Genomic DNA, 72,089 nt, shown 5'->3' on the forward strand with positions numbered 1-72,089 from the left:
AAGAAATGAAAAAATCTGTCCAAAGAAGTAAAACCAATATTAGATTTTTGCCACTGCGTGCTCTGATTTTCAAGTTTGAACTGAGCACTTAAGCCTCCCTGTAACAGGCCATCATGTGATGCAGGTGCACACACACACACACACACACACACACACACACACACACACACACACACACACACACTTGCTTGCACAGGTCTCCAAGGCATGCTGCACGCCTTCATGAGTCTTCCCGTCTTGAGAACACGCAGACACAAATAAACAGAGAAACTTGGAAGACAACAGCACAGCCCTCCGGTCACACAAACACATCACTTACTTGTCATCTTCAACAACATCTACTCACTTCCTCTACAAATTCATTGACTCGCACCTCCCAAACAAATCACACCATCTTACCCAGCGACTCCTCCTCACACTTCGCTGCCATTATTCCACTATTTATGTAAATGTCTTCCTCAGGAGCCCGAGCCTGCACAGGCACCGCAAAGGCAAATGCTTCCTGTTTGTGCTTTCTAATCAGCATGAAATAGCTTGTTAGCGGCTAGTCTGATTGCATTTCGCCTCGAAAGGCCACGACGAATTAATCCTAAAATATCCTCCACCGGCTTTTCAGTTCGCCGTGTTTGCTTTTTTCTATTCTCGGCGTTTCAAAACACCTTAAGAAGACGCTTCCGGAACGGGCGTAAGAGTCTTCTGCTACAGAGAAAAACACAGGCTGCACTGATTAGCTGTACACATGTTTACAATACAAAAACAAAGCGTCCGCTAAATGAGCATCGATTGAAAGATTTCGCTGTTATGATTGTTATTCACAAAGCGAACTGAAATTCATGGCTACCTCATCAGGGAAAGACAGAAAAATGTTCGCTGGGCCTGTTACTCTTCACTCTTACTTTATTTTTCTGATGTTAATCATAATAAAATTTAATCATATTACAAATGGACAAACTAAAAAGGAAAAACAACAAACTGTCTTCTGTGACTCTCTGCCACTGGTGGGATGAACAGGGTTTTTCCAGAAGAGATTTCGTCATAGTGATGGAGTCTCTCCAGATGCCAACCCTACATCCACAAAGTTTGTTACCAGAAACGACCTGTTACCTGCGATTATTTCCAAATCAAATCCGGACCCGATACCTTAATTTAACATACAGTCAGTCATTAAGATTGTATTGATGCAAGGCTTCAATGATGGCTGCCGCTTTGCATGTACTGTCGACTGTTGACGAACTGAGGGGTAAGAGGTTGTGTCGTCGGCATATAGAAAAATAAAAAAAATTTTAAAACTTGATAACAGTTACTCTGGTTTTGATGTTTAAAAAAATGCACCTTTATTTTATTTTATAGTTGTGAACAGCCTTAACTGCGAGCTCATACAACTACGGTAAGCCATGAGGGGACAGCTTGAAGGGAGCTAAACTTTTTCCTACAGCACTCAAGCGAGTTTGTATTTAAGGTTGTGATGTTTTCATTGATGTGTCTGACGATTAGTTTGGTGATTTAAAAGTTGAGTAGACAGGAGAAAATATTTGCTCGTTAATTTTTTTCCAACACTATTTGAGTCTTCTGATGGGGTGAACTCATTGTCAACTCTTTCTAAAATCATGAAAAGTGGTTGTTACAAAAATGATTCACATGAAATGTTTTGTGATCTGCAACTGCCGTGGAAATGGTTTATTTGGGTTATTTGGGCAACTAATAACTGTTAGTTGTTAGAAATCATGATATGGAGGGATTTTGTCGATGGTGGAAACGACCTTCAACTATTGGCAAGAAACAGGAAATGCTGTTTCCTGGATTTTGAGGAGCTATAACAAAGTCACACTGCTTCAGTCTGTGCTTCTGAGTCATTATTCAAACAGCCTCCAACAGCTGCCGGTAAGGTTAATGTAAACATAGGCATTTGAACAAACAATCAGAGTGGTCGTTTTTTCTGGTGAGGATGTAGACGGCAGTTTCTCTGCAGGGCAAAGAGCCATCTACATTTAGGGTGGGTTATTTTCAAGTGCACCGGAGTCAAAATGTAGATGCATTCAAGCTTTCTCTCTTTCTCTCCGACTCAGATTCCGACTGTTAGTTCTGGACCTGATATATTTTCACTTCCACGAAAAGCAGCAATTGGAAATCAACCGATGAAACACACCTGCGTGTATCCTCGATTTCCCTCCTTTTCTATCTGATTCACACACTCAGACACCCTCTCAGACACACACTCGAGTGTCAACAGTGCACTCTGAATACTGGTTTTAGCCCGGGGATTATCAGTAGGGTTGCTGTTTGCACAGGCAAAGAGGGTTGTCAATATATTGACCAGACAAACGTACAAACTGAGGTAAATGAGCCCAAGGCTGCGGCTGTGCATTCTCCATTATAATGACTCAGGCAGCGAAAGCATGGTGTGTCACAGTTTCATCAAGCCATAGAGACAGTTTGAAATACTTTGACGAATATGTATTTTTCAAGGTGGTTAAAGGTTGCGTTTGTTCCAATTTCCTTTATGGCATTTACTGTACATTTAGATAAAGACTGCAAAGCTTTTTGTAACATGGCTGACAGGAGTTTCACGCCTCGCTGATTCACTTTCCGTACCTCTCGGCCCAACATGGACGACTCAGTTTCCCTGTTGGGTACTGGGTAACAAAGTCTTCAGTATAGTTGCACCCAGGTAGCTGTCAATCTGAATGTCAGTAGCCACGTTTCCATTAGAGGTTTGCACAAAATAGAAGCAATTTAGTTTTTCTTAAAAGTCGAAAAAAACACAATTGTGAATGGTCTAATGTTTAATTGTTGGGACGATTGCCAATCCGATTGCATCTATCGCAATAACCGTTGTAGTATTTAATCGAAGGCGACGAGGGCATCTGCTGCACGTAACGACAGAAAGGCAAACCCCTTATATCTGGCTACGGCTTCGTATCAGGGGTTTTTAGGAGATAATAGTCTGCAATGTTATTACTTGTTTTTTAGTTGGCAATTTCAACTTGCTTATTAAGCAGGTTAATGGAAATGCAACTACTGTTTGAAGATGGGGGGATTTTATTTAGATTTGAGTCCCCACGATTTACAGTGGGTTTTCACCCTAATTTGCCAAGTTTATTTTTTCTAGTTGGACTAGCAGAGTGATATATGTGATAAAAGAGTCTCACTGTGTGGCCTACACAACTCCACCAGTCTGTGGATGGACTGGACCTGCCCCAGGTTCAGCAGCAGTGGTCGGTTCTGTACCCAGCACGGCCCACAACGTCTGAAGAGCGACTGAAGTCCTGCGATGGCTCAAATCAAGTTGTCACTCGAAGAATCGTTTCCGATTTCCTCATTTACAGAAAACCACAAAGTGAATTTGCATTTGAAAAATGAGTCAATCAGGATGATGAAACCCAAAGAAGGAAGATATGGAAATTGGCAGTGGATGTGATTGACAGCAATGGCTGTCTGACTATTTAAAGAAGTAGGAAATGCATGTGTTAAAACTTAGCTGCATGCTCTGCAGAGATGACAGCAGTGCGGTGGATGCTTTGCTGAAAGGTTTTGGAGAACTGTGTAACTCAGTTGGAATAACAGTAAATAATTACACGGCCTGCTTGGCTTGAGGTCTTTGTTTCTGTGGGAAGCCAAATAAACTCTGCATTCTGTAATCACAGCAGAGAAAGGAGCGGTACTCACCTATGATAGTTAATTATAGATGACAGCAGTTTCAAATGTGCTTTTCTGCTCAGTACTTAAAGGTGCTCAACTTGTCTTCAGTGCATTTGTTGAACCTCAGCTACAATGATGAAGAAATTCTTGTCATACTGATCAGATGCGTCCTTCATGCCCTAAAACTGGTTGGCAGAAAATTTAATCCATCTATGTTATTACAGATCATCTGGAGGGGAACAACATGAGTGTTTGTACCCAATTTCCCAGCAGTACATCCAATAGTTGTTGGATACCGAACTACTAAACCACAGATGTCAACCTCATAATAATAATAATAATGATAAACTTTCATACAAGAAATGCAGCTCAAAGTGCTTTACAACACTTTACACATTATTAGACAGACATAAGATGAATACAAAAACATGTTAAAAACATGATTGGAAGACGAGTTAAAAACCCACTTGATGATAATAAAATAACCTTCAATACACTAGCAGTATTCACGGAGCTAGTATTCAGGGACTTAGCAATGTAGCTAACCTCGTGGTGGTGCCCACAGATCTCCGAAGTCATTGGGATTCATCGACATCTGGGCAAAAATCTGATTTTATTAAGTTGTAAATCCTGATGTTTTTCAGGCCTTACCACTGTGCAAAAGTATGCAGCAAAAGAATTTGTGGGTTATAAAGTTGGCAAGAAGATTTTTATTGCTTTACTGAAATGACTGGAACATAGCAGCAACCTCAAGGAAAAAGGGAAAACAGGCTCAATCTGAATGTTAAAAATGGTTGGTTGTATTGTAAACAGTAGTTGATGGGCTACACCTTGCAAAAGCACAGGACCTATACAGAACCTAAATCGCCTGCATTCCCATTTCACCTGAGACACATTTAGATGCAGTGTAACTTGAAATTTAAATTCACAAACACAACTTTTGTGTTTGTTCATAAATCAATGTTGCACTTTAACGCTTCAAAAAGTGAGAGTCTGAACTCTTGTACCTAAGGATCTAACATTCCTACTGTTTTTAAGGTAATTTTTTTTTTTTGTTAAATCACAAGAACTGAAACTTTTATGTGACTTCAAGCTAAAAATAAAACGTAATTAAATTTCTCAAGATTTTTTTTTTTTCTATCTCCGAACCATCTTTGTGACCAGTTTGACTAGTTCAACAAGTGCACTTGCAGGGACTTCAATAATAATAATTACCCAACCTGGATTTTCACAGCACGGTCTTTAGAAACACGGGCTGTGTGCGACAGCTTGGTGATTATAATTCTTGAGTCACACTTGGCCACTAAGCTGGCATGACTCGTCACATTTCATCATGGGGAGGGGAACTGATGCGTCACCACTCAACAAATCCAGCTTCATTTATTATGAAAGCTCAGGGTTCTTTGAGTGGGTGCAACTGATCTTCTTGCTTTCAGCATGAACGTGACAGAAATAACATGATGCTGAGATTTAAACACACACACACACACACACACACACACACACACACACACACACCACACTCTACTCCGCTTCGCTCTACTCACACACACACACACACACATATATAGAGGACACCCGAGCTATTCATCGCTCACCTCCAATCAAGATTCTCCCTCTCTGTCCATCTGATTTGAGAGGTTTCGCATGATTGCATCACAATCAGTATCATTACAACTGGTCTTGCTGCTGCAGTATCACAATCAACATCTCCTTTACCTTTACATGCCTTTTCTCCTCCAACTCTTCTATTCTCACCTTTAATACACAAACCTCTACTTTTCCTGGCACTCGAGAACACTTTTATTCTTCCCCTTCCTTTCTTCATTGACATCGACCTTCAACTCAAACTTTAGCTGAGTCAGATGCAAGAGCACATGACGTCAAAATTAAACCTTTTTTAATGTCATCTTGAGTTTTAATCATGTTTTTTTTTGTTGGTTTAGGTACATGTGGCTACACTGGTCCAACAAAAAGTCATGGCCACACATTATACAGATGTCTTCTGAAGATTTATTTTCTCTCGTTAGCTGGTAACGTCAGAAGACACCGTGAAAACTACAAGAAAACTAAACGTGAAAGTTAAAAAAATACTCTAACTTTTTAAGTGTCCGCATAAGCAGGCTCAAACATGTTAGGCTAGTCTCCATCAATAATCAGAACGTAGCACATTGTGCATATAAAGGCACACTAACAACATCATACACAAATAATGAAATACAATGATAATTGTAACACGTTATCCTCGAAACATAAACAAAACCCCCACACGACGGGCATTTAATTTATCAACCAATCGTTATTTTAAAACTGGTATATTTTAGACAAACTTTTTATTTTGCATTTTTAATCCTTTTTAACATCTGTATGAACTCAAATTACCATGAAAACCTTATGAGCCATATGAAATAAACATTTCAATGAAAAGTCTCTCAGAGAGTTGCAGTACATAATGTGATTTAAGACCCTAAAAGGCATTTATACCCAACTACCTAGCTATGTTTCACCTACACATCACTACACTTGGGTTTATTTTGATTACTTTACTTCACAGCTCTATAAGCCAAATGTAAATAACTATTGTTATCTTAAAAGAATATGGTGCTTTGGATGCTAGTTTTGTCTTATCCAGTGCTCCTGGGTGAAGACTGGTGGTACTGGACAGTGTTTTGATTTGGGACTGTTTGAACTCAAAGCCGGAAAGTTTATCTGCTTATTGTGCAACACTCTGGTGCTTTGTTATGTAGGATAACCAAGTGGCTTCGATGAGAGGCTGCGGCAAGAATTAGACATTCATATTTCCTGGTTAAGAAAAAAAAAAAAAAATGGCTGTGTCTTCAAGCTGAAGAGTGAATAAAGCTTTAAAGCAGACAAGGACACAAACATGAAATGAATGTGAGTAATTTCAGGGAGGTGTATGTGCATGCCACTACACCAATTATAGTGACAAACAAAAAAAAGTAAGAGCTAGGGTTTGGAGCTGTGCCGGCGCAGAGTTGCACTGCATGTTCTGTGTCTGCACGAAGTTCAAGCCTTAAGTCACGCATTGTCTGATGGTGATAACTGACACCATCCTCATTCCTTCACAAACCCCTGCGACATTTCAGCTGTTCGTCACATGCCATCAAACAGGCCATTGTCTCAACAGCCAATGTCTTTGTCTTTTCTTTGTAACACAAATTTCTCATGCAGTTTGAGCCGGTTTGGCTTTGACATTTCTCCTGCGAACAGAGGACTGAAACATAAAGTTAAAAGAACATGTCAACTCACTAATCCTGTTCCTGAATTTGTGGGTGGATCGGTACATCAATCTGGTTTAGCAGAATACCGAACACTAATCTGGTGGCTTTAGAATTTAGATCATATCAAATAAAATCCTGTTTATGTATTCAGTTTTTATGATACCAGCAGGCTGCTTTATAATATGAAACCACTTTACACAAATGAACAACAACATCAACACAAAATTTACCTGTATCAGCATCACATGCTTGTAAAACTATTTGATAATCATGTGAAAACAAAATATTATGTCCTCTTTTGCTTTCCATACAATGCATCAGACATTGGACATAATGCAAATTCCTTCATGAAAAATATAAATAAATTCTGCAATCATTTGTTTTGTCTCCTCTCAGCTTGTTCACCGGGGCAGTCTCAACATGAGAAGCACGCTGACAGCTAAAATTAGATTTTATTGATTTTACTCTGGCATCTTGCATGATTGATTGCCAGGCCAATTATACGCTTTTAATGGGTTGGATTTGACGTATGTTCCTAAGATATGTGGATGTGCTCGTCTCTCCATCTCTAATTCACAGACACAAAGGCAGAAAGATCAGATTGTTGGCAAACACATCCTTAAGTGACAAGTAAATACGTGACATCATCTACCTGTGTACATCACAAGCAGGTAATGAAATAATCATTTTAAAAGGTTTCGTCTCAGGCTTAAACCACCGTGAGGTTTCTAGTTTGACGGATTTTAAAGGCCCCACACACCCTGCACAATTGTTTTTGATTTATTCTGTCAATAGATCTCTGCTCAGGCTAAAGCTGGGACAAAATACTTAAGGTCACCAGAGACTGTCTGACTAATAAAAACGGTAAAAGTATAAGAGCAATAACGAGAGTTAACATGAGAGTCATGGAGATGTCAATCAACCAGTCTCACACATACACACACACAATCTATCACTTCACTTGCATCCATTTCCTGGAGACCCAAGCACTACCATGCCTTAAACCAATGCCTTACCTTTCAATTCAATGATTTATATTATGGGGAAGTCACATCCTAACAAAAGTACACACACTCACACACACACTCACACACACACACACAAGCTGTGTCCAGAATCACTCCCCTGTTCGTTCAGTCACTGCTTCCTCTGTAATAAACTCTACATTGAGATTTCGGACCCGAATGACTCATCAGCGTTTAGCGTCATCAGGGACAGGTTATAGGCTGCACAACTATGATTTTTTGTATCTATAAAATGGAGCATATTGCATTGTGGGACTGTCGGCAGGAAGTCGTGTAGATGGAACCTGTAAAAGGCACTAGGCAGAGCATAAATTTCACACCGATTCACACAATCAAATATAATGGAGGACAGTACTTACTGTGTACTGTATATTAAATTCAGGGGCGAGTTCTGGCCAACCACAGCTTTAATCAGCCAAAATAAAACCAATCAGTCAGTTTAAAGTCACCTTTTAATTGATGACTTTGGTGTCCCATCTTTACAACAACAGTTTGTTCTAACTGTGAAGTTTTTCATTCTAAGAATAAAAAAGCTTATGGAGTCCAACCACACGGTGCACACTCCATAAAGCTGAACAGACAACGTGCGCTGCTCTTTACTTGAGAAGTCCACACACGCTGCAGAGATCGAGACATTTCACTGCTGTTTGGTGACTGCAGAGTGGGTTCCTGTTAATTATGTAGGTAATAAAAAACAACTATGGAGAAGAAAAAAATAATACCTCGGACAGCGGAGAAAAAAAGCTGTTGACATGTTGTTTCTTCACTCCTCTTGGATCATATCTTTTGTTGCTCATACAAAGGAAACATGAGTCCCCCGGAGCTCAGCTAGCAAACAAATTACTTATAAATAATAATATCAGTGCCAAAAATGCAGCCTTTGTGATTCTGGCTTGAATTTACAGCTTGTATCCCAGGAAGTAATGTGTAATCCTCTCCAGTAAATTCAATTCTGAGTCAAATAGAGGTGTTACCTCTGATGGAAAAATGTTTTATTAAAGATTAAACAGTGAAGCAATGAATGTCTTCTTGAAAAGCAATGCCTCCCTTTGGGACTGAGTGAATGTGGTTTGGAATCATCTGTGGTTAATTTGCGGGTAAAATTGAAAGTCAATGTTCAAATTTCAGTTTCAGGGGGAAATGGTGCATTTTTAGTCATAGTCTTAGTCATTTGGGTTTAATTATATTGCACAGTGGACTTCGGCTGATATGAGGTGTCCATATTTATTTGTTTTTAGGAGTTTCAGGCACTTCTGTATTACTGCTGTAAGTGGTCATTCAGATACATGAGAGTTTTTCAGAAAAGTCGAAGCGAACAATTTTATTTACAATCTGGAAACTTGCAGTAATAATATTTCCAATACGAAACTAGCTCACGGTGGCTAATAATAGCTAGTGTTAGCAAACCATACCTAAATCATTGTTGTGTTAACTTCACTGACGTTAGTTTTCCCTTCTGTTACATGTATTATGGCCTTTACTACAATAATTTCCACTACAGGGAAAGCTGAATTTTTATAATTAAATCCTTGAAATGATTTTACTTAACAAAACATTCAGTTGTTGAATGAAAAAATGAATTGCCTTTAAAACCTTTGTAATGATATGAAATAGCTAGGAAAGTGTGTATGACGTGAAGCTTTTAGCCTCTCTCATTAACAAAACCAATATTATCCAACAGCCTTGAGGTTGCTAATGACATGCTACCTTTAACAATACTGAAGCTAATGAGCAGCTGTCTCTTCTCTCTCTTTGGAAAGTAGAAAAGGATTTTCAGATTATGATCCTGAAGACTTGTGTGTGGAATTTCACCTTGTGTTACACTGCATTAGTTTTAGCTCGGTGAACTTAATGAACTGCAAACAGAGCGTAGGTGCAGCTATATGCACATAGCAGACAAACACAACCATCAAGACAAACATGTTTGACTGGGTGTATACTTCTTTAATCTTTGGTTATGTTATGTGCAGATGTCGGTAAAAGGGAAGCAGTTGTGATTATGGTGCAATGGTATGACACTGTGGGTGGATCTACACGCCAGGAATCATATATTTAATGTTGAGGACAAAGTGAAGGAGTCAAAAGTAAAAATGGCTCTACAGCAGCTTCTGTGTGGTGTAACTGTGATGATCACAATCTTCTCCCAAGGTAAGAAAGATGGCTTGATTTTTACTTTACAATATTACAGATAGATTTCCTTATTACTTGGCTCACATCAAGGGTGGAAGGAGTACGAGACTGTCATGCAACTTATGGGCACCTGGGTCGAAAACTGCTCAAATAAAAATACAAAAGTTGCACATTAAAGACTAGGTAACATTTTTCCATCTGGTTACGGTGAAAGGGCCCATGTGGAATATGAATAAGTTACACCAACGACTCACTCTGCAGTTTTGCAGTGTTCAAAATGATTTAAAAAATAAAATAAAAAATTCATCAGAAAGATTGTTTTTCACAGTTTTTTGTATGAGGGGAAAATCCTCCTGAGCACGTCAAAGCAGCAGAATTGTAGGCTGATATTTAGTTTCTTAAAACTACAGAAGAAATATCATTTAACAAATATCTACTATGTGAAAGCAGAGTGACTGATTTTTCTAATGGAATCAAAAACACTCAAGTTAATCAGTTATCTTCACTACAAATAAATAGGTATTTTAACACTGACGCTTTGTCATTTTTTTGTCCTATATTCAGCAAATAATTTTGACTTTTTTATTTATTTCTCGATTTTAAACAATGATCAATTAAACAAGTACAGCAATTAATTTGGGTATATTTATCATAACTTATTCTTTGGAAGTGCAGAACTGAAAAATGTTTGCATCAACCCTATATGACCTACTGTTTCACGGCCTTATACGGCAACAAAACAGTGACGTTTTATATGGAACATTCATGGACAGAAGAGTAGTATTACAAGTTACATGGATATCAACATATGTTTTGGTCATTGTGGCATGGTAATATTAATATATTCAAAATGTTGTCGTTTTTTTGCGTAAATTAAGAGGAGACTAGTGTTAAAATGTTTCTTCCAAATGTATTTGCACTTGCATTTTCTCTCCTTTTGATTTTTTATGTTTAGTGTCATTATGTGCGACTGTGCTACATGTTCACCAGAACGATTTTCAATAGTTTATTAGCTTTTACCAAAACATACTGTACACGATGTGAACAACTTGGGATGTTAGAGGAGTCTGCCCACGATAAAGAAGGCCACAGTTTAATTCATTGACATTCTGTCCGTTATCGGTGCAAGTTATCATCTGCTTCAGCATGAACAGGTTCGCCTAACACAACTTTCTCTCTTTTTGAATTTCAGGTTGTGTATCACAGAGTTTTGGTAAGCATCCAAGCACAACATTACACGCTCCTCAAGTTGCAGGTTTTGTTACCTGCAGTCAACAGTAGTAAATGGATAGTATAAGCAGTATTTACCTCTCGTCTCAGCAATAACGAAGTACTGTACTGTGTTGTGTTGAATAAGAACTCATTTGTCATCTGTCACCATTGTCCTGGTTAAATCCTGGTCACAATGGCTAATTTCAAAAGGCGCAGACAGACCTGTTGCGTAAACCAGGTATGGGAACCTGTTGCATATTGACCATGTTTAATCCTTGTTTATTCTCCAATGTCAGGATGCGGCATCGCTCCTCTGAACACCAGAATTGTGGGAGGTCAAGATGCGGTGCCAGGAAGCTGGCCCTGGCAGGCCAGTTTGAACAGTGATGGCTCTCCCTTCTGTGGGGGGTCACTGATCAACAACCAGTGGGTGCTGACAGCTGCTCACTGCGTAGACGGGTGAGGAGTTACTGTGGGAAGTTTCCTTGCAGCAGGACATATAGACTGGCAATACATAACTAACCATGTTCAAATAATACTTCACTCATACTTTATATTTCAGGGTAAGCCTAATAATCATACAACGCGAAATCCACTTTCACCTCTCGTCTCAAGGAAGTGAAAACATATTTTAAAAAGGCGTTTGTCAAAACCCCATCCTTCACACGCTCCTGTGCACAACAGGCATCTCCACCATCCACATTCCACCTGTGACACAGGTGTATCCACACATCAAACACAGCGCAATAACAACTGGAAAATTATTATCAAGACTTACCGAAATCATTTTCAAATTATCCTTGACTTACTGTTCTTCCAAACTGTTTCAAGGCTGTCTTAATCAAAGCAAGAACATATTTGGAATTATTTGGAAAGAAAGGAATAAACTGACTACGACTTCTGGGCCCTTAGGTGGTCAGTGGTACATTGGTGCCAACATGTGATCTATCTTATCTGGATAACAACAAAAAAAAAAAAGCAGAATATGTTGTGATCAGATCTCAACTAGATCAGAATGTTGATAGCACTGTACTGTCGATCCACTGAAAGTGATGCAAAGGTCAACAGCTTATCTTGGAAACAGAGGGAACCACCTAGCCTAGATCTATCTGAAGATAATAAAACCCACCAAGTTCAGTATCTGTAAAACTCACTTAGTAAATTATATCCCATTTGTTTAATCTGTACAAAAGCAAAGATATAAAAAACAACAGCTGTTTTATGGTGGGTTATGTGCAGAACTATTTCTCATTACTGCTGCCGTATTTCCTAAATTGTTGAACTTTCAGAGAAGAATGTGGCCAGCAAGTTAAAAGGTCACCTGACTTCAGGTGGGAGAAGTAGCAACCTTAAAAAGTAGATGAAGAGTACATATTTTGAAAAATGTGACAAAAAATAAAAGATGTCCGTCCACGGCATTTATTTCCTCGGCCTATGACGGGCAATGCTCGTTGGCAACATCACCTAATTTAGTTGCGTATTATCAGCCGGAGAATCAAGATCATGGGGCTTAAAGCATCAACACTTATTCAGTTGACACAAAGCTAACTATCAAAAAAAATTTTTTAAAATGACTACTTTATTTTTTTGCCTTCAAGGTCTCAAGAGCAAACAACAGTTTATCTGGGCCGCTACAACCAGTCCGGTCCAAACGTCAATGAAGTGTCACGCACAGTTGCTCAGGTCGCTTGCCACCCTTCCTACGATCCCCTGACCTCCGACAACGACATATGTCTTCTGAAGCTGTCGGCCCCTGTGACTTTTACTAACTACATACAGCCGATTTGCTTAGCCGCAGAAGACAGCACTTTCCACAATGGGACTAGCAGCTGGGTCACTGGTTGGGGTGATCTCATGGAAAATGGTAAGCTAACAGATTGTACAACCAAAGTAAAACATTGCATCATATAATTCTTAAATGATTCTCCTGAGTTCTGATTTGCCATGATGCCTAGAGATGCAATGTGTAGTGACATGCTAATAATGCTTGAAAAAAATTTTGCACAAAATATATTTTTTACTTTCATATTTCTTACTTGCAAAGCTCTTAGCTGTTATTTTTGTTATCACACATTAATTTGAATCTTACCCTTTAAAATCTCTCCAAGGTTTTTCCACATCCGAGACCCTACAGGAGGTTAATATACCAATAGTGGGAAACAAAGAGTGCCAATGCTACCACAGATCTACTATCACCGAGAACATGATCTGTGCTGGGCTCAAAGCTGGAGGGAAAGATTCATGTCAGGTGACCACCCCTTTATCTATGTTTGTTATGCAATGTTTGTGTTTGGGTTTTTTTAGCTGCCAGCGGAGAAATATATCCTCACATGGAGGTGAGACAAAGCAGGGTAGTTTGCAGAAGCATCCTGGAAATATGTATTTGATATGTATTGAAACCACTGTAAAGTCTGGCAAATCCTTAAAAGTGAATGTTTAAATTCTAAATTTAAAGTACATCAGTGTATCAGACAGTTTGCTGTAATTTGCCTTGTGGTCCATCCTACACTCACTGAAGTAGAAATTTTACTAAACATTACATGGGTTTGAACTTGTTTGAACTTGACTTTTTGAAAAATCCACAGTCATATGTCAGCCCTAATTCACAGTTTAAGCTTACCTTATACCTACATAGTAGCATGGTTCGTCTCAGTTGTTTTGTTGTTTGTAGATATTTTTATTCAATATATCTGTTACTTTTTCCTACCAAGAACGGCTAACGTTAGCTAAAATTTATGGCAGCAACATAATGTTACTGAAAAGAATTGTGCTAATTGGAGATATATTTCGTTTTTGTGTCATTTTTCTGATATTTTGACATTTTCTTTTAAAAAAACACATTAACTTACTATACAAAAAGATCAGTTCTGTCTGTTCAACACAGAGGAAGCTCTGGTGTTCTGCCTAGCTTAGCATTGAAAAACAGCTGGAAAAAGCTAACTAACAAAAGGGTCCAAAGTCACCTTATTAATATATTGTATGTGTGTATTTAACATGTTTAGACAGAAACATGTAATGATTGTAGTTTCCTGACTAACACTCTCACTAACTAACTCTGATCAGATGGTAGCTGCCTCTTGGAAGTGTGATTAGCTAGCTAGCTAACAAGGTACGCCATGTATATAAGACAGTGTCAGAGATGCTGGAAAACTTTTTTTCCGCTGCCTTTGACGTAGGCTAACCGCTTCCCCTTGCTTCCAGTCTTTGCGCTAAGCTAAGCTACACACATCATAGAGCTATAGAGCTAGCTTCCCACCAAACAGTATTGCGGGATTCATGCGTTGGCAGGCGGAATCATAGGCGGCGCCAGCAATGGGCCCGGGTGGGCCCGGGCCCACCCATTTTGAGCCAGGCCCACCCATTCAAGCCAATCAGAAGAATATGTTTTGGGGATTAAAATGTTCATCTAATTGCCAGTTTTAGCTGAGCTCATGTGAAGCTAACTTCTCAGTCAATCAGCAGCTTTCTAGCATACGTGAGTTCCCGCCCCCAGGCTGCGTTATCAGCATGTGACCCGAATGAAATGAATGAGTTAGTTTGCGCGCAAACAGTCAGGAAGAAAGAAATGTGTAACGTTACAGGTAAAGAGAAAAAAGAAAGACGGAGTTTAAGATGGTGAAACAGAGCAGCTTACTTGGTTTTTTTAACAAAAGACGCCGTGTTGAGCAGGAGGAAACTCCACTTGATTTTGACTTGAGTTCAGCTGTCCGGCCCCGCTCCCAAAGCAACGCTAATCCTCCTCTTCCTCTTCCCCCTCCTCCCCCTTCATGCATCCCCTCACAGTCATGTCAGCATGTCTCTCTCTCTCTCTCCTGTTTGATCTGAGTACCGGTATGTTGTAACATTGTAGCTTGGTTGGTTAAATAAATGGAGAGAGACAAAACCTCCAAAGATATATTTCCGTTTGGATATGTTTTGTGTAGTCAATAAGAGAGAGAAATGTCTGTTGAGTTATAGGTCTTTGTCCAGTTCAGCACTGAGCTGAGGGCAGCGACACAGGAGCCACTCAGGTGCAGAGTCACGGAAGCTGTTGCAGGTTGCAGCGCGGTGCTGTGTTTTTCCTTTTTTTTATTGGCCCATCCATTTTTCTGTAGGCCCACCCTTTCACAAAATCCTGGCGCCGCTACTGGGCTGAATGCTTCCGCCTCAACAACTATCATTCATTTCTTTCCACAGGGAGATTCAGGGGGCCCATTGATGAGCAAAGAGGGTCCAAGGTGGATCCAGAGTGGAGTTGTGAGTTTTGGTTTAGGCTGCGCCCGGCCTAAATCCCCCGGAGCCTATGCCCGAGTGTCCCAGTACGAGGAGTGGATCAAGAACGTCACCAGCAGCGACAAACCAAGCTTTGTTACCTTCACCTCTGAAGGAGAGGACTCCGACTCCAACTTCACCTGTCCAACACCTCGACCAACACCACCACCCTTCAGAACCACCACAGATGATGAGAGCATATTTGGGGGTGGTGAAAATGTGATGGCTCACTTCACCTCACTCTTTGCCCTTTTTCTGTCGCTCTATGTACTGGTTGGTTTTGCATAATGTGAAACTATGTGCAATTTAAGATTCCTGTGCCCACATATCTAATTCACTGTTTGGCCACGAGGGCTCTTCTTATTGTAACAGTACAAAAACATTTTTAACACAATAATGAAGCACTTATAATCACAAATGGGATTACTTGACTGGTTTTGTCTTCGATAAAATTTTATGTTAGAAATATATATTCTTATGTAATGATTTGGTACAGGGCAGGCAGCTTAAAGAGGGTTTGTCAGAGCTTTCTTTCTTTTTTTGTTGAAAACAGCTGTATCTTGATACAGGGTTGATGAAAGCAATGAGGTTTTGACCCAAAACAATAAAGCTGCAGATTGTAAAACAATGACAACAAGGTAAAAGATGAGGTGAAACCAGTAGGGGGAACTGCAGTGGGGTTGACACTGAGCAACTTTTTATTATCATTATTATAATTATTATTGCAATTTTTCACTCAAATAAAGTTAATTAACACACTTGGACACTCAATTTTTGAACTCTCATTTTCCCAGAACACATGCATCACGACACAGAAAATTTGGCAAGACCACTGGATTAAAACCTAATGTCTTCAAGGTGAAAAGTCCCCACATTAGTTGGTTGACTAAACCCGAAACGCATCCTGTCCTTTCCAATAGAGCTCCTCAGAAAAGGATTACACATGGTCACAAATAAACACACACACGCCTGTTAACCTGCCAGGGAAATGGGACTCATCTCCCCTGGCCTGCAGAATTAAATGCAATAAAAAACAATTAAATGCACTGATTCCATGAGTGTGTTTGAGCGTCCGTTACGTACGTTTGTGTGTGCAAGTGTTTTCCCGTGTAGCTGTGTGCATCACGTTGTCCTTCAGTCCCCGTCAAGGTTCACAAACTCCCTCTGAAGTGAGACCTAATTGGGCCAAATGGAGCGTATTTATCATTTCCTTGCATTTTTTAAGTTTAAATTTTTAAATATCTCACAAATGAAGGACACTGTGATCTATGACACACACACACACACACACACACACACACACACACACACACACACACACGTTCCGGATGGCTGATCAGAAAACAAAGCAGCGAGCAGCCCGAGGCAACACAAGCAGTCGAATTGTTATTCTGCGGCTGTGATGGTGTTTTATTACTTCAGCCTCAGTGGTGGACTTTTCTCATAGTGTAACTCACGGAGAACAAAACAAAGATGAGCAAAAACAAAAATGACCTGACAAATCTGACTCTGGGGTGAGAGACACCCTCCTGAGAGTAAAGTTCACTTCGTTCCCTGATGTCCAAGCAGTTTGTTTCTGTTTCTCCTCTCACTTTCTCTGTCTTGGTTAGCCACATTAATCATTTTGATTGTACTGAAACTTGTTTTTACCAGCAGGCTTAGGAGAGAAAGATTATTAAAATAACGTCCCTGTTATTGTGCATTTTTATTACTTTCGAGCACCTTTTTTAACGGCTCTGTACTTAATATGTCTGATTTGCTTTTTTGTTATGTGTACTTTATGAACATTGAAAGCTCAGAGAAGAGAAAATGGGACAAAAAGAATACGTAGCTGCAATATATTTTTCACCATGTTAAAAAAAAAGAAGATTGTTGAATGTTTTTATTTTCATTGCATTAGTGTAAAAAGCAAAAGAAAAAATAATAACAGCAACCTTGTAAGAAATGCAGACAAGAAAAGCCTATTAAATGAGAAAAATCTGTGACTAAGTGGCATTTAAACAAACAATGCGCTGAAATGTTGTCATTATTATTACTATTGAGCCATCGACATTATGCTTCTGAGAAAACAGCAGAAAACTGGACTGAACAAGAAGATGACGGATAATAGAGTGAATGACAGACACTGCAGAGGCTGCATGTGACAGTTTTCTCTCAAACGTTCGCTGTGTACATCCAAATGTTTATGAAAGATTCAAGAGAAACTTAGCACAAATGATTGCACATAATGACATAGTGTCTATTCACCACAGAAGAAAAATACCCACACAATTAACCTGTGCAGCATGAAAGAAGGAATGATGACAGGAACAATTGCTTTGAATGGAAAAAAGTTCTTAATAGACAAGATATTTCTGCCTTAGTAGTTGTGTTTCCAAAAAGAGAACAAGTGTGCGTGAGTGGCAGTGAATGCCATCAGTGCAGAGGTATGCATGTTACATAAAAATGTGGTCGCACCGGAAAAATGAGGTGGATCAGTCCACATAAAGGTCAAAACCCCAGCAAACAATGGCATAAAACAGGGCTGAAATACCAGTCAACACTAGACAAAAAACACAACTGAGACACAGGATGACAGGAACAATTTCTTAATAGGTTAAAACCCCAGCAAATAATGGAAAAAGTCAGGACTAAAAAAAAAAATCTGTGAATATTGGAATAAAACACAATTGACTGAGGGTTAAAACACCAGTAAATACAGATAAATATCAGACAAAACCAGGACAAAAACACAGGATGTTAGACTAATAGTCATCCACACATCCGTGCAAAAACAGGACGGACAGATACCAAAGACATAATCACTTTAAGAAAACAGGCCCTTATAAAGAGCAGTGCACTGCAGAGGTTGCTGCAGCTCTGTCTCAGTGCTGACTCACTGCTGATGCGTAATGACTCACGGTGAAGTTTAGATCAGACGCTGCTCGTTAGTGAGCTTCTGCTGAACTTCATCACTGTTACATAAGCCTAATATGAGAAGTCAAAAATCAATCCTCAAGCACGTATTGGTACCAAACGGTAGCAGCGCCGGTTGTAGTACATCGAATTTCATTTTGTTTGTCTTGTACAAACACAGTTTATATTTCACACACAAAAACACAGTTAGCCTCTCACTTGGAGAAATTCGGGGGAAATTGGTGCTTTTTCTCTTTTTAGCTGCAATGTTGCACACACATATAAATTACAAGGATGTAGTTTCATGTTGCAGGTTCCTACTTGTCTTCTGTTAAGAGTTAAGGATTTTCGTTTTAGGTAACTTAGTATTTCTTTAGTCAGCCTGCTGCTGGTTCCATCTGCTGCCTTATTTGTTGAAAGTGCCATTTTAATTATCTTACTGAGGTAGAAACTAACTTCTCTCTTCCCTTATTCACCATGGTCTCAGAGCCGGGGGCCACAACTTGACACAAGAATAAAAACTAAACTAGCCAACTACTATTAGCAGCACAGTGACAGTAGTAGAGACATACTGTGGCCTGTTTGTAGAACTGCAGCAGTAACACTGTGATCGAGTGTCAGAGCAGCAACAGGTCAATGTGACTGACAGCAGCAGCGGAGGCAGAGGCATCAGCTGGAGTAAGAGTAGTAGGGTGTGCAGCAGTAACAGCCACAGTAGCAGCTGTCATGCAGTCTATATAATACTGAATATAGACAGCTGCTTTTTGCATGAGGTTCCTCTGAGTTTCCCACTTTCCTTCTGGGCAGGAAAAAAAAAGGCTCCTTAATGCATGACTAAGCACTGAGTCACTGTTACAGCCCGATGTGTGTGTGTGTGTGTGTGTGTGTGTGTGTGTGTGTGTGTGTGTGTGTGTGTGTGTGTGTGTGTGTGTGAATGTGCGAGCGAGTGGTGGTTTCTTTTCTTTTCTTTCATCCAATCTTTCCTTTGCCTCCATCTTTGCTTCTCTTCTTTTATTTTCGTTGCCTGAGTTCTCCTTTCTGCCGCCTTCGTCTCTTGTCTCATATCACTGAAGTCAGCATCTGTTGACTTTGAAGCATTTGTGTGTGTGAGAGAGAGAGAGAGAGAGAGAGAGAGAGAGAGAGAAAGAGAGAGTGAGAGAGAGAGAGACAAGAGTGTTTGAGAGGCACAAGAGTAAATTGCTTTAATCTTCCTCTTTGCAGCCTCAGCTATATAGTTCTGAATTGACTATTGTCTGGTGCAGCGACAATAAGTGTCTCACACACACACACACACACACACACACACACACACACACACACACACACACACACACCTAAATGCATTTAATCCACCAAGGTTGCCTTGTTGATGGTTATAAATAATATGGATGCATATTGTCTTCACAGTGAGGTGAGCAAGGTAAAAGTTTTACTGTATCTGAAAACTTTAAGCAAACAACACTCATATATATTCAGAATGGGGCTACACACACACACACACACACACACACACACACACACACACACACACACACACACACACACACACTTCATCCCTTAACTCTGTGTCATTCCCTCACCCTCTCTCTCCCTTCACTGAACTCTTTATCTACAGGAAAGCATCAGCAGTGTAGTAAAGGGACGACAGCGATGTTTGGCTCCATAGTGCCGCACTGACTCAACGCAGCTTTTGTCTGTTTGAACTTTTATTTTGTGTTTCTACTTGAAGCTGCATGAAACTCAGCAGCATGCACGACCTTCTCGCAGGAGGAGGCTGATTTTGCCAATCAGCCGTTTAATCGCCTTTGTTTCGGTGCAGTCGCTCGTTGAGCTTCTGTCATTGATTGATCTGAGCCAGGTTTCTGCCACGTGCACATGTGCTGTGTGAACTCAAGTTACATTAACAACTTAAAAACTACCAATGTAATGATAAGAATGATAATGTGACATACATAATGATTGGTCTGATGGCAAAGGCACATCAAGTACTATGGGACATGGTATATTAAAGGTGCTGTTCAGTTCACCCGGATACACAATGTAAACTACAAAATAAGACCAAAGCACCAGAGGCTAATTTCACTGTTTACAAGTTTCATTCAAGATTTAAAGATTTCATCTGATGAGACCTCAAGAGACAGAAGATAAAAGTAGAAGCGTAACGTTCTCAGAAAGACGGACACACAGTATCTACTACAGCTCTTGCTATTAGACTTCTGAGCCCTTTGTGTGATTTTTAAATCAATGTTAAACAACAATTATTTTGATGGGATTGGAAAAAACTACAGCTCCCTTCATGCATGAATACTTATTGTAACTGTTTCACCTTTACCTGAGCTTTTCAAACACACTCTCTTCATGTTTTTTTTCTTTTTTTAAGCTGTGATCTATAACTAGATGTTTTTTAAAATGCTACACGCTCTTTCCTCGTTGTTGCCTCTCATGTGTGATTGATGTGTTTGGGGTAGACTGAATAAAAGGATTAAAAAAAAGGTTTTCTAAAAAGTCTATAAAATGACGTCTTCTTTAACATTTTTCCTACTTTATTGAAACGAGGAGGCACAAAAGAAAAGGTTGTTTGTCCTGTTGATAAAAGCATAATTGTAGGAATGAGTCATTCTCCTCCACTGGGCGAGATACTGATAAGGTAGTTCATAAAGTAATGATGAGAGAGGGGGAGGAGGGGGTGGCCTAGGTAGGTGGAGGAGAGTAAAGTGCAAGAACAGCAACAATAAAGCTGTTAAAGCTGGTACAGAGAGCTGGAGGACTCCAGTGCAAAGACAGTTCAGGAACCAGATTGAAAGAGTTTACTCGGGATACACAAAAAGGCAGTCAGTGAGGAAAACAGTCCGAAAAGGGATTCGGTGGGGACAAAGTCAAAAACATGAGCAGAGATCTAAAAAATAAACAGGAACACTAAACAACCGGAAAATTCTCCAATGCTTGACTTTAGGGACGAAGACAAAATGGCAAAGGGAACTAAATACACACACAGACTACATACACGAGGGAGGCCCGGGAAATAAAACAGGAAGTAAAGCGAGAAAAATGTCAAATCAAGAACACAGAACCTGACGCTGGACGAGACGTGACCGCTACTCCTTCTAATCTATCAATCCTGTGCCTATACATTTGGTTTTTCTCTCTAATAATAATTTTTCTTCTTCTATGTCTTATTATCTATCCTATTACGTTTCCACCCACCTTTCTCCCTCCTACTTTTCTGTTTCTCCCTCCTTTTAAATTACAAATTCTACTACCTCATTTTCCTTGCCACTTTTCCACTTGATCTACCTATCAATTTTCTTATTTCTACTCTGCCCTTTTTCCTCCCCATTCCCCATTTCTTGGCTTTACTTTATCTCTCCTCCTCTTCCATCAAATTAATACCCGTCTCGCTCGCCACTGTGCAGTTCAGTTCATGTGGGTCATTCGGCTAGAAATTTGATCATCTTCATTATCAAACAGACCTGCATCAGCAGGAAGTGGGTTGGTTTCAATTTGGCTGAAGAAAGACGGGCTGGACGTTGTTGAGCACCAGATATTTCTGCAATTCGTCTCATATTCCTGGAAGTTTAGTTCGACAAGAGAAAAGACTGCAAAGAGGGACGATTTTAAGGAATACAAAAGAAATTAATTAGTGTGGATTTTTCTTCCAAATCTGATCTGTAAAGTTCCCAACATTAACTATATTCTGCTCAAGTTGAATATTATTATTTTGTCCTGCTCTTCGATCAAAACATGTGGCGTTATCACAAATATACCGCAATCTAAATATATATATACATTTCATTTCATCTTCATTTATTTACCCATGTTAGACTTTATCTAAAGTTTAGATAATATTTCTCATTTTTCCTTTTTTTTTTTTTTTTACAGATGTATTCATAAGTCAGTTTAATATAATTCCTTATTTAATGTTTTTGAGATGTTTTGTAAACTCACGACAGGTACCTTCCAAGCGGCACAAAATCCTGTTGTTGAAAGTTTAATCAAAGTTTAGTTTGAAGACATTTATAAACAGCCTCTCCAGTAAACTCGTAACAACATTAAGGGTAATTAAGAGTCATTTTTCTGGCCACCCAACAAATGTTTTACATCCTGGTTTGGTCACTGTCAAGTTTAGCTGCTAAATGCTATGTCTATGTTGTTTGCTGTTTCACCATGGTCATATTAACTGGTGCGGCTTTAAATTCATCATGTTAAAACTGATGAATAATTTATATTAAAGCAGAAGTTCCTCTTCACGTACAATGTTTCCTGGAGGACATGCTCAAACAGTTTGAAGCTAAAACACAAACTGCCTTTGACACTTTAAATCAAACCTTTCCCTTTGAACCTGTGAATTTCACTTACATCACGACTCTTCACCCGTAAGGCTGGTAAATTCCTTCTTAACGCTCATTACGAGCTGCTCCCATCATCCCACATTAGGTTTGACTTTCTACCTCATTTCACGCTAAGCAGCTGATGTCTGCCTGAATGTATCTATATGAATATCATCTTAAGTGGGAAATTAAATTCTGGATTAGGGATTTAGCGCTTTCTTCTCCATCATTCATCCCTCGTCTTCATCTTGTAATCTTCTCCTCCATCTATCGTCTTGTTCCTCTCCAGCGAAGGTTGTTCTTCTCGACGGATTTAGCTCGTCCTTAAAACTGTCGGTCTCGTCTGTCCCTTCTCTGCAGTGTCTGGCTTCCTGTCATTTCCTTTTTTTATTTTTTATTTCTTTCTAAGGATTTAAACGACAGGCTTGATAATCCCTCATTTATTCCCTAAAATATCCTCTTGAACATTACTAACTTTGCCTCAATTCCACTCTTAACTATAGGGACGCACACCAGATAACAAAACTGTCCAGATGGTTGCACATGAATAGCTGCAGCGTGGGATATTTACAGTGGAGTTCTGATAACACACTGATCGGGACAAACGCATATGTACACATACATCCTACAACACCTTTGTTTTATTGCCTCCATTATCACGTCAAAACTGGGTCCCAAAACAGGCATCTGACAATAACAGATTGTGTTATCAGTCGTGTTAATTATATTGAGACACCAAGGCTTAATTTTCATTATTTGTTCATGCTGATTAGTTGCCCCACTAATCTCTTCAGGGTAAAGGACTCTTGAATAATTCGACCTAGCCTGAAGGGGAATAGAGAAATCCATTGATGTTAAATGGAAAACTGAGACAAGCTGTTAATGAGATATATCTCCTTATTAAATCTCAAAATGACAGATGAGAGGGTTTAGCAGAGTTCAAGTTGCACTACTACAAATAGCATGCTAATTCTGATGGAACGTAGCAAGCTATTATGAAAAGAGTGTAAACTAAAGAGTCTGCATACAATACAAATATTTTATAAATGTATATCTATTTAGAAAAGTTTATTGATATGAGACAAGAAGACACTGAGCTTGTCACTCCCCACAGCAAACGTTTAGATTGGGGATGTTATGTGTGAGTTTAGCTGGACGATTCAAGTAATCTGTAACTATCCCATCACCGTCTTTGTTCAGGAGACATTTTCTAAATAAACTTAAAATCCAAATGTATTATTTTACTTTACCATCAAATGTAGAATTTAATTTAACTGCACTCACCCTTGCACGCACCTACCCTTTTTTGTCATCTCTCCTGTCTTTGCTTCATACGTTGCAGCTATTTTACCTCTGATTTACGTTGGGCCAGTAGTCCTGTTTCCAGACATTGTTTTACTTAGTGTAGTTTCACACTGTTTTTGGGGGGAAGACCTCGGGCAATGACTATCCTGAGCTTTATTATTTTGAGTTTTCTGGGAACGTCCAGCTCCTTGTTGTTACATACTATTGGATGCTTTGCAATAAAACATTGTTTGTTCAGAGTAACTCTGTGGTGTCACTTCAACAGTGCAAAAACTAACATCATTTTTCAGGTCCTATATTTATATATTTCAATAGAAATGAACTAATGGAGAAGTTACTGGTTCCTGGAAAGGAGAATGTAATTTGTTACAATTGTAACTACAGGGAAAATGTATCAGTTATAAATATTGATGGTGCAAAGAATTGAAAAATTTAAAGTTATTATCATATATTACTTCAGTATGGACAAGCCTTTATCTTTGTTTTCCTCTTTGTGAGTTTCTACTATCTCTTATATCTTTATTCTACAGACTCATCATCATTTCTACTTACTAAAAAGCCCCTCTCATGATTGTCACATTGCTGTGTTCATCAGCCACCTGCTGGCTCCTCACCAGCAGCACTGCACTCTCAGGGTGGATCATCTTTATGCAGCTTTAGTTTATGAGTCTAATTTCCAGAAAATATACTGTTGTTATTCTTTGTTTTGAAGGTTCACCTAAACTTGATGTAAAGTCGAACTGTACTAAAGTAGCACCTGTGCACACTGTATCCTCTGACAAAGCCATTCGTTGGTTGTTTACGTCTGTGGTTACACTCTCTCAGAAGAAGTCAGCACGGCAGCGTCAGCAGAACACCAGGCTCTTGTCAGTTGTGCGGTTGGTTTCCCTCGCAGCTCTGTACACATCTAATCACAGCGAGTCTAATCACACTCAGTATGTGTTTGTCTGTAGCTCATTAGACAAAGACGAGCACTGCGGGCTTGTTTCCGCATCCGAGTGTGTGTGTTTCTGCTAATCCACGCAGATTGTTTTCCATACGCACTGTTCTTCCTGCATCATTTGTCTGGCTGATTGTTGCTCTCTCTGCCACATGAACGAACACAAACACACACAGCGGCAACGGCTGCCTCAGAGTGACAACAGTTTCTAATGATAGCGCTGCAGTGAGTGTGTGTTTTTCAATATATGTATTAGCTGCAACCAAACAAAAAAATCTTCAGTTGATTTTAGTTTTAGATCCACGGTTTTGCAACATTTTTGTTTCCATGCAAGAACGTATTATAAGTAAATAACGAATGTCAGAGTTCGATCATCTTTGAGTATGTTCACTCTGAGTTACATGCGTGTGTGACGAAAACTGGGACATTTTAGTGTTTTACGGATGTTTGTTTAGAACTGGGACAACACCAAACAAACCTGGACGTCCAGTCACCGTAATGTTGGCTAGCTTAATAGCACTGGTACGTGCTTGCATTAGCCTTTGCTAGCAAAATCGAATAAATTTGACATTGTTCAACATCCTCATTGTTACTTTTGTTTTACGCAAGATACGAGGACACACACACAGAGACATACAAAGACAAGGCAGAAGAAGATTTGACTTTTTCAAGTCAAGCAGTCACATAAGTGGAGTTACAGTGACATGGGCTTGCTAGGTTTTTGCTTTGGGGGGGGAACAGGAAGCTAGCTTGAAATCTTTAATTGCTATCATTCAATTTTGAAGCAGTTCATTCATTTTGTTTTTTCGTCAATGCTATTTAGGTGTTGTTTTACGAGCTTAAAACCATTTGTTTGGGTTTAAAACCCAGACAGAAGATCATCTCATCCTTACTACTGCTGTCTTTTGCTTGTGTAGTATAGGAAATCACGATCACAATCAATCAGGCATCAGCCTCAGTCAGAGAGGATGGAGGTAACATTACACAGGTGGGCTGTCAAATGAAATTAGCTCTAAGGTTTGCCCTCACCTTATCAGAATCAGATATTCTTTATTGATCACTGAGGGGAAATTGTTTTTGTTTCTCTGGCATAGAGAAATTATAAGAAAGAAAAGGGAATAAGAAGAATAAAAGTATGTAAAAATATGTATAGTATACTACAAGAATATATATGGAAATAGAAAAAAGAAAAAATGTGTAAAAAATATGTGCATCATCCTACCCTATATAAGTCGGTGTGAATAATATTTGAATAATATACAACAGTTGTGTAATCACCCGGGGTATTGCACAGAAAAGTTTGAAGATTGAAATGTCGGGTGAGTTATTGTACAGTTGTTGTTGTACAGTCAGTTGTGTATTTTTACTTCATAGGATGTTTAAGAGGAAGTGGGGGTCCAGGAGTCAGGAGGACAAAGAAGAGCAGGGAGAAGTACAACTATATCTTTGATAGTCCTTGTGCCCAGGGAACACTACAAAAAAACAACAACAAAAAAACAGAGCAATGCAAAGAACCGGCTTTGATTTGAGAGCATGTCCGCAGCACGTAATATAACCAATGTAAGGCTGAAGAATGCTGTTTATGCTGTAAACATAAATAATAAGAGTGTGACGAAAAACCGTAACGTTCGATTAGGTAGTCATCAGGGAATAACGGCACATCTAATCGGGGGTCTCAAAACCCTCTCTCGATGTAAGGCTATGTGAATTAAATTGGCTTCAGCTTCAACCAGGCAAACGAGGAAAGATCACTCCATGTCTGACAGCTGCTTTAGCCTCAGCAGGAGGGAGGACACCAGGAGAAACTCAGGGTTTGTTAAAGAAAAGCTGCCAGCGAGCCCAGAGTTTGCGTTACTTCTTGAAACCCTGAGTCTGTTAACCCTGGGATGAGGGGAAACGCAGTTTTCACTAAACCTCGCTTTCTGCCATACACCTCAGCTGTTTGAGAAACTATGATTTATTTATAACATGTTTGGTGTTGATACGGCTCAGTAGTTTTGGGACCTGGTTTCCAGAAAAAGTGAGAAGAGGATTAAATAAGACAGACCAGAACTGCAGGGAAACGAAAGGTTCAGGGGAAAGAAGGGAGTGTATAGAGGTGAACCCGCAGTGAGGTCAGAAAACACCATCCTCCTGTTGTTTTATCAGATTACGTGTAATTCTTGCCTCAGCCACATGCGCAAATTTGCTATTTGCATCTCTCGTCCATGGCATTGCATCATTGCTTTCTTCATCCAGCCCATCACCCAACGTGCAAATGAAATCTTTTCATGCATCAAGCAAATGTTTTGCAGTCACCTTCTGATGTTCCTTTCATTTTCCTAGGTGCTGCCTAAAATCCACAGACCTCAGTGTCTAAACCGAGACAATTCAGAGACAAAATTTTTGTTTGTTGGTTGAAAGATTATCAACAAACAAGCAGGTCAGATTTCAGTCAAGCTGTTTCCCACAGAGCCCCGAAGGTTCGGTGGCGTCCGACCTCATCAGTCAGGAAGATTGATATCTAAAACTGTTTGATGCTTTGAGCTTTCATGTCCCAAATCCAGGCAGATCTGACAGCTGGCTGTGGATGGAAACTTCTGAGAAAGTCTTACTGAACAAATGTGGTGAAAGATAGCGGAAACAGGAAGGGGAACATTTGGGAACAAAGCTGAGGATGGAAGGGAACGGGAAGAGCAAGGAAGAAACGGATAGGAGAGGCAGGAAATAAAACACATGTCATGCACACGCCACTGTAACACCCGCCACTCGTCTGGTCTTTATTACATCCACCAGACTTTAGAGCCCGACTGCAGGGATTTGAGTCATTCAGTGTCCAAAGGTGTTAAATGCACGGCTACATTCAAGCCCGTTAAGTTCTTCCACACCAGACTGGGAAACCCATTTCTTTATGATCCTGACATTGTCATAATGAAACAGGAAAAGGGACATTTGTAAATGCACGCTATTGTCTAAATGATCCACCTTGTGTCCTAAAGTGGTTCTGCCAAGTATGTGTACTTGGAGGAAATGTATCTACATGCACTGATTACAATCATAATCTTATTCCTGGACCAGGTTACCACAAGTGTTCTTGTGTCTGCAATCTCTTTCTTTCAGTCAGACTGAAGGCTGAGATCTGCTCTGTGGCTCAGCACACTCTTAAAGGATATGAAAGGTATTCTGCACATGGCCCTTCTCTTTAATAATACAAGGATATAAAGACTTGGATCTTTCTTTTTTTTTTTTTTCCTTTCTTATATGAGTCTCAGTACATCCACACATTAAAAACACATTTGCACAAACGTAGTGCAGCCACAAGATGAGTCCCTGTGATATTGAATTTTGGGCTACGTCCACACTGCTACGTTTTAGTTTTAAAAAGCATCTCATTTGAGTTTTCGAGCCCCTTAAACTGAGAGTTTTGGAAATGCTGCGGAAGCCGTTTTAGTCTGAAAACTCCAGGAGTTGCATTTTAGTGCGCCGGGTTAAAATGGAGACCTTTGGAAACGATGACGTAGACAACCATGGTCGCTCTCTGATTGGGTCTTATCTGCATCGACAAATTTTGTGCAACTAATCAACTGCAGTGCTGACAATCTGCTTTCCTGTTTACACCTGCATGCGCGTGCCCAGTGTACGTGATCGCTCAGGTATGTATATGCTTTCAGGCGTGTTCGTACGGAAAGAGATCATTTCTGATACCGAGCTAAAACGGTCGTCTGGACGGAGATCGTTTTCATTTTTTAAACGAGTGGTGTGGACGCAGTCTTGGATTCTTGCTTTGTTCAGCAGCACGTTTGACGGCATCTCTGTAACTCATCTCTTTTTCACTCTCAGATGCATCAACACACAGGGATCTCGTGAGAATTAAGCCTGCGAGTTTTTATCGCCTCAAGTGTTTATTCGTGTTCTTGCATATAGTCATGAGCTCATTACTCACTCCATGTACAAAAGTAAAGATGATGCTTTCTAATATTCTATAAGAGCCCACTCTTGCACATTTCAAGAGTCTCTATTGGTGTGATATTTTTTAACACAAACAGGCCGAATGTAGACATCAGTGGTAAAAGTCAGCGTCAGTTTCATCCCCTCAGCGGCAGTCATCACTCACACGGGGGTTGAAATCCATCACAGAAGAAGCAGAGACACCCATTTCTTTCTTTGGCAGAAAATAGACTGCAGAATGCAATTCAGCCAGAGACAGGAACACAGCTGCAATCAGACAAACAGCCGAATGATCATGGCGGCAGGTTTTATTACTCGGACATACGCCCACCCTTAATCATTTTCCCATCGTCCTGGGAAATGTGTTAGATCACACACAGGATCCTGTTCTTTCAGATTCTGGGAAATTATAGTTGTTTATTTTTATCTATAAGAATATGGTAAAAAAAATTAATAATATTAATAATTATGAGGCGCTCCCAAAGAAAATTTTTAATTAAATTAATTTAATAGATTAAAAGAATCTGGGCTTTCACCTACTCTCTCTTGGCACCTACATTACATAACAGTGGTGAAATGTGTTTTGGGTGAGATTTGAGCTCTGAATGCCGAGTGTTGAATGTGGTTCCTTTGGGGGAAATGTTGCCTCTTTGTTATTCTCTGGAGGTTTCAGACTTCAGTGACACTGACCTCCGGGCGTTTGTATTGTTCCACAAAGATATGCCTACTCACCATGTGTGTGTGTGCGTGTGTGTGTGTGTGTGTGCGTGTGTGTGTGTGTGTGTGTGCGGTTGTTTCCTCCACTTTACTACCCAGGGGCTTTTCTCTCCTTTGTCTTTTAGCTTTCATTCTGACACACACACCCACTTATGGTATTTAGATGTTTTTTTGTATTAAAACAGAAATGCTCTCTCTCTCTCTCACTCACTCACTCACTCACTCACTCACACACACACACACACACACAGAGAGACATGAACTTTTTTTTTTTTGCATCTCTTTTGTTTTCATTTCCGTAGACTACTGACTTCCTCCAAAAGCATCTTCCTGGGACTATCTATGAGGTTTGGGACATCACGCATTCAACCGCAGCAGAAACAGAACCTGACTTCCACTCAACTGACCTGGAACACGTTTGGAAGAACAACCGACAGATGCTTTCACTTTTTAGGAGATAGGCTACATCAGTTGAAAAAGCCGTAGCTGCTGTGGTTACTGACAATGAATCCAAAACACTGAAAACTATTTGTGCAATGTAAGTCTTCCAAAGTTTCTGTTGGTGTCACGGTGATACCTTGCCTTTCTCGCTGTCCTCCCCTGCTCCCTCATATGTAGCTTATCAATCACTTTCTTTCCCAGACTGTCACCAAAGCCAAAAGAAACTTCTTACATCTGTCTTTCAAGCCTTTCTTTAAAGTGGATGAAAGTAGAGGATTTAATATTTCTCTTTAATTCTAAAAAAGCAAGCCGAGGGTTATCCATGACGATTGAATTTACTTTTTGCTCCAGGATATTAAGCCCATGGATGGAGTACTGAATGTGCCAACAGGGCACAAAACCCATGGGCCCCTGAAGGAGTCAAGTTGACCCTGGGCTCCACCTAAAAACGTCCCTGCAAGAAATGCAAAATTACTACAAAGAGTCGTGCTTTTAATTTAACAGTGAAGTGTGATGTGATGTTTCCTGTCACATAAATACGGCTGGGTGAGATGATGTGTTCAATATCCTTTTTCTGACCTCGCTATCTTGTTCTTTTTCTGCAGGATACTGGAATCCAGGTTGTAATTTTGTGCAGAAAGAGAAGGGGATATGTTCACTGGATGGCAGGCGGGCGGGGGCGGTTCACACCTGTATGTCCTCATGTACCGACATACACACCTGCTCTGTTCAGCCAGGGAAAGATCAGCCACCTGATGTATTGTTGGCCCTGACAGATGATAAAGGTTGCAGTGTCTGGGTGTAATAGGGGAGACGACCTCTCTGAAAAACTGCCCTTGCGCTGAATCTGAAAGTTGTAATTTAACCCAGTGGACACCACAGTCGTCTATCTTGCTAGTGAGGAAGTCTGTCACAAAAACAACCTCATAGAGACGCACAGCAACCTTTACAAGATGCAAAACAAGCACAAAGAGACACAAAACGACCTTCAGGAGATGCGCAAGGCCACAGAGATGCAAAATGTCCAAAACAATGACCATGAAAAGATGCAAAATGACAAAGAGATTCAAACCAAGGACAAAGAGATGCAAAATGTCAACCAAAGATGCAATGTGACCACAAACAAACACAAAACCACCTTTAAGAGATACAAAACAAGCACAGAGAGGCAAAACGTTGCCATAACATTGCAATACACATTGAAAATATACATATTGCAATACAAAAGCCCATTGCACCCTGCACACAAGAACATATCCAAATATGCAAATTTTTTCAGTGTAATGTTAAAAGTAATTGACAGCTGAATATTAAACTGCTCGGCGGCAGCTTACAACACGACACCATCAAATGTTTGCCTCTATTGTAACCAACATGTCAAAGAGCTCATTGAACACAGCACAAAGAATATATCCAAATACGCACTTTTTTTTCTCCAGAGTTGTGATGTTAAAAGATATTGACAACTGAATATTAAACTGCTCGGCGGCAGCTTATAATAAACCAAATAACTTACCTTGAGCTGCAGGGCAGGTGCTCCAGTAGTTATAATAATCCAGACGAGGCCTTGTGCTCAGGTGTTGTGGAAATGAAGTCTCTCATCATGGTGTTTGTGTAGCCATGTTTTCACCGGATGCACGGTGGAGAGTCGCCTGGCAGTGTGAGCTGGAGATCCGGACGGCCTGGGTGTGGGTCCTCGGGAAGGTGAAGGGTCCACCAAATCAACCTGGTTCCCTCTGCTGCCTCTTCGCGCAGGCTGGTGTAAATTCACGGCTGAAAGTTTTGTTTACCACAGCGTCTGGACGGACAGTTGATGTTGGGTGGCTGGAGAGCCCCCCTCAAATGACGCCACAGTCCTAGCATGACACCCGTTAGCAGCAGGCTCCTCGATGGTGGCGGTGTAACGCTGATTCTCCGGCGGTTCTCCGTCTCCGAGAAAAAGTTACGACCGAATGGAAAACGACGACGGTGAAGCCCCCTCTCTTTATCCGGTGGTTTGCCAAAAAAAATAAAATAATAATAATCTGCAATACGTTTTTCCTCTGTTGTGATTTTATCCCTATGTTTAGCTAGCAATGCTACAGCAGCCGGATGTAAACTTTCGAACCCTAACGTTACAGTTGATATGACCCCGCCCTACGCTGCCTCTGATTGGCTGATGATCGTTGCCGTCGCTGGTTTGATTGGTTAAGTTCAGGCACGAGGAGTGGGAACGGTCAGGGTCAAGGTAAGAAGTCACAACGAGGCAGAATAGAACTGATCATGATGTAAAACGACCTTAAGAGACACAAAACTGCCACAAAGAGATGGAAAATGACCACAGAGAGATACAAAAGGACCTTAAAGAGACACAAAACAACCACAAACAGATGGAAAATGACCACAGAGGGATGCAAAAGGACCTTAAAGAGACACAAAACAACCGCAAAGAGATGCAAAACTTGATCAAGAATTTAACAAAAACGACCACAATGAGACCCGTCTGTGCCCACGGGCCCATTCTCTCATAATGCCTCTGTCTCATCATCTGCAGAACTAACGTTTGAATCATTACAGATGCAGGAACAGCAGCAGAGCGGCAAACAGGTAAAAGGGTATTTAAAAGACACCCTGTGGGAACCATTTTCTGAGCTACTTGAGTAAAATGAGGCATTGGCTGATATTGATGGGGAGGTCAACTGTGTGAATAAGTTAGTCAGTGAGCTCAGAACCTGGAGCCAAGAGAGGAGGAAATTTTATGATAGCAGTTTCTGAATGGATGGAAGAACACAGTGGGTCTTGGAGAAATGGGTTACTGATTTAAGGACTAAATCTCTTCCTTTTCTGCATAAAAAAAACACAGATTAAGGGTAAACTCTTTGCCAGAGTTTGGCGCACAAACTTTATAAAAAATGTGTGATCAGAGAAAAAGAAACTCGACTGAAGATGAGGCTACAATCTAACAAAGAAAATGGAGAAATATAGTAAAGGAATTTGTGGCGCTGCACAGCTGAAATAACCTTTCAGAAGTAGTTACAATAGAGGCGAGAAATGAAAGGAAGGCTGGGTAAAGAGGAGTGACAATAACAGATGACTTGATTAATGTCCAATTTACTTCAGAGGGATGAAAAGAGTTCAGGCGAAGTCTAGAATAACCTCTCTCCAGGGAAGGACCTGATGTGCTATGTCGTGTAGTATCATGTAAGAGATGAAGGAAAATGTTATATAATAAAGTACCAGAACAACCAGAGATATTTAAACTCATAGCAGTCGACTCAATAAATCTAAAAGGGAAAAAGCACCGCTAATGACCTGACATTAGTTTTCAGTATCAACCAACATGATCAGGTCCTTTTAGTGACTGTTTATATTCTCAGTGTCGTTCCAGCTGGAAGGGAAATCATTTCAAAACTGTTGTCTCCTCTGTGTACATGGCCTGGTAATTTCAGAGGAACCAATTGTCCACTTGAGATCAACGGAAACCAATGAAGAGCCAAAACCTCCCCATACTGGGTTCACGCTTGCCAAAAACCCTTTGCTGCCATGGCAACGAGCCCTCGGCCCCTTATTTGGATTCTGAAATACATTTAATCAGTTCTGTGCTCATTTGTATGTTTTAACTGGTCAAACAGTGTAATGTGGTACGTCTTGGAGTCATTGACGGTAATAGAGATGCTATTTTAGTTTAGCTGGCCAGGGAGCTGACATGTTGTAAATTAAAATGGATACAGACAATTTACACCTAACAAAAAGGTGTTGTGTGACGGTGGAAGAAGTGCTCACATATTTCACTTTACTGAAAGTATAATAGCACTCTGTGAAAATACACAAATAAAAGTCGTGTGTTGAAAATGTTATTTGAGTACAAATATTTCAGTATCATCAGGAAACACAGAAAAATGACCCCTGTGGGGGTTATACATTATATTATATCATATTATATTATTATCATTACTCATGCATTGATGTGAAAGCATGTTACTCTTGTAGTTGAGGTGCAGCTCATAGAGCAGCGACAATGATTATTCATTAAGTCTTAATCTCCTAATTTTCTTGATTAATCAGTTGGTTGTTTGGTTTAAAAAAAATTCAGAAAATAGTGAAGTCTACCACAATTATCCAGTTGTGTGTGGACTCCAGGAAGACTAGCGACCACTGTGTGGAAGCTAATAGGGATCCAAATAAAAAAAGAAATAAAGAAATAAAGCCCAAGGTGAAAACTTAACAAAGCTTGTTTTGTCCAACCAATAAACCAAACCTCTGAGCTCTAAAAGTCATTAAAAGCAAAAGCAGCAAATTTGAGAAGTTGGAAGCACAAAATGTTACCAATCAAGTTTCTATCAATCAAATAATCCTTTCGACTCTACCTTTGTATATTGATGGGTAGTTTAATTTATCTATTTGTATTCAAAAATCTTAATTCGTACAGTAACGAGTAGCTGTAGCAAAACTCATTACACATGTACGAAAGTGCTTGTACTTACTTCACACTCCAGCTCTATCAAAGTGTGATCACTGAAGGGAACTGAAGAGTCAGGTCATGTACAAACACTTAAAGGTGTAAATAAGTCAGTTGAAGTGTAAGCAATGAAAACAGTTGGAGTGTAATATAAAGTTATAAAAGGAGTCAGATAAAGGGTGAGAACTCAAAGATGTTGTAGTGGTCTGTTTTAAAGCGTTTGCTTTTCGCTTCTGTCCTGTCATATTCAGTGTTAATTTGTTTTTTGTGTGTGTATGACAGACCATTAAATGTACTGTTAGCCTACATCCACAGATGCGACTGTGAGAAACGATCAAACTTTTCTGCTGCAGATCAATAAGTCATTTCAGACTATTAAACATGTTAAAGGGACTTCAGCAGCATTTTATTGACTTTACACGAACCTTACTGTATTAAATATGCCCAAACATTAAAATAATAATCATGCGCCTGCTTTCAGATAACAACAACACAGTGTTTTGTCTGTGGAGTGTAGTAAAGGAAACTTAAAGCTGCCATCTGTCTTCAACAACAATTCAAAGTGCTTATTAAACATGACACTTTCAGAATGAATAAACCAAGTTTAAAATACAAATGAGAATACACAAGAAATATTAAAGTATTAAAGTTTACACTCTCCATAAAAACATGTCAGAAAAGCAGGTTTTAAACTGTGTGTACCTCAGTTTTGCTTTGGCTTATTCATTAAAGCTCAACATCGGGTTCACACAGGTCAGACAGTGAAACATACTGTTATTATTCCAGTCGTTACACCATCTTTGTTTAAACCCACTAAGTAGTATTTAAGTGGCCTTTTAAGATATTGTTAAATATTTAAACACAGTCTCATAGCGGCCTCTGTGATGATGTATTCATCGGCTTTGGAGCCCCGGACACCGCATTCATATTCATGCAGCTTGTTTTGATTCTCAAACAATTTGGCACACACACACACACACACACTCACACACACACACACACAGACACACACACACACACATTCACAACCAGTGGGAGCAACAACTGCCAAATCCAAGAAGCTCCATTGTTGTGGCTCATCTATTTTCTCGGCTCTCCTCTCTCTCTCAATCCCTCTTTTCTCGGACGAGGTGAGGTTGCCCTTCTTTTTCTGGAAACGTGGCGAGGCCGAAAGACAATTAGCATACGCACGCATTCACGACGATATGCGTGCACACAAAGACAGACAATTGGTAAGTGTCACGCTTTTGTTTTGCAAAACCTGCAGTTCAGTTCAGTCCAAGAAACAGGCTGAATGCAAAATAGAAAGAGAGGTGGAGACGGAATGAGAGAGATAGAAATGAGACGGAGAAAGGAAGACGGGGTTTGCTGGCGCTGAGTTGGACTGAGGTGTTCAGAAATCAATATTTGAAAAGTGTGTTAATTGATGTTGGAGCTGGTATCACACCACGTTGCACATATTAACCCACCAACCCTAAAAGCATCCCTTTAGTGCAACTTCGCACCATTTAATTTTTAACTGTTTCTCTTTCATGGCAGCAGTTGAAGTGCAATCTGGTACAAAGCCCCAACCCAGCACCACCATCAGCCAAGCCCACTCCACTGTGACCAGTCTGTAGCCAAACCCCAACCGAGCAGCACCACGAGCCGAGCCAACTCTATGGTCATCCACTTGTGGCCAAAATCCCTCTAAGTATTCTTGTAATTAGCTGAGCTTTATAACAAATGTGCCTGAAAGGTCTTTACATGTGAAGAAACATCTTAGATCAAAATAACTAATCACTAAAAAAGAAAGAACCATGCATTTGGCATCCACATGAGAGGGGTGGTTTTTTTGTGTGTCTTTAAAAAGGGCCTGCTTCAGCCACTGCTAGTTACAAGCCAACAGGCAACATCAACAAATAAAAGGCGCTAACTGCGCTAACCGCTCTGATACATCTGCTAGTCACTTAATATGATGCATAACAGACTTTTCATCTGAGTCTGGGTCTGACTGAGGCTCAACCATGTGGCTGAGTTTCACCAATGTTGTTGTTTGTCCAACTTTTTATGCAAGATAAGCATGTGTTGAGCCAGAAGAGGTCTATAATGTACTTGCTTATGGGCCAATAAAGCTGTAATCAATGAGGCATCATTGTGGGACTCAGCATCCAGCTCTTTCCATCTTGTAATTGACATTTTATGTCAATTGAATTAAGTCTTTCTATCTCTGTAAATCAGTATTCTCGTCCATATGTGTCCCTACTTTTGTGGGAGTTTATCGTTTCATCAAGCAGCTGAAATGGCATCAACTATTTGAACCTCTGAACAAATTGAAGAAGTGGCTTATGATTCAGGGACCTTGCTGTGATGCTGGGAGCTGCTTTTGCAATTCATTCAGTACCAGACAAACCCATGACTCTGCATGCAGTTTCATATGGTAATGGTTGCTTATCTAAGCTGCTTGAGCCCATAGATATCCATGAACTGAGCTGTCTTCAGCTTCAAACTGCATTGCAGAGATTTAAGGAATGTATTCATGACGTTAAGTGACTGTGGAGAAGAATGAAAAATAGAAAATCCCTCAAAAACCAAACTCTCGCTTTATTCTCTTCTGCTCATACAGAACTGTCTTGAACAGCAGCTGCAACTCACAAATGAGAACTGAAAAGTGCAAAGCTGCTGTGTCTCAGCCAGCCTCTCCTGATTGTGCAAAGCTAACAAGAGTGAAAGCTCGTTTCCCAGCCATCCACTGATCAATAGCTCATACGCAGTTTGGCAGTGCCAGTTTAGATGCGTATCTGCCCGAGCGAATGGGCACTATCTCCTCCAGCACACTTTAATCAGGCTGAGTTATTGGGATCTGTCGCTCGGAGTGAACTGAGGGGAAAGAATGCACACACAAACACACACACACACATATACACAATGTGGCCAATCAATCATTTTAATTGATCGAGTGAATAACAGGATGATTTGGCGCTCAGAAGTCTCTGGTGCAGATGCAGCAGTGTTGCGTCTGTGTGTTGGTGCGCGATAGTAGCCACCAAATTGAACTGGCAGCGGTCCACACACTGTACGCGTGTGTGTGTGTATTTAATGCTCTAACAACATAAAGTTTATGACTGATGGAAGCCTGTTTTCTCAGAGTCAGGGTCACTACTTTTCCTCTGGCCGCCTGTAATCATCCTGCAAACTTCTAAAAAGGACGATACATGTTAGAGACGTGGTCGGTGATCCAGATGTTCACTGGGCTGATGAAAGTCTTTCGTCGGCCTCTGACATCAAGGCGTCCTTGGAATGAGATACTTCAGGGAAAGTAAAACACCTATAAACCCTTCAGATCTGACAGAAAACACCCACCTGGGCACACAACTGGCATCTCTAGCAGAACTACAGTTGTTTATTCAGATCATCACAATTTAAGAGCAATAGGAACTTCCAAGAGCCTGTGTTTTGAATGTGCAGTTCAACAGTTGTGAAGAGGGAAATTCATCATTCAGAGGCAGATCTGTGTTTGAGAACCAGCAGCAGCCTCAAGGGAACGTCAAGCAGGGAATCACTACTGGCGTACAAGAAGAGAGGACAGGGTGTGGGGAAACCCAGGTGGCTAAACGCAGAAAGCCATAGTTTGGGTTTCAACATGCGGATGCCTGAAAATAAATTAAAGGGGCTATTTGTACTTTTTTTTCTATCTTACAAATAGCTGCAATAAAGGCCAACGTGGTGTTTAGCATGTCTCTGGATAAAGTTTTCAAAATTATGGCCTGCCATTGGTCAAAAGAGAAACTTTGAGCCCGAACCCACTTAGTCCCAGTTCCATCTGAGGACACAAAATCAATTTCCACTCCCCTACTCAGCTCTTGCAGGCCATCATTCGGCCACAGCAGCTCCCTGAAGAATGAAGATCTGAATCAGAGCTGTCATCTAGTCAACTTATTGATCTGGACAAATCTCTGTAAACCAGGAGCAGGCCAACTGCAGCTGCACGACTACTAATAGTTTCTGTGATGAAGTCTGGATACAGAGTGGGCACTGAAACTTAGTACCAATGCTAAGATTCTTTCAAATAAAATGAAAATACATACTATATACTATGCAGGTAAAACTGACATGTATTTGTTGAATACATATAATATTTTACTTTTAGCATATCTGGTTATCTTCATACCTTATCTTCCCACTTTTATTAATGCATCTCTGACTTCAACTGTCAAACCAAAATGAAAAAGGAAACTAGAGAGGAATGTCACTTTAACTCCTTTGAAGAACCACAGGTGGCCTGTAAATTCACTTATGGCCTAGTCGGATTTAAAGGATCGCCTTCAGCAATCACATTCAACCTTGTCATACGTGAAATTGACTGTTTTATTGCAACTGAAGCTGATAGGAGCCTGAACAGAGGTATTAAATATTTAGCTGCTAACCAAAACCCTCGCAGAACAAGGAGAGTTCATTTGTAGCGTTAGTAATGTATTTCAAAAAGCAACTCAATATTATACTTGACATGAGATTAAAAAATAAATAAAAGGGACATAATGATTAATTGGCAAAAAACAAAGAAACTTAAAAAAATTCAATATCGGAATAATGCATTTACACTATGTGCACTGTTGTCCAATTCAGGCCTGAAAAACGCAGGTGACCTACACTCAGTAATGTACCTGAACACATCCTAAACATTAAATTTTGACTTGGTGAACTTAGATTTTATATTACACAAGAAATCTAGTAAGTCGTCCTTGTGTTAAGAGTTTTATGTACAACTAGGATGACAGTAGGTCATAGAATCAAACTGGAGTGATTTTTTGGTCCTACAGGGATTCAGTAAGCCTGGACTTAAGAGTCCTTCAGTAATTCTCCAGTCTAACGAGACCATCAAGACAAAAACTGACTGATCAAAACGCCAAACTTTACAAATGTGGCTTCTTGAGGCACCAGGGAGCCCCTGCAGAAAAGAAACCTCAGCTTGATACAGTGAGGAACACGGCGCACTACCGACCTCTAGTGGCCGTACAGCACAATCACATGTTCTATACAAACCAAGTTTCAATGAAGTTAAATTTTTCTCATAACCAGCTAAGCACAGTCATCTGACAATTACACATTCAACCATAAAATGATGAACAACCATTTTATCAAATGACATTAAAAAACAAACACGTCTTTATTTTAAGAGTATGAATGGCAGCCATTTAAAAAAATAGCACAGCATCATCTGGTTATATTTTATACAAATAATTAGCATAGTGATATAAACATGATAAACTGTACAACTTGTGAAAATACACACATGCATACCTGCTAACTTCAACTATATATGAAAACCTGTGTGGGCCATTGCGTAATTCATCAGTAAAAGTAAGCGTTTACCAACTTCTGCATCTACCATTAGCTTAAAACATACACTCTTAACACTACAGGCTATGTACGCAGAGGGGGGCTTACACATTACTAATGAATTCTGATTTTTTCTTCTTCCTATAAAAAGTTATAAAATGAATGCCAAAAAACTGTGTACTCAAATGTAACAAAAAAATGTCATTATTAACAACCTGGTACAAACATAATACACTGGCAAACTTCTTAAGAACAAATGCCCACATTAAAACTTTTCCATCAAAAAACAGGATTTAAACATTTATTCAAAATAATATATAAAAGACAGACTAGACTACACGTATAAATATTAAACATATTAACAAACTATATACAGTTTTTGTCAGAGGGAATTTTTTTAAAAATATTTTCACTGAATTTAGACTGGCAAGATTTATTTATTTTTTTTGGAGGGGGGGGGGGCATCTCATTGAAGTAAGGCTTTCTCCAAAATATCCATGCTGACCAATGGTAGTGATGCAACTTCAAAAAACACCCTGAAAAAAGGTATTTAAAGAATCTATTAATAATCAGAACAATTAATTACTTCATTATAAATGAGCTGGTGTTTTAGTACTAGACTTACTTGTGGGAATATTTGTTCCTGATGGCTCTCAGTTTATCGTCAGGAGGAGCTACGAGCATCAAGTAGAGCTTCCTGATGACCGGCTCCAAATCTGACGTCTGGTATCCGGAGTGGAACTGCAGGATGGGAGTCTGACGGAGCAAAGAAACAAGAGGGACGTTTAAACTGGTGCTTATTCAGAAATTTTGCCATGTTTAAAAAACAAAATAAAAAATACAATAAAATACAAAACAAATTGTATTCTCTGTTCACGAATCAGTCTCTGCGGTGTTGCATAAACATATCTATTTTAAATTGTAAAAACATAGTGGAGCCTATTCTGGAGCCAGGCTAGAACAAAATAAAATTACCCACCATCCCGAAACTGCTGCTGCAATGATTACTGAAATTTACATGGAAAGACATTTTACATTTAAATTGAAAGGAGGAGGGTTCATCACGACAGAGCTGCTGTTTGGCTCTTGATCCTGATGAGTCAATGTCACACAGTCCGCCGCAACATAAACTGGAACAAAGTCCACATCAGGTAGTGGGCAGCATTGGAGCCAGAACTTAGCTAAACTAGTTTTTGGTTGTAGAGCAAAGAAGTGGCTTTTTCTCAATGATGGAGTCACAGGAACAGGCCATGGAGTAAAAGTTCCTTTAGTGCCTGAGGGTTCGTGTTTCTACCCTGATGAAAGTGCAAACATTATACAAACAGTTTAAGGAACCATCTGGTTTAAAAACAGCCATTATTTTACACACACACACAAAAAAAAAAAAAAACCATGAGTGTTGTGCAGCTGTACTGAATCATTGTTGGAGGGAAATGCCAAGAGACGGACACCTGGCTAATATCAAGACCGCTCCTCTGTTTTGAACTCAACTGCAATAAGGCGAGTCAATACTGATGTTTCTTTCTGTCTGTAACAGCCTCGCACAGAAATACTAAGTTTGATATGAAAAACCAATAGTACAAAGTCAAAACCCTTTACAGTAACTGAAGTGATGCTACCTCTGGTTAAATGGAGCTAAAGAGGCTACAATCAGTTTTGGTAAGAGTAAAACTGAACTGATAAACTGACAACAAAAATGTTAAGTAGTCGTGTTCAGGTAACCTACCCATCCTCCCAGGTCTTTGGTGACCAGCGCCATCAGCAGGCAGGCTGAGGCCAGCAGAGAGCCTCTCTCTGGAACCAGGTCCATCTCCATGAGACTCATCTCGCAGTAGTACCGAGCCAGGGTCAGCGTGTCCATGCCGGCGTTCACACACTGCGGCAGACGGCAAAGAAAACAGAGATTGTGAAGAACACGCCGCGATGCCCGAGTCCAAACCACACAAATAAAGAGGCTCTAATGCAGCTATAGAAGAGGTACAGTTTGGATTTTTGGAAGGAGGATCGGAGCTGAAGAGACACAGATTTGTAAAGTGTCACAGAGTCGACTGTCCACTTTAACCTCGGGCAATGAAATCACCACACACACACACCTTGGCATAGCGTCTGAGGAAGCGATAGGGGATGGGAATGTTGACGTCAAAGGACAGCGTCTGCAGGATGCTGGCTTCCATGGAGATAAGCTCCTCCCTCTTGTACGCATCGTCGCAGATGTACAAGAAGTCGTCGACACATGGCGGGCTGCGCTCCTTCAGGATGATAAAAATCGAACGTGAATCAGTGTCAACTGAGCAATTTTAAGGATGTACAAGGTTAGAAATGTAACCATCACTTATTTACTATAAAGTCCTGAGTCTAATTCTCTAAACATGGTCAAGGTCTGATTTATCATGTCAGGTATGTTTCATAATGAGCTTGTGAGCCTCTGATCTAACGCTCACCTTCATTTATCTACCTGTGCCCTTCAAAATAAAACTCTCTGGCCATGCACACATTAATGCACAAAGCCAGAGTCAGAAACACCTTAATCTAGGAAGAAACTCACCCTCATCATGGTCAACTGAACAACAGCACGCTCGAAATCCCAGTTTTATAATTAAAGATTAAATTTAGCTGTAACTTTACTTTTCATCACGTGTGTCCTCACCTCAAACTTGGAGGCTATGAGCATCGCGGTGGAGCCGACGAGCTGCAGCATCTCCCTGTGGACGGGGGTCTGGGACAGGTAGTGGTCTGTCATCTTCACGGCCAGGTAGAGGGTCTCGTGGTACAGCTCAAAGTTTTCCTAAACAAACCACACAAACAGGTCGTCAGTCAGATGTGCTGGCACAAACACAAAGACGGACACAAAGTTCAGGTCTGAGCTCTTTGAGGAAGAAATTCTGAGGAAGAAAAAAAAAAAAACCCAACATAAACAACTTTAATTTGCTGTAATTTAGTTTCTGGCATCCAACTGAGCAGCAACATGAGTGTCATCTTGATTTTTGTAATTACCTGCATCAAAGCTCAACTTTATTTGATCCTGCTGGAGCTCTAACTACACCGCCTCCCTCACTCAGCACCACTGAAATATCTTATCAAGACAAAGTCACAACCACACAAGCTGCTGGGAAAACTCACCTGCACTTCCACCAGCCAGTCGATCAGGATCGCCCTCATCTCTGGGTTGAGGCTGGGCTGCTTGGGCATGTAGTTACAGAGGACGAACTTCTCCTGCAGACAATAAAAACAGAATGTGTTCAGAACCGAAAATAACCTTTTCTAAAAAAAAAAATTTAAAAACCACTGTGGAGGAGCTACTTCGCTTTAAAGCACTTCAGGAGTTTGGTTTGGCTCACCTCTCTCCGTTTCAGGTAGTCAAAGATGTCCTTTGCATACTCCGGACACATATAACTGTCCTCAGAGTTCTCAGAGTCGATGTCAAATTCCTCTGGGATCTAAAAACAAAAAGGAAAAGCAGGGGTTACAGATTTCCTTTAAAACAATTTGTCCAAGAAAGAGGTTATTTTTTGGAAATGTATCCCTCTCCTTTACCTGCTGTCTCTGGAGGTGTGCTGGCACTTCACGGGCAGCAGGGGGCGCAACAGCCACCAGCTCTTCTACTGGAGCGGCTGCATCCTTCTGTGCCTCCTCCTCACAGGGTTTCTCCTCCACTGCATCAGCCCTTTCTGTCTCAGGAGTGGTTCCCTCCGAGCTCACCGAGGACGACCTGCAGGGGAAGAAAAGACATCCATTACTGGGATGTGCTCTGGAGGAAGCTGGGAATAAAGACAAATCAAGAAAAAAATCAATATACAAGAAGCTGGAGAAAAGTGGAGTGGTTACTTTTTCAAGTTGGCTTGATTCTTGGCAGACACGGAGCTGGAGCTCGTTTTCTTCGCAGTGGTCTTCGCTGATTCTTTCTTCCTTCCTGGAAGACTGATCTGAACCTTATGAGCCTGAGAACAGAGTCAAGTCCGGTCAAATTTATACAAACACAATACAGACCAAGAGCAAATGTAATGAGGCTCTAATCATGGTTGTATATTTATCATGCAATAATCACACAGTTTAAAGTGTAGATTTAATCCTGTTTTTAACAAGCAGTCATTCTGAATGTCATAAGTTATTGTAACTGTACTTAATTATTACAATTACTGATACTGATGGACTCTCTTAAGGGCATTATTGGAAATATACATATAATAAAAAGGTTGGTGTACTATTCCACATAACTGCAGCCAAAAGCCAAAAAGCTAATAGGGGAAAGAAAGATGTGGAAATTCCAGTAGAAAATAATGGAAAATGTTTACGTTTGTGGTCCATTAATTTCTATTAGTTTAATTGAGCTTTCCAATCTTATAAAGCTTTTTAAGCTCATTAGATAAGGGACTGTGAATTTCTCCCAGCGGCCAGAAAAAAACAACCCTCATGTCTCTTTAGTCTGATAAAATTTCAAATTTCCACATCACTGAGAAAACACAATGAAATCTTAGAATTTGCCTCTCAAGCGTGATCTAATCAGACTTGTAAATATTTGAAAATCAAAGCCAGGATGTGTTTGGGGAAAGAAACCGACTCAAATTACACAGCAGTGAATCACATCTCTGGCTCTTTGCTGGTTTCACTGCAGGAGCTATTGCAGATTGTGACGAGAGCAACCAAACATGATGTTAGTTTCACACCCAGGTGACATCGCACTCGACACACGTTCACACCACAGTGCAGAACTACTGACGAGCCCAGTTACACCTTCACACCAAAACACAGGGATGCAGTGCTTCCATCGCTCAGCCGTAAATGCGCACAGATACACACACACACATTACAGTTCATGTGTCATTTGTTCAGCGTCTGAATCTGTTAATTTTGCAAGTTCAACAAAAGCCAATTCATTTTGAATCTCGTAGCACGTAGCAGCCGGATAGATACAGTGAACTGTTTGGCTTTTGACTCACTTAAACTTAAGAGTGCATGGTGGCCAGTAGTGACACACTTTCAGGAATTACAGTTAACAAACACCATGTCCACTGATGCCGTGGGTGGTGTTCACCAACGCATCCATGCACAAAAGTAATTCCCATATGTAAACAACACTTCACTTCACTTGCCTTAGGGTGAAGTTAGTCCAAGGCTTTCAATTGATATCTTAAATCATCATCCAGATCAGCAAAAGATGTTTTTCCGAGAGAATATGAATATGGGATTACTTAGATACTCCATGTGTATTACATTCAGACCCTGGTTCACTGCCACAAAAAGTGCTGGATCGGTACCGTATCCCACTTACTGTCCGCGAGCTGCTTTCAGTGTTGGGCCGATAATCTGACAGACCCAGACCGAACGCCTATCATCAAGAGGGACGAGCAGTTAAGACAAAATAACACATGCTGAAGTCAATCAGACTCATTTCTGCTTAAAGACAGCAGCTAGTTAGCCGCAGTCTCAGTAACTTCGTGAAGACACTGCAGTGTGCTGATGTATCTGAAAGCTGCTCCCCTTTCTATGGGTCAATACAGGTCTACAACAAATCATAATTTCTATTCTATTATAATTTGTATTTCAAAATTTGCTACAAATCAATATTTTTCCTTTTTTTATACCGTGTGTTCATTACCAAGGCAAATTTGCAGTACTGTAGTAAATAAAGAGAGACAATCGGATGAAGCTAGATTATCAACTTGTCACAAATGACCATAAGCTCCTTCACACATGCACTATAATTTTCATAAAAAAACAAAAAGAAATACCAAGATTAATATCTTGTGCAAGCATTTCCCAATATAGGGTGGATTCCTACTGCAGAGGCAAACTGAAACTGACTTTATTAAACTTGCCTCAGTGATCATTTGAGACCAAACATTCCCACCCCATCTTGTTGGTTTCGTTTTGAGTGAATAAAGGAGACTTAGTTCAAGCACTGTCTCCATACTTGAACCCAACTGCTTCATCTAGTGTGTTTACTTTGCTTTGACCCTGAATCTGAACACTGTTCACTCTCAAAAAAACATCACAACAGGACTTACATTGGTGATGTCGATGAAGGCAGTCCTCTTCTTGGGAGCTCCATGAGGAGGGGAGGAGGACCTTTTCCCCTGTGAGCCTTCCTCCTGCAAGACACACAAACAGGAAACACAAACCACACATTACACCCAAACCATGTACTAAAGCTGTGCACGCATTGCAAAAAAATTAAAATAAAGTTACTTTTACTGTATCCCAAATCTCATGAACTTAAACGTCACCGTGCATTTAACAACTGCTGCAGTGTCTGCTTTGTTTCCAGCCTATTCCCTGCTACGAAGTACACAGAGAAAACACATGAATGCACGTTTCTTTTACCTGGTTTTCCTTTTTCGTTGCATGTAGCTTGGGTATCCTGCTCCCAGCCGTGACTGTGGCTTTCTTTCCCCTCGGTAAAGGCATCCTTTCTCTCCCAAAAACAAAGTCTGCAGCGGCTGCACCGTGATCTGTTCATATCAAAGAAAAACATATAAATGGCGTGGTATTTTTAAAAAAATATATGAAACAATGCGGCGTTTTAGCTGTTGTGTTCGACGTTTAACGGTTTCAGCTTGTAGATAATAAGAAATAAAACCAGTTAAAGCAAGTAAACAGAGTTTCATGCGTCGTTACGTTTGCTGGGTAGAGTATCAGCACGTGAACCTGTTGTACGTTGAAAATATCAAGACAAAACTCACTCAAATTAATATTTTATCTTACGTTAGTCTATAATTCTCCTTCGCTGGGTCCAGACGTTTGGTTTAGGGACGACAAACTCCGCATATAGCTTTTTGACTGTTGTAAATAGTCCAGGTTTGCTGCGTTGTTTCACAGACAGAAGGTCAGACAAAAGTGGTTCAGCTGCGAATCCAAATCTGCAGAGCTTCGCTCTCATTGGCTGGAATTTGATCCGGGCCGACCAATCAGAGAGTCGCTAAGGATGCCGTTGCTAGGGAACGTTAGTTTCACATAAACGGGTCCGCCCGGTTTGTCGAGGAGGAAAACAATCATTACCAGAGCAAAGGCGTTAAAAATAAATTATGTGTAATGTACATGTAAACGATATGATGTTATTATTCAACTTTATTGTCATGTAATTTTCTCTGTGTGTTATTTAGTAAAGCAAAATCCATTCAACATTTTAAAGTGAGTTTAGAAAATCATCTCCGCCCACCTCGCTCCCTTGAACTTAAATCCAACGATCCCTAGAGGAGGAGTGTGTGAAATTTTGAAACGTCCTCGACACTAGTAGCAGTTTAAACGTCTGAGATTTTATTGATGTTTTCCTCGCTAGGGAAGTTTAACTGATGACTCAGGACCGACATACGGAAAATATACATGTGACATACATTACGTAGACTAGTGCACGTGATCAAACACAAGCACTCTGTCAAGTACCTCATGCATTCATTCAATTTTCTCTCTTCCATCCATGCATTCTGTGTTTGACTATTTATGTTATTTAATTTTATCATGCATGCACATACATAGAATACCATACCATTTTTTTTTTTTTTACTGTGTTTCACTAAAACAACTTAAAAGTGTTCAAATTTTGATGTGTTGAAAGGCACACATATAATTATTCTATTTAATAACATCTAAAATATGCCATAAAAGAAGTGCAGCAGATGTAAATAATAAGTCAAAGTCCTATAATGTTTGGAAAAATATGAATATGAAGCCTTGAATAGTCTCAAAATACAAAAATAGAACAAAAATAGTTTACATTTTTATCAGTTTTTGTAAATACTTTTATTTATATGTATATGTATATGTATTTAATTAATTAGCACTGGTTGTATAATAATCATTTAACTGGAGGTTATATTTCTGCACCTAAATGTTTATGTGGTTCTGGTTCACACTTAAAATCGTTGTTTAAATCTATTCAAATTATGTTGAGCAATCAGCTCTCTGTCATACCGATTAGTATTTCCTGAAGTTGGGGAAGAGCACAACAGGCCTACTGGGGCTCACAACACTGAGTACAGTTTGGATTGTAGAAAGTCATAAAATTGTGGATCACATTCAAGCACCCAGAGGGCAGGTTCAGAGTGGACACCAGGGGAAGCTGGCAGCTAACATCCATCCAGCCGCCAGGAGTATGGGAGGGTCATCTTGAATGACGGGAATTGAAGCTATAAAGTGTATCTGAGTCTTGTTAAGAGAATAAAATAAATCTGGGATGAACTCATTGTAATCGTCTATTGACCTGGGGATAATGCCATATAGATCTACATCATCTCTGAATGCACCTGCCAATCACACCATTAAATCTCTGCACACAATATCATTCAACTAAAAAATGAAAAGTTTTAACAAAAACAAAACAAACAAGTCCCTGAGCAACTTCAACCCCTGCAGTTCACGCAGTGCAGTCCGGCGTCTAATGAGGTCTGCAGGGAGAGATCATCTCACAACTCTGCTTTTATTTCATCGCCCCTCCCTGTTGTTCTCATCCAACACCAAGACAAAAAGCTTTCAGATGAGAGCATTTTCTTCCAGATTGCTTGTGTCTACATTAGCGCTGGGGGAGGGGATATTGTTTTATAATTCTCAGGATTTACTTGAAGCTGATATAAGAAATATTCATGGGTGGGGTTTGGCCGTGAAATTCAGGGTCGTGGAAGTCATGTTTCACAAAAACAATTATGTGAAACCGATCCTTTTGTTGGACTGTCTTACTATCTACATTTACTCAAGTGATGCAGGGTACTTAGATATATATTTAAGATATTTATACCCTGGTTAAGTACTTTCTGTTCATTCAATTTATACTTCTACACCACTATTTAGTGGGAAATATAATACTTTTTAATCCACAATTATTTTAACTTTCGAGACTATACTTTACAAATCAAGCAGAGAAATATTTTTCACTTTTGATTTTACTTTTACAAAACAAAAATGCTGCTTAATGCATGAGCCATCTAATAATCACATGGACCATTTTTATGCATTATACTTTTAATACTTCATTATACTTACTTTTACCTATCTGAATACTTCTTCCACTGCCCGAGAGAATAATTTTAAATAAACTCAATTTGGGTTTGAACATACACATTTGTCTTGTTGTCAAGGAGTTAGACTGATGCAGATAACACTGCACACACAGCTACTTTCTCTATCTGTACACACACACACACACACACACACACACACACACACACACACACACACACACACACAGAGGAAGTGAGAGGACCTTGTGAACTCATTTGTCAAACCATTTCCGTATAAACTCATTTGCAGTGGAAACACCAAGGAGCAAACCGCCACCCTGTCGCTAACTGGTAAGTTGGTCTACTTGCAGGTAGTATGGCCGCCTGATGTTTTCTGTATCTTCTTTTCATATATTTCATATAACATTTATGTAACTTTTGGCTTTAATCCCGTCCAACTGGCCCTCAAGATTCCTCCCCAGTCTTGCCAGTTATCGCAGTAAATCAGAAGATGCCCTTGTCTTCTCTTGCCTTAACTACTTTTGTAGTTTTAAATCTCTTATCTGGGCGGGCTGACAAAGATTTCTTGCAATACAGAGGACAAGAAATAATCGATTGTGAAAATATTTTGCTAATTCATCAGACAAAGTGGACTTGAAAGCCCTTAATATTTCTTTACAGAATTTTCCTCTTTGGATTTGTCACATTTCATTAAAAAGAGTGAGAATGGGTGTGGAAGAAATCCACTTTTTGTATAAGGTCAACTGAGGCACTGCATTTCCAACAATATTTTGCAATGCACTGAATTGCCTTTGTGCTGGTTCCTTTGCGCACCAATGTAGAAACTTTGCTCAGATGTTAAAACAGACTGGAGGTGAAGGATTGGTGTTACCAAATGAGCATTTGTTTAGACAGGGTTGTGTAACACAAGAACATCCAGGAATAAAGTAGCATCCTCATCTCATGCACATTCCTCTGCCCATCAGGATGTCCAAGCCAGTCTGCCCAGAGAAAACATTCTTTGTTTTAGCTGTAATTTGTTCCACATCTGCGCTTCAGTCTCTATCTTGTCTCCCCCTCTGGGCTGTCTCCATTTTGAGCCCAAGCTGTAGTTCACTCAATGAGTAGTGACAGGTTAAAGGTGTGACACATCATACAAAGTTTGTAACATGCACACCAAGGGAGACAGCAGTCATTTGGTGAAGTGAATTCCCCCGCTGTCGCTCAGAGCATCTTTCCCTTTGGCTTCGCTTGAAGCTCAGAGAGGAAAGAGAAACTCTGTGTTTATGTGTGTGTTTGGGAAAGACACAACAATAACCTGATTTTGAGTAACATTTTTATTAGATTTAAATCGCATATCACATTATTCTTGGGGAGGCAAAAAATCCAACTGTCATTTCGATTACAACATGGCTGCAAATAATCCTGAAATCCATGGCTGGATTCGACTAAGTCTTTTCACAGTAAGAGTAGATACAGTAGTAGTAGTAGAAGTTACAGTAGGGGCAAAACCCAAGAATATCAGGAAGTTGTTAAAGAGTTAGTTTCAATTTCAAATTACTTTCTTAAAGTCTGCCTCATCTACTTCTCTTTCTCAGCAAGACAGCTTCCTAAAATAGCCATAATTTACATAGCTGATGCATGCAAGCATAAAAATGGAAAATATAGTAGTTTAAACAATATTTGATGCATTTTCTCTTGCCAGGGTAGCTAGACAAAGACTCACAGCTTGTGCAAACTGTAGATAAAATTGGTCAGGAGAAATGTCGTTAGCAAGCGCTAACTTTTATTACATAAACCAAGAGTTAGATTATGAGATTGATACCATTCTCATCAGCTAGCTGATAGCTGAATTTAGCATGAAGCCTGGAAGCAGGGCTAAACAGCTAGCCTAGCTCTGTCTACAGGTAAAAAAATATATAAATTTGATTACTTTAATACGTTTTTTTCTTGTTAGGCTAGACAACTATTCAAAACTTGTGCAAACTGTAGGCCAAAAAGGTCAACAATTAGCAGGAATGTTGTTAGCAAGCGCTAACTTCTATTACGCTGGCCAAGAGTCGGATTAAAAGATCTGTCTACAGGTAAAAAAAACAAACAAAAATAAAAACACCCACCTTCCACTAATGAAGACATTATATCTTTTAACCTGTACAAAAACCCTACAAAAACGACACACTCTGGTTTTACTATGGGTTATCTCATGGACTATCCATGTTATCAGTCTTCTTATGTAACTCAGCATGAATACGAAGAAGTCTATTTCCAGAAATGTTGAACTTTCTTTTAACATTAGATACAAAGGACACATTTGAAAAACACAGTTTTCAAGAATCCTGCAGCAAAAATAATCAGACGATCTAAACTTCATTCATATAACTGACTAAAACAGAACCAAAACTTTTCAATACAGCTTTGTGAATCCATGCCCTGGAGAATAATGGTAGCTGCATGAGTTTCCATGTTATGTCATATTGATGAATGTTTGTACTAACACACCTGCAGGGTTAGTATTTCATTTTTGCTGAATCAATCCTTGTGAAACAAACATTAATTTATCCGTCCAATGTTTTATTTCTTCATTATATTGAAATGGATACAGATGTATTATTTCATTTATTCATCAGCAAGCAACAGTATGAAATCTTCAGTTAACATTTGGTTTATCCAACTTGAAGTTATGATTATTAAGCAAAACTCTACCTACATCAACTACAGATGTGTACAAACTAAGTATAGAAAAAATGTCAGGTTGCTGCTACGGGGGCCAGCGCTGTATTTTTGTGCTAATCTGATACCGAGCCGAACTTCCTGCTTGTCACATCCTGGCTGCCTGACAGCTCATATGGTGACAGGCTGTGGTCAGAGGCCTCAGTCTTACTTTCCATCAGAGACTGCACTGGGGACTTTCTGTTCTTTCTTTGCCTCTGTTTTCTTCCTCTATTTATACATGAGCCCTGATTACCCTTTTCTCTCTTTTACTGTTTCTTGAACATACAACATTCTTTCAATTTGTAGCTTATCTATTTCTACTCTAATCTGAAACAGGCAAGGAATCTAGAAATAGCGCAGAGCAGAGACCTAGAGCTGAACTGCTGCACCATTTAAGGGAAATATTTATGTCCTGCTTGGCTTTACAATAACTCAGCATGTTGGCAAGAAATATTCTAATAAAAATACAAAAAAATGAACTAATTATAGGAAGCAAGGCAGTGGTTCAAACCATCTTTGGACCTTGTACTGGCCTTCACCACATTCTTTGTTGTAAAAAAAGAGGCTAAAGGAAAAAATAGGGCCTATATTTCTTTTCCTTTTACCTAGATCATTGCTTTTATTCTCACAGGATCAGATGCAGGCAATGAGTGCAGATTCAAGGATGCCAGAGCCCAGTCTGGAAAACCTTGGCGTTCCTGCAGGCTGCAGGAGAAACCACCAAAACTTTGGGGCTCTTGAGAAGTTTGCTCAAAATATGGCAGAGAACATAATCCAGTCTTTTATAAACCAAATGGAAATGGTGAAACCAGAGGTGTCCGGTTCTAATCGAGACCAGGAGACGTTAGCTGAGGAGTTAGCGTCAGCAGTGATTGAGATCGCTCTGAGGGAAGTCTGCGGTGGTTGCGATGTGGAGGGTTTCCAGAGTTCAAGATCAGCTGGGGTAAAGATGGATGATGAACAGGCTGAGAACGCGGCTTTCTTAGATGAATCTGGAAGAGAAAGAGACTTTTTGACCATGGACACAGAGATGGATCCAGTTAGTGAACTGCACACCTCTAAAGACATCCAGCCCTACCACCCGCCTCTGTCCCACTCAGGACTCCCCGTCGTGGGATCTCTCGACTACCCCGACGCCCCTCCGACCACCCCGCTCCTCCCCGAGCTCGAGAGGAGCAGACACAGTTTCGCCCGGAAGCTGAAAGGAGGCTTGGCGAAGGTTTTCCTGCCCTCACCTCCTCCGCCAACGCCGAAGGACAAAGAGGACGATGTTGGCTCTGTCAACAGCCACCGGGTGGAGTTAATGGAACACTTGATGCACTCACTGACCACAGATGATCTGGCAAGAGATTCCTTTGAAGTCGGGGCTCAGCATGGAGCCACGATGGAGGCTTTTGCAGAGGCTCTTTCATGTAACATCATAGACTGGGTCTTGAGCAGCAAAAACAGAGAGCAGATAGCAGGCGATAGCGATCTTCATCTACTAGCCCACCAACTGGCTGAGACCATCATCACCTCCTCCCTCGATGAAGCCAAAATGACTGTCTAGAGTTTAAATGTGATAAACAGGATCATATTTGTGATGATTGGCATGTACACTCACACACAAGAGAACAACAATATTGATATCCACCCGTGTTACCTTCAGGCTCACGACCACTGCCTGACCTTTTCAGTGCAGTGTGGTTTACTGCAATAATAATAATAATCTGAAGTTAATTTATTTCTCAATAAAAGATCATCCAGATGAATATGTTAATCCTATTTTTGTTGGAAAAGTAATGCACACCAAGGGTTGGGATGAAGTGCTGATCACTGGATACAGAGTTAAGAAAGTGTCACACACTCTGGCTCCGTACGTGTTTTTCTTTTATCGAGACAGATGAGGTTTTGGCCCTCCTAAAGATCTTGAAGGAGGAAAACACAAATGGAGCCAGATTGTGCGACACTTTATTATCTTCTGCTCTTTAATCCTAAAACATCAGCCATTTATGGTTTTAATTCCCAGATGGATAAAAAAAGTGCTCATGGATGTGAATGCAAATTTTGACTGGGCTCCAACAGTAAGTGCCATACATGTCCTTTAGATGGCAGCACAAGAGCAATGTTCCTGAGTCTTTTCAGCAGGAGGTCAGCAAGGTTAACCTAAATTAAAGTACCTGACAACAACTGGAGTTAATTCAGCTTTACAATATATGAAAAAAAGGTTGTTTTTCTATAAATATGCATATCATATTGTGGAAGTTTTAATTGTCTCTGTGCAATTGTTAATAACTTGTTTTTTTATTTGCTTCATTGGTAAGGTTTTAATCCCAGTGCAGCTACATTCAATACCTAGAATAAAGACTTTATTTTTGGACAAGTATCACCATCAAGATGTAACTTTTTTCTAAATCCAACTACAACAAAGGACGATATTGCATTGTAGATGTTTCATGAATTTGCACCCTACCACAAGTAAATGGTGCGATACTCAGCTTCACAATCGAGTGCAGTGTCGGGAAAGTTAGAGGCAGAGTGATCCATTCATCCCCTGAGCTCAACTCAATATTGGCATTTGGGATGAGTTTGTGTTCTGGCTCGAAGGAAACTCATTTCCATACTCACTTACTTGCTGAGGTCAGATCTGGAGGAAGAGGGAGCCATGGTGCTTAACCAAACAGTGACGACAGGCTGCAAAGAAATCTTTTAAAAAATCATGTTTTTTTTTTTCTTTTTAATCGCCAGCTTGTCAGAGAATGCCATAATCACTGAAAGAAAAACTTTGCTAAAGCTTTAAAGAGACGCTTCGAAAGACAGAGTTTTATTGTTCTCCTTAGCCGTCACTTTATTGGTCACTTATTCTGAAAAGCCTGTTCAAATACCCGCACGTCTTATCTTGTAGAAAGTGGGTTAGCGATCAGGGTGGCTTACTTTCTTATGTTTGCATCTGTGCAGGGAAACACAAACACACACCGATCTGCAAATCATACAAAGGACTTTTCTCTCTCTCTCTCTCTCTCCGACACAGATGGAGTGAGTGGGAGAGAGAAGACAAAGTCAGTGAGTGCACAAATAGGAGTGTGTGTGTAATCACTGACGACCTAATCTGAGTGGGACAAATGGGTCAACGAGGAGTTTGAGCACAAACTCGTATCTTTCCGTTTAGAATCAGGATTTAGAGTCAACATTTAGATTATAAATTTAACTTTGAGTCGTCCTGATGGCCGAGTGGTTCGGGCCGCAGGTCCCCGGTTCAACTCCCGGTTGTGTGACCTTTTACTATTTGTCTCTCCCCCCACTCTCTCTCTCTCTCTCTCTCTCTCCCATATTTCCTGTCTCCACTTTACCTATCAAATAAAGACATATAAACCAGCCAAACAATAATTTCAACATGGCTGTAGGACAATGTTGATCTGTAGGCCCACCACTTGGGGCAAGACTGAAATATCTCAAAACCCCTGGTATGGATTGCAGTGGAGTTTTATATAAACATTCATGGTACGCAGAAGATGAATCCTACTGGCTTTGGTGCTCCCCTGACTTTTCCTCTAGCGCCACCATGAAGTTCACATTTCTGGTTTGAAGGAAAATGTCTCAACAACTCTTGGACTGATTACAGTAAAATTTGGTACAAACAGTCAAGTCTCTCTCAGGATGAACTGTAATAAGTTTGGTGATCCTCTGACTTTTCTTCATCAGACCTGGGTTAAAACACCGGGTTGGGGGGGGGGGGTAATGGTAATGTTGGTACAATGAAATACGATCAAGGAGGTCCAGTCTGAATAACAGGTTCGTAAATTTGACTCTAAGACATGAAAACACCACAAAACAGTTTATAATACTCAGACATGGATGCCATACACAGGGAATGTGCCCAGTATGTATTTGATCAGTGAATGTACCACCTTGCTGAATGATGTTGCTCAATCCTTGGCTTCTCTCTGACCTGACTATCAGTTTTGGAAACAAAACCTCAATCCACTGTCGGAGAGGTGTCGGGTCGCTGGTTTCCGACGCTATCCGACCATCTATGCATCACATTTAAACGTCTTTTACAGCTACGGCTACCTACAGAAAGAAATGTACACATTTCACTCTAAATTTTTAGAACTACTCTTCTGGGTGTTAAAGAATTTTGGAGCTAAACATCGCAAAAGTTTGCCGTTAATTAGAGCTACATACACACACAAACAATGCACACATGTTGCCTTGGCTGCAGTGTGTGTGATAGTCCCTCGGTTCTGATACATAATATGTCATGGAATGCTTAGTCTGAACTTTTAACTCCCACCGCTGATCACCATTATGTTTTCTCACCACAGGAGCCTAACTGAGTGATACACATACACACACACACACACACACACACACACACACACACTCTGAGACACGTGCACATAGATAAGCTGCAGGGCTGGGTGGACAGCTGTAGTGTCAGAGGGGACATATACACTCACACACACACACACACACACACACACACACACACACACACACACGCACATACAAACACACACATCTGGAGAAATGCTTGTTGTGTTGTCAGGTGGTGGTTGACTGCCAGAAAGAGAGATGGACTGAGGGAGATGGAAAAGGGAGCAGTGAGGGTGTATAGCAGAAGCGGATATATATATATATATCTATATATACAGTATAGTATAATAGGAAATATATGGCAGAGGTACTTAATCTCTGTCTGCCCCAGTGGAGGGTAAATCCACAGAAATTCTATTTATTCACCATTTATAAGTGAAACAGTTCTCATCGTACAGATCTGTGTCCTGGAAATACATGCATCAGCATCAGGCTTTCACCCCTCTTCTGTATATAAATACAAATTTGGGGCACATCTGCTTGAAGAGTTTTCCTGTTTTCACTTCATTTACCTGATATTTGAAGCTCCTTGTTCATTTGTTGAGAAAGGTTTAGCACTTTTTGACATATTATTAAGTTCAAGCCGCCTAACAGAATTCACAGCAATTTTAACATATATAACTTTACTTGAATCTCTAAAACACATACTGTCCATATACAAGAGAGTATAGTTATTAATCTGATATTAAAGCAGTATTGATTTTTGTTTTTGACACTTAGTGGCAGCAGAACAAGCTGTAAACACAACATGTGTTAGCAAGCTGTGGTTTATTTACACATTCAGCACAAAGCCACATTAGCAACATTAGCATTAGTTTTTAGTCCTGTTTCAGGCTACCTGATGAATATACAGTAAGTCCAATGTAAGTTTCATTCATCCTTGTAGCTTTATTTTGGTCTCAACCAATTCCTTATGAAAATATTTAGTTCTTTAGAGATTACCAGCTAACCGCTAAAAGGGGATATTTGCAGGTTATAATATGCCCTCTGAGCAGCGCTACGAGGCTACAGTGAGTAGCTACAGGCTGGGGCTAGCTGGTTAGCTTGCTAACTTCAGTGACAAGAGTTAACATTGGTGTTGCCTTCCACCTCTGGAGACTGTCGGGGAGTAAAGGAGTGAAGTTTGATGCTGAACACACAACGTTCCTTCTAGACTGGTAAGTAAACAGCTGTTAATGCTAACGTTAGCTACGTAGCAATAGCAAAACGTACAAATGGATCATTTAAGAGGCTAAAAACTTAAACTAAAGTTCCATTTTGAAAGCAGGAAATTCACTTTCACAATATTTCATTCATTTTTATTTATCTATCTATTTATTTTGCAGCACTGGAGTTTCCTCTCTTCACTCCTGATGACACTGCTGCTTGTGGCTGTGTTTCGCCAACAGACTGTATTTCAGGATCTCACAGCTCAGACTTGCATTTTTTTTTTTTTTTACATGGACACAAATTCTCATCATTCCTAGCTTGAAACATTGGACATAACTTTAGCATTTGTTTCCATTTTCTTTTCCAGATGAGTTTGATATACTGAGCAGTTCATATAATGTCAGGTCAGATTAAAATGATTTTGAACACTAGACTTCTGAAAGTTTAAATATGTTTGTAGAGTTTTATGTTGACCTGATCTCAGGCAGCAATAACTTTAAGATTAAAGGAGTTGGCCTGATACTACAGGACTGCTGGTTCCACTGCTTCAACTGTCTGGGAAAGAGGTGTCCTGCCAAACCAGCAAATGCTCCATGCAGCCTCCAGTTTTGAATGTGAAGGGAGCCGTCACCAGAAAAGAAAGCACATGTGCTCAACTGAATTTTTCTTACATAATAAAACAACAGAAAGAGACTGAAAAACAAAACTGTGGAAATACAATTTGTCTCAGGTATGATACATAGAGAACAGTATTTCAAGCCTGTTGAGTTCACCAGTCAGACTATTTTATGAGACGACCATTGGCTACTGGTTGTGAGTTCATAAATCTGAGTGAGACGGGATCAGCACACCCGCGGAGCGGAGAAAGCCAGCTCAGACGAAACTCTGTGTTACACTGTTTAAGCGATGGGTCACAAGAGGCTCTGTTCTATTTTCTTACCTTGCTTACTGATCATAAAGAACAATGATTAACTGTCGTTACACCTCCACAGAAAGTTATTTACTTCACTACAAAGTCTGGACTTAGAACAATACTGGCTTTCAGTAGCCACAGTTTGTGCCTCTCATACGATAACATTACATTCAAAATTACAGAGCTGAGAGTCAGGTTTTCTGAAAAATAAACATCTTATGATCGTTGAAGAACCCAGAAGATCATTTACAAACACTTAATGCTGTTTTACAGAATCCTCTAAGACTCTTCTAACCATCTGGAGGGAAAAATATTCTGTCAGCTGCACCGCTTTATTCTGAAATGATATATTTTCTTGTCCAATTTGTACAACGTGAACTAAAATTTAAAACTTTATAATCATGTATATTGGTATATATTGATGTTTCTTTCCAATATTTTATCATTTCTTACAAAATAACTTGTTAATACTTTGCTTGTGTTTTACAACAAGGCTAATAGCCCTGCTAGCATCTGTCATGTGTACTATAGCAGTGCAGTGAGCTAAACACACACATCAGCTTGGTAACATGCTAATATTGCCATCTTATTTTAGCATGTTAGCGTGACAAAATGTGTCAGCTGAAGGTAACGTCATAAACCAAAGTAGTGGACAACTTCAATTTTTGACCCATTGATGACGCTACAGGTGAAAGGTCAGGGGATCATCAACAGTTATTACAGTGTATCCTGTGAGGAACATGAACCGGTGTATTGAAGTTCATGGCAATTCATCTGATTGTTGTTGAGCAGTTTCACTAAAATGTCGACCTCATGGGGGCACGAGAGGAAAAGTGAATGGGGAATTTTTTTTTTAATTTGTCTTTTATCACAGTCCATCAAATCCAACAAATTCATCTTGTTGAGCTGCTTCATATATTTTTTCCAGCGCAGCTAAAAAGACAAAAGGGGCTTATTTCTGGCAGTCGCAATGTGAGAACAGATGGATTATTTTTTCATCCAAAGGCTTAAGAGTCTTCAAGGATTCTGGGAAAACCTTCAGATCAGTGGCGAGCATTGTTAAACAACCCTGCAGAGATCACCAGGTGTTTCTGTTTTGGCAAATCAGATGCTTATCTCTGTTACTGTGATTGTAATGGTAAAACATGAGCGCTACAAACTGGTGCCGACTGGTTCTTTCCTGCATCATAATCCACGTCTCTGCGGTTCCTCCATTCGCCCAGTATGATTCAAACAGACTTATTTTCATCAGGTGAGGTTTGAGAAGTTCGTACAGACATTTCTTTGGACCTTTGAATCCAAACTGAGCCCAGGCTTTGTTTCACTTTAAAACAACAGGCTTTGGCATCTCTATTCTGGAGGCCTTCCCAGAGGATGTTGCCTGTGGTGAACTTCTGGTAAGAAAGATATTGGATTCTGGACTGAAAAAGAAACAAAAGAGATTGGACGAAAACTTTTTCAAAGCAACTTTAATAGCCACACTATTACCAAACAGAGATATTTAATCTCTTCCACATCACTCTGAGATAATTGCACATTAAGGCTTTTAACTAGAGGCATCAGAGCAGGTGTGGAGTGATGTAGAGATTTGGCCGTTTCATAGGTCGAACTCAAGACGATGCAGTGCTGAAATATCATGGAGACTTAAACGTTGCATCCTCAAGGAGTCAACTTCAAACCCACTTTCTGTCAGAACCGTTTTTGTTGACATGGAAAGCAATGCTGTGGATTTAACCATTCTTGTTGGGCGACTTGTACTGAGAGTATACAGGCATGTCAAGTCCCAGTCAGTGGAATGGATGGCTTTCACATCTGGTGCAAAAACTCCAGGGACCGTGCCAGAATCTGCTTGGATCCCACTCGCATTCGACAACAACTTTGACAAATCAAAAGGCAGCGAGTGCAGACAAAAAAGCCCTCAGATCGTGATCCTGGTTTCCTGATTTGGTTCCAACCCCAGTCTGGGCCTCATCCTGAGAATGACTTGCTTCTTCTAACCAGGAGGAGAAAAGTACGGTGGTCCTCTGATGGTGCAGAGCTGTTGGACTGGCGGCGACCCAAGCTCATCTGCCGCCCATCCTCGATAAACAGCTCTGACGCTGGGCATACACACACTGCATCACACGCTGCTTTCCAGCTGTTTGCGGTGATGGAGAGGAAACAAAGGAAGGGTCGTTGTTTAGAGCTGAGCTGTAAACACAGTTTCTGCCTGTCTCCTTCTCATAAAGCCTTTGTTCTTATTCAGAGAAAAATGTGAGCTGCATCACGAGAGTCTGTGTCCAAAAACAAACTCGGACGATGAAGCTGACAAATCTCTGCTTTTCTTCTTTGTCAAGCAGCAATCAAACCTAGACGCTGCGTCCGTCACCTGGGGACTGAACGTCTCCTCGGTCTGTGGCCTGAGTGCAGCTCTGTGATGTGTTTGGAAACTGAAGTTTAAATATTTAACCATGACTGCACTTGTTTCACAGTGATAAACTGGAGGGTGCTGAGCAAATATTTGCTCTCAAACAGTGTAAATCTCTACAACAGACCACAGACATATACACACACACACACACACACACACACACACACACACACACACTGACAACAGCAGCTCACAACACAAAGATTTAAAGGGAGGTCAAAGAAAAAGAAATTGCTTGCATCAATGTTTTTTACTATCAAGAATAAACCATCAATTTTTTACAAAAAGCTTCAAACTACAGCTGCAGCAAATGATTATTTTCATTATTGATTAATCTGCTTTTTATTAACATATTGATCGTTTGGTATAAATGTTCAACCAACAGTCCCAAACTAGTAAATATTCACATTTCAGAAGCTGTAACCTGTGATTTTGTAAAAACTATTCATGAAAAGAAAAACTATTAACTGATTCATATTTCATCTCTGCTTCAGCTGCTCTTAAAATCTGAGCAGAGTCAGAGAGACAGCGCCCTCTGTCAGCTCAACCTGAGCCTCGATGTCAACATCCTCACATCTGTGGCTGAGAACTGATAAAAGCCTTTAACACAGACTGTGTAAAGGCATAAAATCTTGAGTGGACACAGTGTGACTGTAGAAGGAAGTCTGAACTCTCACTGTCCGCTCCACAGTGACATGAAGAGTCAGGAGTTGCATTTTCTTAAATGAGGTAAAAAAATACAATACATTGTAAATATGTGAAGACCCCAGATCTGAAAAGAAAAATAAACATTTTGAGATATGAGCTGCAGAAAAGTTGCATTTTTTTAGTTGCCCGCTAAGTGAAAATTGGCAAATAATGAAAGAAAAACAACTGTTTGAATGCTTTTGTAGCCTAGACAGAAGAGAGAGAGAGAGAGAGAGAGAAGAGAGAGAGAGAGAGAGAGAGAGAGAGAGAGCATTCCTCCACCGCTCCAGGGTGATGAGGAGGGTAGCCCAGCCCCTCTGCTGCTCCCTCTCTCTCTCTCTCTCTCTCTCTCTGTTGCTCATCGGTCCAGCGTTGCCTCCTGCAACAGCTCCCACTTTACGCAGCAGCTGAGTAGCTGAACAGACATGGACACGTCCAAGCTTTAACTTTGAGCTCGCCTCTCTCTCTCTCTCTCTCTCTCTCTCCCTCTCTCTCTCCAGCTTGCTCTCCTCTCTCTCTCTCCCTCTCCTCTCCTCGCCTCTCCCGCTGAGCTCCGGGGGAAAAGCTCCGCTGGCAGCCGCGGACGCATGGAGATCTAACTTTGCTCCAGTTTTCGGTCAGTCGGTCAAGTTGCGTGGAGGCTGTTGTGTGGCTGCCGTTGTTTTGCTGTTGGTTTGTTCACGAGTCTCCTCATGCGTCGGGAATGCCATGGCCACTCCGAACGCACAGCAGCAGCACCAGGATTATTTCAGATCGGTGAGCAGCGAGTCCACCACCTACATGATGGTCCCGGCCGGCGGGCCGAGCGGGACGAGGCGCAAGGAAGCGCCGTCCAAGATGTGGGTGGCGATGGTGGTCATAGTGGTGGTGGTGCTGCAAATTGCCTCCACCACGGGGCTCTTTGTCTACCTGAACATGTCCATATCAGAGGTAAGAGCCGCTTTCCACTCGCTTTACGAGTTTGTGTGCTGCACGCTGGGTTTCATGCGGCTCTTTGTGGGAAGTTTGTCAACTTTTCACAGCATAAAAACCTGGAGAAATTCTCTATTGGGCATTGAACTGACAAGTAAAATCAGCATGAGGTTAAACTTACAGCTGAATGACACACATACACTCTCACTATGACTGAGAAACACGAACAAATAGCCACATTTGTGCACAATAGGAGGTTATACGCTGGAATAGCTGATATAAAAAGTAAGACTTGAGAGCAGATTTTCATAGAAATGATCATTTTGCGTTTCCCGGGAGCTGGAGTGACATTTTTGTTTTAAGGAGTAAGTCAGCTCTGGAGAAGCTCGCCCCCGCTTTCCAACTCCTTCAAAGAATGTGATCCGGGATCTCCAAGCGAGTGGAGGCAGAGGGGCAATAAGCGCGTCTGTCTGTCCGGCAGCGTTTATTGAACTAAACGGGTTAAATTGCGTGCGTGAGGGAAACATGTTGGAGCCATTTGGTGACAGGCAAAGAGCAGTCAGAAGCTGTCGAGCAGGATCGCCTTGAAGTAGGTTACAGATGTGGTGTGCAGAGATGAAATATGCAGTGATGGAGGGGGGACATCCCCAAGCCATTGTTATCTCTTTAGATAAACATGATACTGCTCTCACGCGCCTGTAGCTGTCAGCTGTGAACGTATAGTGATGCTAAAAGGTGTTTTAATGAACACATTTTGAGGTCAGAGCATTTGAGGTTTGAACCTTCACTATTGAAATTGTTCAGCTTTGCCTCTGACACTGCTGCAGCTCCTCAAAGTCAAAACGGACAGGGTTTCTTTGTCCTGGAGTTAAATCTGCTACTTGGTGAGAGATGCTGTTGAAAGTACAGTGATTACAGATGAACTCATAAGCGCTCAGTGCAGGGAGGCAGAAATGCGCTTATCAGTCTTTTTAAGACTGATATAGGTGCAATAATAAAGATAAAGAGCCATGACTCCATCTGTGGCTTCCTCTTTTCTCTGTTTCCGAGGAAAAGCTCACACACAGAGTTTGGCATGAGTTGAGGTGAGTTCTACAGTGAGCTGATACTCTACATTGGGGACGGGGTTACATATTGGTCATTTGGTAAATCTGCAGGGATGAAGTTGGAAGCTGATGTGTGAACCCCAGCAAGAGGCTCATTTAAACTGTAACTATACCCCGTCAGAGAGAGGAAGCCGGCTTCGGCAGGCGTGCTGCTGAGCCTCTGCCACACGAGAGCCAACGTCTGTCAGGAGATGTGAAACGTGTCACGGCTTCTGGTGGACGTTCGTACAAGTTACACAGGTGTGCGTTGTCGAAGACCTCCACCGGGGAACACGTGTCGCCTGCAGCTTTCAGCAGGACGGAGGAGAACTTCATCCTGAAATCCAAAAACTTGAGTTTTCAGAATATCTCTACCACGTTTTCATTGAGCGGGAAGAGGCTGAAAATGGAGGCTTATCTTTCTTATCAAGTCCTCTTGGGAATGAGGAAGAAGGAGATATGACATCTGACGTTTTCTTGTCCACTGTGATGGAAAAGCATTTGTAAACCGAAAGGATCAAATCTGTAGCTTTTTAGCAAGTTCGCATAGACGACATTAAATGAGCAACAAGTGCAAACATGAGTCCAGAAGACTTTTTTGCTGCTTGGTGTATTTTAAAATCCCCATCATGTCTGACAATTCAGCCTTTGTAACCTCCTTTGGGAAAACTCCCATTGCAGATGTAGTGGTCATCATGTAGCTGATCAAAGCTGCTTCTTCTTTTTTTTTTGAAGGAAGACAGATGCTGAGGTTTTGGTTTAAAGTCCTTGACAACGTTTCATGGAGCAGGGGAAATCCAGGCCAGAAATAGTGTATAATCTTATGATACGCTGCTATAAATAGCTCAGGATAGCTGAGATACAGGTTCTTGTCTTGATTAATGAAATTACTTTGGTCTGGTTAAACTCACAGAGAACAGGCACATTCATGGCACGAGTGACTATGTGAAGACAGAGGGTCAAAGTTTATATTAGATGATAAATTAAAGGTCCCATATTTTAAACTTTTCCTTTTTTATTTAAAGTGTTGATCTATTTGTGGTTATAAGAACCAAAAACCATCTCAATGTAATTTTACATCCCCTCGTTTAGTCTTCTCTCTGGAGCTCCAGTAACAACAAGTCAGTGAGCCAATCAGACGAGAGGAGGCTCGGAGCCTCTCTTCTGATTGGCTGACTGGTTTTTGAGTGATCCAATAAAAATATAGGAGATTTCAGGTAAAACACTCAGAGAAACCAAATCCTGCAAGATTTGCAAGGATGGGTCCAGGTGGGCGGTGCTTGGGGCATGGCTGAGAGCTGTGACCGTTTTGTTGTGACATCACAAAGTTACAGGAAGTCCCGACGGCTGGTTTAAAGGCTCAGTTTCTGAATACAGGCTGTGTGCATTTCTCTCTGTGGACTGAGGCTCTGATACTTTCACAGTATTAATATAGAATCTAAACCTGCTTTATGATCAAACAACACATGGAAATCTACTTTTATACAATATGGGACCTTTAACATATCAGCCCTCTGGCGCAGTTGTTGGAAAACACCCGTTTGAGTGACATTTCAAGGCAAATTTAACAGCAACGTTAGAAATATAGTGAAGGATAAATGGTTTCTGGTTACAGTGTATGTTAGGCCCAGTTTTCTGTTTCATATTTGACCCCTTGTTGCCTCTCATGACAGGAAAAAAATATAAAGGCAACTATATTAGACTTTGGTCATGTCTGCTTCCAATTGACTTATTGGCACCGATGTTGAATAGGCAAAAGGCGTCTGTAGAAACGTGTTAAAACTGACTTTATTACTTTATTGATGAGATCATAAAATGAATCATGACTTATTCATGGATTAAACAGCTATTTTACAACTTGAATAATGCGTTGATTTGAGTTTTTCTCCTCTTACACATCAGAGGTGGCAGGAAGTCACATAAGGAATAGTTTAGTGTTGATACTGGACGCAGACGAAATGGAAAACATGGAGCTTTGTGTCTGCATGTGGGGGATCCCCTGGTTCTCATGCGAAGGCCAGCTATTTTTAATCTGGAAACAGGCCCTTCTTTGAATCGCACTGGAGTTAACACCCCCATGCCAGCCTGGGTAAGACAAAGGAATACTGGGAACAATGAACATCATATAATGAGGAACGCTCCAGTGTTGCCTCAGCGCTGCCGCATTCACACACAAACAAACACACACATGTAAATACAGAAGATCCTGGTCCCGTGGGTGCATGACCTCTGTGGGGTTTTTGTTTTACTCCATTGCTGCTGCTGGATGAGACACACTGTGCAAAGCTACTAGACACAAATATACAGAACTTAGGGGTATATCAAGTTTGAGCTATACAAACATTCAGTCACCTGTGAATAAGCTACCGACTTCACACTTTTGGTTCTGGACTTCAGACAAAACTGTTGCTCTTTAGGAAGCTGTGATGGGTGATTTTCCTCTTTTTGAAAACATTTTATCCAAAAAAAAGATGAATCAAAAAAAGAAATACTCATTGATGACAAATAGAAATTAGATGCAGCCCTATGTAACACTCTTTGAGCGCTTGGGGCATCGCTGAGGGTGCTGACTGTTTTGTTGTGACATCACAAAGTTACAGGAAGTCTTGACGGCTCGTTTTAAGACTCAGTGGACTTTGATACTTTCACAGTATTAATACCAAACCTAGACCTGCTTTATAATCAAACTACACATGGAAATCTACCTTTATACCATATAGGACCTTTAAATTTATAACGTATGAGCATGTTGTTTGATAGAAATCAAAGGTGGATTTTATAAGCTTAACACTATATCAGATGCAGATTGTTTATACATTATGTATCTGGACATCCTTTTCTTTTTTATCGCTGTGGATGAAAAACTGGACTCAAGATTCAACTACACGGACCATGTTTCAGCTGCAGTTATGAGGAAAGTCTTTATGTTGCGTCACGTATCTGGATTAAAACCTGATTCATGTCCTCATAGTTTATGACTTCCCTGATCTGCGTCAGATGAGGCTCCAGATCTGTAACAATTCCACTATTTCATTTTGTATAAAACTGAGTCTTTGATGTTTGTTGCACTCGTTGACTCCACCGACAAACAAACAACACACTCATTTCTGTGTGTGTGTATGTGTGTGTGTGTGTGTATGGGTTTGTAGGCGTAAGTGTGCAGTTACCCTGATTGTGTGTCCTTTCCTTACACTTCACTGGTCCACTTGATTATTGTTTGGGGTCACTGACAGACTCTGACTCACCCTTACATGCAACAATACTCCCGCTCTGTTTGCATGTGTGCATGAGTGTGTGTCTGTGTGTGTGTGTGTGGTCTGATTCAGACAGAATGTGGCTGTTTGTTAGGTGTGTGTGTGTGTGTGTGGATGTGTGTGGTCCACTTTGCCAGAGAAATCACCAATTTTTGTCTTTCCCGTCTGTGTTTTTGTGATTTAACTGTGTCTTTGTGTGAATTTTTTTTTTTTTTTTTTAAATCTGTGTGATGACCTGATGACCTCCGATCACAGAAAGAGGAAAATCCCTCCAAACATTCAACATTTTCCAGCCCACAAGGGACCTGCTGTAGTTTCAGCATCAGATCTCAGTCTCGGTGTTGGATTAGGTGTTATTGCTGCAGTAAAGCTAGAAAACTTTAAAAGTAGATATGGTATTCAGATAAAATATCCTCCTCCTACCAGCCATAACAGAGGATCTCAGTGTCAGAGAACCATATAATTACATTTTGAGAGCTTACAGTCGACAGCGCTGAACTCACAACTCACATGGATCAGAGTTGGAACTGCTCTCCTCAGATTTGTGTTTAGATCATTTTCAGCTTGTTTGGCCTCGGCAACAACTGTTGCCGTGGAGAATGGACGAAAAATCGCTATAGATACAGGCACGTCTGCAACGATTAGTCAAATTAACTGATGAGTCGATCAACAGAAAATGAATCAGCTGCTTCCATTATTGTTGGGGAATTGTAACGGGATTTTTTCATGAAGCAATTCATCGACTAATCGAGAAATGAATCAGCAGATTCGCTGATAAAGAAACTAATGGTCTACGAGTGTACGAGGCGACTTTGATGCTACACAACCCTGTTATAGGGCTTATTTAAGCTTGAATCATCAAACAGACATTTGTTTGCTGACTCTCCAGACTCCCATTAATGGTTTCTTTAAAAAACAAATACCAGGTGGCATCAACATGTCCCAGTGGTTGTAATCACACTGTCCCCAAGATCAGTTCCACCTGACACCCGACTTTCTCTCAGCAAATATTCTGCCTGTATGTTTCTACTGTTAACTGTCAAAACAAGAGAAGAATGCCTTAATCTGACCACGGCAAGTAGGAAAACAATCTGTGGACATGTCAACAATGTTCCCAAACAAATATAACCACACGGCCACATTTCAGTGGAATTTTAGAGCTGGCGTTACATAATCTCAGCTGTGTCGGTAACTGCTCGCTCACGCTTACAGATTTAGGCTGGACTCGTTTGCTGGAAATCAAACATGTGAACTCTGAACGACTGAGTCGCCCACTTGGCGTGGTATCACAGGAACGTGTGGCACTTTAAGTGAGTGGAACACAGCTAGACAAGTTACCAGAAGTCTCTCTGGTTTGTGGGCATGTCCGAAGATAACGAGTAGAAAATAGTGTTATCAGCATTTTAATATCAGTCGATCTCACCCCCTTCTCTCACACACACACACACACACACACACACACACACACACACACACACACATAACCATTTCTCCAGTCCGGCCTCCTTGTGTGGCCTCAGCTGCTGTTGCCAAGACGTTTCTGACATAACCTCCTATGGCGGCGGTATAGAACAGTATGGGATGGTTGTTCCATTAGAACATAAATCCTCTCTGTGTTTATCCCAAACGTTCACACCGGATCAGGTTTTATTAGGAAGGGGCAAGGTTGAGGTGACCATTACAGAATCAATGAACGCCCTAACAAGAACGCCAATGTGCGTGTTTCTGATGTGTGTTGTGTGTGTGGGGGGGGGGATGTGACACGTGTGCATCACAGGGGGTTTGGTGTCGTGTGTGTGTGTGTATGTGTTGTTACCTCTTTGGGACCTTTTCTGGTGCATACACCAACCTTGTGAGGACCAGTAGTCCTAATGGGGACTTGGTCCTAATGAGGCAAAACGTCATTTCTGAGGTCCCGGTCCGCAATCAGTGGAAGTCAACGCCATGTCCTTACAAGGATAACTGCGCATCAGTGTGTGTGTATGTGTGTGTGTGTGTGAATACCATAGCATACAGGTGCATGCTTGTTTATCATTAGCAACCAGTTTTGTGTAAAATCAAATCCATCACTTCAAATATTTGGATTTAATTCGAGGCTACTAATATAAACATCCCACACCAGACTCCATTGCCAAAATACACTATTCTCCCTCACTCTATCTATCACTCCTCTCTCTCTCTCTCTCTCTCTCTCTGTCTTTTCACCTCCCGCCCCCCTGCAGTCTCTGTGTGTTATGGTTCAAGTCCACGTTAGAGAATCCAGTTACAGTCAGTTTGAGGGCTCGAGGGAGGGGGGACGAATTTTTCAGGAGTGACACAAGCATTTTTTTTTCTTTCTTTTTTTCTTTTAGGAGGCAGGAGTTTAGAAGTTAAATGGTTCTCTGCCAATGTATGTGTGTGTGTGTGTGTGTGTGTGTGCATCTAAACAGGCCTTGGGCATGTCTCCAAAGTTACGTAAGGTGTTTATATGGGTGTAACACGCAAAATGGTTGGCTTAAATGAGCATCGTGCAAACCAAGTAGGAAGAGCGTTGCGTTTTGTTGTGTGTCTTCACGAGTAAATGACGATGACAGGGCCGAAATGAAGTCAGTTAAATATCTTGCAGTTTCTGTTGGCTGGCGCACACAGAGAGACCAAATCCTGGCCTTTTTCTGACACTAATGGGTTTGTTTCTTCGTGCTTACCAAAAACACCGCAGTCAAATATGACACATAGAAAAGAAAGAAGTTTCCTGACCCACTTTCCTGACGTTCCCCATTGGATTTTTCTTTTACCAGCCAGGTAATATAGTCACTGAAACACTGTCAGGGACACACACATGTGTTTTGAGACTTACGGAGACACATTCATGCACGCACGCTCCAGTGTTTTCACGACCAGGTCATTTGGACGAAGATGAAAAGGAAGACAGGGATCAGAGGAAAGATGAGAAAGTGGGACTGAGAGTTGAAAGAGACAAAAGTGAAGGGAGAGGACAGGCGGAGATGATGAGGAGGAGGATGAGCCTTGTGCATGAAAGAGATGAGATCTGGAAAATACTCTGCATGTGGGTTTTAATCTGTTGCACAGCAGGATGTAGACAGAGATAAACAACAGTCCAAATTATAGCAGCAGAGGCGGAGACATCCCAACTTCAGCTACTGTGGGTCAAACTCCAAAAACAATAAACTGTGATAGAAATGGTGGACTGTCCCTTTAAATGATGAATTGGCGATGAGGCAGGATTTTTCTGTGGGTACTGTCGTGCAGCTGAGCACCGTTCAAACCCACAGAACTTTATTGAAAATTCTAGTCAAGTTCCCGAAATTTGCAAAAACACCAAATATGTCGGTTTCAATTTTGAGCAACTGTGTGAAATCTGGAACATTTTCTGGGGAAGAAATGTTACAGCTACTATCATCCTGGGTTTGAACAATACTGACTGTGTAGTTTATACCCTGATACAGTGTGGATGTTGTTTTCTAAAACAATTTTTTTATAAACTTAAAGACAGATTTAATGAGATTTTAAGATGTTGGAGTTTAGCAAAGCATACCCTTTATTTTACAATTAATCCTGTGTAATCCTGCCCAATTTCAGAAGGTGAAAAATACAACATGCTGCTTTTACTTTGCATGCATTAAACAAACAAGATATAACCAGTTAACTTGTGAGCTTTAGTTGTATTTATAGGTCTATACAGAGCCCGGCTAGCTGTTTCCCTCTGTTTCCAGTCTTTATGCTAAGCTAAGCTAACTAGTTGCTTCACATTTATCAACAAGAAGGCAAATAAGCTTATTTTGCAAAATGCTGAAGTAAGAAGATCAACAGTAACGTTGTAAAATTACAAAATAACCAGGTTATAAATATCTCCATGTGCAATTTTAAGTGATTTTTAAATGCACCTTTAAATCCCACAATTCTTTGGGAAATTGTGCAAGTGTGTTGGACAAGGGTTTGCGAGCTTTCACAATGGAGTCTTTCTTGTTTATCTCTGAGGATAAAGGAGATACACCACAAAGCAATTGTTAAATACACTACTCCACTTCACTGCAGCTGCCCACGTGACTTAAATTTAAAGGCCTCCTGAGAGCTCGATCTCAAAGACAGTAGTTGTTATAAACCATGTCGAGTGTCTTCACCGCAACACGTGAAAAAAAAAACATCTCCTGAGTCACATAAATTGTCAGAAACAAGGAAGAAGGGAAACTGAAAGAGAAGAAAGATGGAGAGGAAAAAGATTAATCATATCACAGAACAGGAGAAGAGTCTGCTGATCTGATAGAGTACAGATCCACCACACACACACACACACACACACACACACACACACACACACACACACACAACCTTGGTTTAACAGCTTGACACGTGAAAACAGGATATTTACGTTCCCATGTTGGAATGCTCATTAGGATGTGGCTACAGCTGTGTGTGTGTGTGTGTGCGCACGTGTGTGTGTGTGTGTGCCAACAGCTGGTGCCGCGCTGTGTGTTATCACTTTGTTTGCTCAGTCAACATGGCTATAAAGTGCTGATAAATGATTGGAGGGCATTGAAGCTCCTAATGAAGCCCCCGTCACATCTGGTAGCTGATTCCAGCGCAGCTAACTTTCCTGTAAACCTGGTAGCAGCGTCGCGTCCTCACCGCTCCCTCGTCTTCACAGCATGTCGAGCTGCAGAGTTTGCAGGTTTCCTGTTGACTTAAAGGCTTAAATCCACATTTTCACATTAACTTTGATTACCATTATTGCTGGCTGATCTCATACAGCAGCTATTCAACATCCACTTCATGAAGTGTTTGTGCCTCTGAAGGTGTTTTTGAACCAGCTTCTTTTTTTTTTTACTGAGGCAAGGAGAAAAAGGTGCAACTAAGAATTATTTTCATTATAGATTAATGTAACAATTATTTTCTCTAATAATCCATTGATTATTTGGAATAGAGGAAAATTCCCATCACAGCTTCCAAGAACTCAAGGTGACTTGAGAGAATACAAAACATTTTAAACCATTTTTTGCTTTTGAATCTAATAAGAAATCAAAATTATTGAGGATTAATTTGTTTTTGATCAACTAAATAATCAATTGATTCATGATTTCAGCTCTAGAAAGGCACACAAGCAACAAAAAGTAGCATGTTGTTGTTCAATATCTGCATATAACAGCTACCAGCTACTTTGGTCAGCGTTACCATTCTCATATCAGTTCAACAACTTCATCAGAATAATGAAGAAATCAATTCAAAGCTAAGATAATACCGAAGCCACGACCGAGCAGCAGGCCGGTCTTTTAGTTACCTGAGAAAGAGTTTGTTGGCGTCAGATCAGAGTCCAGCTTTTTTTTTTAGTGTGTGCTTGTTAAATGATACAGACTTTGCAGAGTAATGGAGTCCATGCTTGAGCTTTTACTCCCATATATGATCCGATAATGAAAGAATGATGCCGGTTCCTGTGCGAAATTGCCCAGCTGACGTAAATAAAAGGCTTTACAAACTATTTTGTAATTTATAGCGTTACTAGGAAACAGATGGATAAAGACGTAATGCATGGAAGGTCTCCTCAGCGTCGACCTCCCTACAACAAAATGTCCTTTTTCTCGTCCATCCATCTTCCTTCATTTCCACTGTAAGGGCAGCATGTGGCTCCCATCACATGGTAACCAAAGCCATACTTCCCCACCCTTCTCCATCCACACATGTATCATACCAAAGACAGGGGCAGAAGAGAAGCTGCTTCGCTCTGTTGGAACATGTCCAGTCAAACCACAGCGAAACCTTGAGTTTGGTGGGAGGTGACAAAAGTGGGAAAAGGGGGGAAAAGAGAAAAGGAAATAAAAGAGAAAGAAAATGGGTTTTCAAGGTTTATTTTATGTATTATTTTATATTTAAGAGGGAC

General features: G+C 40.5%; 4 protein-coding genes across 5 annotated transcripts in view; 3 read left to right on the forward strand and 1 right to left on the reverse strand.

Annotated features, from left to right (window-relative positions):
- The first annotated feature begins 9,959 nt into the window (after positions 1-9,959).
- LOC111667128 (chymotrypsin-like protease CTRL-1) lies at positions 9,960-16,257 on the forward strand. The gene is made up of 6 exons (XM_023422721.2): positions 9,960-10,054; positions 11,229-11,249; positions 11,545-11,707; positions 12,847-13,112; positions 13,357-13,496; positions 15,425-16,257. The coding sequence occupies exons 1-6, from the start codon at positions 9,997-9,999 to the stop codon at positions 15,785-15,787; spliced, it is 1,011 nt and encodes a 336-aa protein (XP_023278489.1). The 5' UTR covers positions 9,960-9,996; the 3' UTR covers positions 15,788-16,257.
- Positions 16,258-39,612: 23,355 nt separating this feature from the next.
- On the reverse strand, positions 39,613-46,640 carry ccnb3 (cyclin B3). Of its 2 annotated transcripts, XM_087178346.1 has the most exons (13): positions 46,512-46,640; positions 46,131-46,258; positions 45,815-45,898; positions 45,079-45,135; positions 43,635-43,747; positions 43,344-43,518; positions 43,148-43,246; positions 42,930-43,022; positions 42,457-42,594; positions 41,903-42,058; positions 41,536-41,685; positions 40,435-40,565; positions 39,613-40,345 (listed from the first exon to the last, which is right to left on the reverse strand). In XM_087178346.1, exons 2-13 carry the CDS (start codon positions 46,212-46,214, stop codon positions 40,276-40,278), a joined length of 1,350 nt encoding a protein of 449 aa, XP_087034472.1. In that variant the 5' UTR covers positions 46,215-46,258; positions 46,512-46,640; the 3' UTR covers positions 39,613-40,275. The 2 variants fall into 2 exon arrangements, with proteins under 2 accessions (XP_087034472.1, XP_023278452.1); XM_023422684.2 differs by lacking the exon at positions 45,079-45,135.
- A 2,408-nt stretch (positions 46,641-49,048) lies between these two features.
- LOC111667108 (uncharacterized) lies at positions 49,049-53,822 on the forward strand. Its single transcript, XM_023422689.2, has 2 exons — positions 49,049-49,090; positions 52,083-53,822. Exon 2 carries the CDS (start codon positions 52,089-52,091, stop codon positions 52,998-53,000), a length of 912 nt encoding a protein of 303 aa, XP_023278457.1. The 5' UTR covers positions 49,049-49,090; positions 52,083-52,088; the 3' UTR covers positions 53,001-53,822.
- Positions 53,823-61,350: 7,528 nt separating this feature from the next.
- Positions 61,351-72,089, forward strand: part of tnfsf10l (TNF superfamily member 10, like) — a 62,145-nt gene continuing 51,406 nt past the window's right edge. Inside the window, exon 1 of the mRNA XM_023422688.2 lies at positions 61,351-61,896. Coding sequence (XP_023278456.1) covers positions 61,675-61,896 — 222 coding nt within the window. The 5' untranslated portion in view covers positions 61,351-61,674. The remainder of the gene's footprint in view (positions 61,897-72,089) is intronic.

This window comes from Seriola lalandi, unplaced genomic scaffold (assembly GCF_002814215.2).
Source record: "Seriola lalandi dorsalis isolate HSWRI2012SDOR001 ecotype SW California unplaced genomic scaffold, Sedor1 jcf7180002054684, whole genome shotgun sequence".
In the NCBI taxonomy this organism is placed as follows: Eukaryota; Metazoa; Chordata; class Actinopteri; order Carangiformes; family Carangidae; genus Seriola; species Seriola lalandi.

Coding starts and splice junctions, on each gene's coding strand:
- LOC111667108 (XM_023422689.2), top strand. CDS start 52,089: ATGCAGGCAATGAGTGCAGATTCAAGGATGCCAGAGCCCAGTCTGGAA.
- LOC111667128 (XM_023422721.2), top strand. CDS start 9,997: ATGGCTCTACAGCAGCTTCTGTGTGGTGTAACTGTGATGATCACAATC. Junction 11,250..11,544: donor TTGTGTATCACAGAGTTTTG/GTAAGCATCCAA, acceptor CTCCAATGTCAG/GATGCGGCATCGCTCCTCTG. Junction 13,497..15,424: donor GAGGGAAAGATTCATGTCAG/GTGACCACCCCT, acceptor TTCTTTCCACAG/GGAGATTCAGGGGGCCCATT.
- ccnb3 (XM_087178346.1), bottom strand. CDS start 46,214: ATGCCTTTACCGAGGGGAAAGAAAGCCACAGTCACGGCTGGGAGCAGG. Junction 45,899..46,130: donor CAACGAAAAAGGAAAACCAG/GTAAAAGAAACG, acceptor TGTGTCTTGCAG/GAGGAAGGCTCACAGGGGAA. Junction 42,595..42,929: donor ACTGGCTGGTGGAAGTGCAG/GTGAGTTTTCCC, acceptor TGGTTTGTTTAG/GAAAACTTTGAGCTGTACCA.